Genomic DNA, 72,089 nt, shown 5'->3' with positions numbered 1-72,089 from the left:
TACACACAAAAGATTCTGCCCTACTCCAAGAAGAAAAACTCCCCAAATCAATGACCTTTCTTCAGATTACTAGTAACTATAGCCTATAATATTATTACCCTCCAGAAATACATCCAGGCCCCTCTTGAACTCTTTTAGTGAACTCACCATCACCACCTCTTCAGGCAGAGAGTTCCATAGTCTCACTGCTCTTACCGTAAAGAATCCTCTTCTATGTTTGTGTACAAACCTTCTTTCCTCCTGACGCAGAGGATGTCCCCTGTCACAGTCACAGTCCTGGGGATAAATAGATGATGGGAGAGATCTCTGTATTGACCCCTGATATATTTATACATATTAATTAGATCTCCCCTCAGTCGTCTTTTTTCTAAAGTGAATAACCCTGTATTTTGGTAATCTTTCTGGGTACTGTAGTTGCCCCATTCCAGTTATTACTTTAGTTGCCCTCCTCTGAACCCGCTGCTCTATCTATCTATCTATCTATCTATCTATCTATCTATTTATACTTATACATTCACAAACACTGTAACATACACACACATATACAGTACATACATTCATGCATATATATATATATATATATATATATATATATATATATATATATACACTGCTCAAAAAAATAAAGGGAACACAAAAATAACACATCCTAGATCTGAATTAATTAAATATTCTTCTGAAATACTTTGTTCTTTACATAGTTGAATGTGCTGACAACAAAATCACACAAAAATAAAAAAATGAAAATCAAATTTTTCAACCCATGGAGGTCTGGATTTGGAGTCACACTCAAAATTAAAGTGGAAAAACACACTACAGGCTGATCCAACTTTGATGTAATGTCCTTAAAACAAGTCAAAATGAGGCTCAGTAGTGTGTGTGGCCTCCACGTGCCTGTATGACCTCCTTACAATGCCTGTGCATGCACCTGATGAGATGGCGGACGGTCTCCTGAGGGATCTCCTCCCAGACCTGGACTAAAGCATCTGCCAACTCCTGGACAGTCTGTGGTGCAACGTGACGTTGGTGGATAGAGCGAGACATGATGTCCCAGATGTGCTCAATTGGATTCAGGTCTGGGGAACGGGCGGGCCAGTCCATAGCATCAATGCCTTCGTCTTGCAGGAACTGCTGACACACTTCAGCCACATGAGGTCTAGCATTGTTTGCATTAGGAGGAACCCAGGGCCAACCGCACCAGCATATGGTCTCACAAGAGGTCTGAGGATCTCATCTCGGTACCTAATGGCAGTCAGGCTACCTCTGGCGAGCACATGGAGGGCTGTGTGGCCCTCCATAGAAATGCCACCCCACACCATTACTGACCCAATGCCAAACCGGTCATGCTGGAGGATGTTGCAGGCAGCAGAACGTTCTCCACGGCGTCTCCAGACTCTGTCACGTCTGTCACATGTGCTCAGTGTGAACCTGCTTTCATCTGTGAAGAGCACAGGGCGCCAGTGGCGAATTTGCCAATCTTGGTGTTCTCTGGCAAATGCCAAACGTCATGCACGGTGTTGGGCTGTAAGCACAACCCCCACCTGTGGACGTCGGGCCCTCATATCACCCTCATGGAGTCTGTTTCTGACCGTTTGAGCAGACACATGCATATTGCTGGAGGTCATTTTGCAGGGCTCTGTCAGTGCTCCTCCTGTTCCTCCTTGCACAAAGGCGGAGGTAGCGGTCCTGCTGCTGGGTTGTTGCCCTCCTACAGCCTCCTCCACGTCTCCTGATGTACTGGCCTGTCTCCTGGTAGCGCCTCCATGCTCTGGACACTACGCTGACAGACACAGCAAACCTTCTTGCCACAGCTCGCATTGATGTGCCATCCTGGATAAGCTGCACTACCTGAGCCACTTGTGTGGGTTGTAGACTCCGTCTCATGCTACCACTAGAGTGAAAGCACCGCCAGCATTCAAAAGTGACCAAAACATCAGCCAGGAAGCATAGGAACTGAGAAGTGGTCTGTGGTTACCACCTGCAGAACCACTCCTTTATTGAGGGGGTCTTGCTAATTGCCTATAATTTCCACCTGTTGTCTATCCCATTTGCACAACAGCATGTGAAATTGATTGTCACAGTTTGATTTCACAGAAGTGTGATTAACTTGGAGTTGCATTGTGTTGTTTAAGTGTTCCCTTTATTTTTTTGAGCAGTGTGTGTATGTATATATATATATATATATATACACACATACTCATACACACTATAATACATACACTTAACATCTGTAGATTTGGGCACAGCAAAACATTACTGCTCCTTTCAAAATTGGTGAGCAGATGCTGGAGCTTCACTCTGACTTGACTGTGACTGTGTGATGCCGTCTACAGAGCTGCCAACACTTTTGTAGTTGGTAAATTTGAGGCATGAAAGCTATGCCCAGGCCAAACACAACAGGTAATGCCCACTTATGGTCAGCGCTTACACAAGTTCTACACATTTTCTGCCTGTGTCAACCTGAATTTGGTGAGACTGCTTCTAAAAATTAGTGTCAGTTGCTGGGAATTTAGGACTTTTCAACTATGCTGCCTATCACCTCCTGAGGAGGTGAGACACAGAGATGAGCCAGGGAAGGGGGAGGATTTAACCCTGTAATCACCCTCTTGTATATGCTTCAGGACTAGTCTTATAACAACTCTAACTGTTGTAGATGCAGACATACATAATTTATGTAGGGGCTTGGTAGGGAGCAGGTATGGAAGATGTCTTCTGGTCCTAGGTTTGAAGGATGTTTACATGATGTCAGAGATGGAATGAAGAGTAGAAAAGATGTGTATTTCATGAAGGAACTGGGTATTAATAATTGTGATTAATGTGAATTAACTAATGCTCATATCACTGGTGAACACTACCACAAACTCTATGTGCATGAAATTATATTTATGTATGTATTAACATGACTTGTGTTTCACTGTATTTCGACTGAATAAGCTGATTGTGTGGTTTTTGGCTTTATTGACTGTTATTCATTCGACTATAGGGCACCTTAAAATGTAAAAAATAGGTTTGTCCAGTTTAATAAACAAATATGAAAAAGCGAACAGATAAGGCTAGTACAATAGATGGTTCTTAAGAGCCACAAATATGTCTTACTCGACCTGACTTACTATTTATCTTTTACCTTGGAAGAAATCATTCCACCACCGTTTGCTTAGCATTTCCTAAGGTCTTATTTTATTTCCCAATTCTGGACTTTTAGAGCTCATAAAGTCTAAAGGTAGAGATATAAATCACAAAAAAATAAGATATAAACTCTTTAATACAAACTTGGAGAGCAAGATTGTTTACTAACACCCTAAAGTAATTTCAGCATTATGCCAATGAGCACTATAATAAGGTTGTAATTCAATCGCTTTCCCCGGAACCAGTTAAAATTACTGTATCCTAAACCTCCTATCTGAAGTTCAATATCTGCCAAGGATTTCAGAGCTGTGTGCCTGCTTGCCTATCTGCTTTCTCAAGTGGTTGTTTCCCTAGAGATTAAAGGGGGAAAAAAGGCTGAATGCTTTTAAGTAGGAAGCCATTTGAAAGTGCAGAAGTAGTTTAGGCTTTGCTAAAAGGTTTATGTTCTCAGAGTTTGTGATGTTAAGGATCCCATAACCAATAAAAAATCATTGCTACAAATAAATCATTCTGTAACAGCTGTCAGGTGCATAACAGCAAATGTAACTCATGCTTTTCCCAATTGCATTCCCTCCTCATTACATTTCCACCATAAGTAAGAGATGATTTATCCTTGTAATATACATAAAGGTCTTCTCTTGGAAAGTGGATGTTTTCACGGACTCAAAATTGTATTCTCAATGAACTTAGGCAGTAATTACTAGGAAGTGTTGGATTAGCACTGGAGATTCACCCACCATTATCTGGACTTCACAAATTACAACATTTGTCTTTTATGCCCTCATTTTATTGGAGCTACTATATAGGACATACAGTAGGTCAACGCTTCATATCTAGACTTAGTTTGTATTTACAGTATCCACATATCTAGCCTGATCAACTCAAATAAGGACTTACAATTCACTGAAAAAGAATGTCAAAATTATAGCATATTACTGAAAAAGGCCATATTGGTGATATGCCTGTGAAGGCGCTCATTCACCCATCATGGTATATCAGTAGTAGAAAGTCATAGCAACTGGACTGTTTGCATTTTCTCTTGAAGACATTTTGCTAGTCATCTGACTGGTATTCTCAATGATTTATAGTCCAGCGAATATGGATGAAGTATTTATACGATGGGTCAGCAGGTGAATAGTACCAAATTCCAGCTAAGAAAGTAACCCTTATACAGAAAATTATAATTTTAATAATAATTATACAAAATGACGTACAACATTAACCTATTGTTGGTAGAACCACAAGAAGGCTGGGTAAGCTAGTATTGGGTGGGGAGTCTCTCCCTACATAAACACCCTAAAGCTATACCCTCTGCCCAGGGACGGCCCCTAATGGTGGGGACTCCCTGTCCTCGAGCCTTGGCTACCAGCTCCTATTATACCCTAGATTAGTGTCCGCTGGAAGATTTAGGGCCTAGAAGTGGACTCCTACATAGACAGACAGACAAGACAAAAACAGAAGTGCCCTATGTATACAACCCTGATGATGTGTAAACAACAAGAGGTACACGGTGCACTTAACACATAACTAAAAGACACCCTATTATGATAGTATATTTGATATCACAAACAAAATTATTAAGCAAACCCCAACGCGTTTCCCCCACGGTGTGGGATCATCAGGGAGTAAATGAATCTATATATTTGAATAGATGGTAGAACAAAAACAGGGGACCCATGTTATAATGAGGCCTCCGTAAGGCAGGTGTATATCACCGTTTGGGATATAGTGGTGTCAATCCACATATAATCATTAAAATGGACCAGGTGATATTACTAAGAGGAGGAGGAGGCAAATCAAGTATCGCACCCCCAGATTGCGTAAGCAGTTGTTTCATGCGATCAAGGACTCAGGGTAGGTTTCTGTGGAAAGAAAGATATATATACATGTATTTATACAGTAACACCTGTAGTAGCTTTTCAAATAGCTAGTTCGGGTTCGCTCAACCTTAGTGATGAATTATTTTGTAATGAATCAAATTTCTTGGCTAACTTCGGCAAAGTTGCTAAATCAAATTTTTAAAAACTTTGCTCATCTCTAGTTGTCAACAAAAGGTTGTTAGCTAGCATGGTGCACTACTAAATATCCAACCCATCCTGGTTGATAAGGGATCGGCAGTGCGGCACATATGCAGTCTCTGTCATATACCATTGGGATCTGGATGCATCCTGCCGTTATTTTGCAAAAGTAGCTAAGTATGTCCTATGGTACCCTATATTTGGCTTGAAAATATAGAAAGAGAGATGTTAACAGCCTTTACCTAGATGTGAGATTGGGAGCTTCAGCCACATGATATGGTGTACTTCTCATAAACAAATACAAAGAAGTGGCACAAAGGTAGGTAAATTGGAACGACTGTATGACAGCAGTTTTTACATAAACCCTGAATGTCTAGAGAGATTTATAAATGGAATTCCTAATGCTGTCCCTTTACTTATCATCTGCACTAGCTGGTTAGTATAAGATACAGCAATTTAGCATGTAGCTAGAACTTGCCACACATGTGTACATACGTGTAGCTCTCCTGAATATGTTATGCTTATACAAGATGGAAGAAGGAAACAAGGTGCTGCTAGAAATTTCTGACAGTGTTGATATCTAACAAGCCAATCCTCACTTCCCCAACCTCTTCTGCCTGTGGACAGTCTAAACACCCAACACAGAAATGGTGTATGTGAGGCAGCTGGCAATCATCTGACTGCTTTATCTGGCAATTACAATGTCAGGTAACAGTAGTCTTTTAGAAAACCATCAGTCTATCAAGTAGCTTAATTTGGAGTTTATAGTTGGCAAAAAAGTTAGTTATGATTAGGGTTGAGCGAACCCGAACTGTAAAGTTCGGGTTCGTACCGAACTTTAGGATTTTTGGACCCCGGACCTGAACATTTCCGTAAAAGTTCGGGTTCGGTGTTCGCCGCTTTCTTGGCGCACAGCAGCCAATCAACAAGCGGTTAACTGTCTGACCTTAGAAGCCATCACACTTCTAATGGCATGGCTGTGATTGGCCAGAGCAGCATGTGACCCAGGCTCTATATAAGCTTGAGTCACGTAGCGCTGCACATCACTCTGCTGTTACTAGTGTAGGGAGAGGATGCTGCTGGACTTGAGATTTCAGGGAGAGCATAGGAGAGAATCTAACTCAGAGATCTACAGAGAAATAGTTGTGTGGGTGCAGGGCACAATCGTTTACCCTGCCCTGAGCCCATTGACCAAAATAAAAAAACGTATAATTCTGTTACTTAGGTGGGCAGAGGCGGCGGCCATTTTATGCAAGCTCAGTGCACCAGCACTGCATCTGAGCTTTTGGGACATTGCAAATCACCATTTTTTTGGGCAAACTACAACATCTTGATTAGTCAGTGTGCAATTTAAGGTAGAAATACACCCAGCATTTTCTGGGGTTTGGAAAAACACACTTTTTTTCTCTTAAAAAACTGTATTTTCCAGATCTGCAAGTGTTAAATTCAAGTTTAATATATACAGCTTGCATATTCTGTTACCAAAAAAACACTTTTTTGGCAATCTACAACATCTTGATTAGTCAGTGTGCAATTTAAGCTAGAAATACACCCATCATTTTCTGGGATTTTAAAAACACACTTTTTTGAAAAAAAACCCACTATTTTCAGGCCTTGCAGCATCAGCACGTGTGAAATTACAGGCTTTTATACTGCTGTCAAATTCAGTTGTTAAACAAACAGTCGTTTGGGCACAAAAAATTTAGTTGGCAGCCTTTGATGCAGATGTCATTGTCAGATACACCCTTAAAGCATTTGGGTTACATTCAGATATTTTAAATTCCGCCATTTGGTGCACAAATATTGAATTCAGGCCTAAACTGGTTCAGGCCGTGTGAGATACTCCATCTACATACAGGGGTTTGATGCAGGCATTTGAAATAAACCCATTTGAAATACAGCCATTTTGTGCAAAGAAATATTTAATTTAGGCCTACACTGGTTCATACCCTGTGAGATACTCCCTCTACATACAGGGGTTTGATTCAGGCATGTGAAATACTGCCATTTGGTGCAACAATATTCAATTCAGGCCTACACTGGTTCAGACCTTGTGAGATACACCCTCTACATACAGGGGTTTGATGCAGCATTTGAAATACAGCCATTTGAAATACAGCCATTTTGTGCAAAGAAATAGTTAATTTAGACCTACACTGGTTCAGGCCCTGTGAGATACTCCCTCTACATACATGGGTTTGATTCATGCATTTGAAATACAGCCATTTTGGGGAAAGAAATATTTAATTGAGGCCTAGTCTGGTTCAGGCCATGTGAGATACACCCTTTACATACTGTCGTTCTATTCTACTATTAATTAAACACCCATTTAAGGCAAGATCCTAAATTCGAAAAATATGAGTAGAGCGTCAAATAAGGGACGTGGCCCAGGTCGTGGTGCTGCTGGTTGAGCTCCTGTTGCAGGGAGAGGATGTGGTCGATCTGTGCCAGCTACAAGAACAAGTGAAACCCCTTCCTCAGGTGCGTGTAGGCGACAAAACCTGCAGCGGTATTTGGTCGGGCCTAATGCTGCTCTACGAATGGTGAGGCCTGAACAAGTACAGGCGATAGTAGATTGGGTTGCTGACAGTGGATCCAGTTCCTTCACATTGTCTCCGACCCAGTCTCCTGCTGAAAGACCACAGATGGCACCTGCAGCCGATGTCCATCAGTCTTTCACCCCACCCCCTTGCAAATCAGCCAAGCAGTCTGAGCCCCAAGTCATGCAGCAGTCTCTTCTGCTTTTTCATTACTCTGTTAGCAGGGTTTCCTAGGGCCATCCACATAGCCCTGCCCAGAAGTGGAAGAGATTGAGTGCACCGATGCCCAACCACTTATCTTTGAAGATGAGTACATGGGAGGACCATCGCAGCACGACTCGGATGATGACGAAACACAGGTGCCAACTGCTGGGGCTTTCGAAAGTGTGCAGACCGACAAGGAGGGCAGGGGTAAAGACTGGGTGTAAGATGATGTGGAGGACGATGAGGTCCTCTACCGCACATGGAATCAAAGTCATGCGAGTGACCTATGTAGTTCGGAGAAAGACGCGGTGGTAGCACAGAGTCACCTGCACAGCAGAAGAGGGAGCGGGGTGCAAAAGCGGAACGGCCATCCTCTACACAGTACGCCTCCTACTGCCCACCGCAGAAAGGAACAGAGCACACCAAAGCCAGCTCCAAGGAGTTCCCTGGCGTGGAAGTTCTTTAGACAATGTGCTGACGACAAGACACGAGTGGTTTGCACGCTGTGCAATCAGAGCCTGAAGCGAGGCATAAACGTTCTCAACCTGAGCACAACCTGCATGACCAGGCATTTAAGTGCAAAGCACAAGCTGCAGTGGAGTAGACACCTCAAAAACAAAGAAAGGTCTCTGGCTCCTCCTGCTTCCTCTTCTGTTGCAGTCGCGGCCTCTTCATCCACCTCTGGAGTGACAGTGCCACCTGCCACCCCGCAAACAGAGGATCTGCCAGCAACACCAACACCTGGGTCACCAAGCATCTCCACAATGTCCCACGGAAGCGTTCAGCTCTCCATTTCCCAAATGATGGAGAGTAAGAGGAAGTACCCCCCTACCCAACCGCGATCACTAGCCCTGAATGCCAGCATTTCTAAATTACTGGCCTTTGAAATGCTGTCATTCCGTCTGGTGGAGTTGGATAGTTTTAAAGGCCTTATGGTGGTGGCTGTCCCACAGTACGTCTTGCCCAGCCGGCACTACTTTTCAAGGCGAGCCATCCCTTCCCTGCACAACTAAGTGGGGGACAAAATCAGGTGTGCACTGCACAACGCCATCTGTGGCAAGGTGCACCTGACTACGGATACGTGGACCAGTAAGCACGGTCAGAGCCGTTATATCTCCATAACAGCACACTGGGTAAATGCAGTGGCGGCTGGGCCTGAGGCGGATAGCAGTTTGGCGCATGTCCTTCCACCAACGAGGATTGCAGGGCGCTTCAGTTTGCCTCCTGTTGCTTCCTCCTCCTACTCTGCTTCCTCATCCTCTACCAGCTCCTTATCCGGTCAGCATAACACCTTCACCACCAAATTCAGCACAGCCAGGGGTAAATGACAGCAGGCAGTTTTAAAACTTATCTGTTTGGGGGACAAACCCCACACCGCGCAGGAGCTGTGGACGGGCCTTGAACAACAGACCGATGAGTGGTTGGTGCCAGTCACCCTCAAGCCCGGCCTGGTGTGAGATAATGCGCAAAATCTCGTAGCAGCTCTGGGACTGGCCGGTTTGACGCACATCCCTTGCCTGGCGCATGTGCTGAATTTGGTGGTGCAGAGATTCTTTAAAAATTACCCCGATATGTCAGAGCTGCTGCATAAAGTGCGGGCTGTCTGTGTGCGCTTTCGGCGTTCTCACCCTGCCGCTGCTCCTCTATCAGCGATGCAACGTAACTTCGTCCTTCCCGCTAACCGCCTCATATGCGACGTGCCCACAAGGTGGAACTCCACCTTGCACATGCTGGCCAGACTGTGCGAGCAGCAGCAAGCGATGGTGGAGTTTCAGCTGCAGCACGCACGGGTGAGTCACTTGGCGGAACAGCACCACTTCACCACCAATGACTGGGCCTCCATGCGAGACCTGTGTTCCTTGTTGCGCTGTTTCGAGTACTCCACCAACATGGCCAGTGCCGATAACGCCGTTCTCAGTGTTACTATCCCACTTCTATGCCTCCTTGAAAAATTGCTCCTGATGGAAGAGGATGTGGCACAGGAGGAGGAAGAGGAAGAGGGATCATTTTGTAGGGTTTCCGGCCAGTCATTCCCAAGGTACACAATTGTCCAGCCAGGGCACAGTTCTGGAGGATGACGAGGTGGAGGATGAGGAGGATGAGATGGAGGAGGAACCATGTTCACAGCAGGGTGGCACCCAGACCAGCTCATGGCCATCACTGGTGCGTCGATGGGGGGGATACAGAGGACACAGATGATACACCTCCCACAGAGGACAGCTTTTTGTTGCCTCTGGGCAGCCTGGCACACATGAGCGATTACATGCTGCAGTGTCTCCGCAACGACTGCCAAGTTGCCCACATACTAACTTGTGCTGATTACTGGGTGGCCACGCTGCTGGATCCCCGTTACAAGGACAACGTATAGTCCTTAATTCCGTCACTGGAGCGTGCTCGTAAAATGGGCGAGTACAAGCGCACGCTGGTAGACGCGCTGCTGGTGGCATTCCCATCTGACAGCGGGGGCACAGTGGAAGCACAAGGCGAAGGCAGAGGAAGAGGTCGCCAACGCAGCTGGGGCACCACCAGCATCTCAGAAGGCAGGGTTAGCATGGTCGAAATGTGGAAAAGCTTTGTCAGCACGCCACAACAACCAGTACCACCAGCTGATATGGAACGTCTTAGCAGGAGGCAGCATTTCACCAACATGGTGGAGCAGTATGTGTGCACACGCTTACACTTACTGAATGACGGGTCTGCCCCCTTCAACTTCTGGGTCTCCAAATTGGGCAAATGGCCTGAGCTTGCCCTTTACGCCTTGGAGGTGTCATCACAGACAAGCGTGTCCACAGCCAATGTGGACAAGCTCACGTTCATTAAAATGAACCAGGCATGGATCCCTCAGGACTTGTCCGTGCCTTGTGCAGAATAGACATTTATACCGGCACTAAGCAGCCATTGTTATACTGCAGCGCAATTGCTCATGTTTGTATTTTGGATATTTCACACTCTTTTGGAGTGTACCTTAATTAAAATAAAAAAAATTAATCTCGTCCTCCTCCATCGCCGCTTCCACCTACATCGCTAGGTCCACCGCCTCCTCAAACTCCTACTCCATATGGAACTCCACCTCATAAATCAAATAATTTTTTTTGTACGTATTTTATATCATTTGACTACTTTGTCATTTACATTTTCGGGTGAAATTCACCAATTTTTGGGTGTATAGTACTACTGCTATACCTAGTAGGCTGGTTAAAAAAACAATAAAAAATTGTCATTAACATTTTCTGGTGAAATTAACCAATTTTTGGGTGTATAGTACCCCTGCTATACCTAGTAGGCCGTTTAAAAAATATATATATATTGTCATTAACATTTTCGGGTGTAATTCCCCAATTTTTGGGCTTATAGTACCACTGCTATACCTAGTAGGCCGTTTAAAAAAAATAATTATCATTAACATTTTTGGGTGAAATTCACAAATATTTGGGTTTATAGTACCACTGCTATACCTAGTAGGACGGTTAACAAAAAAAATATAATTGTCAGTTACATTTTCAGTTAAAATTCAACAATTTTTGGGTGTGAAGTACCACTGCTATACCTAGTAGACAGGTTAAACAATAAAACAATTTGTTACATTTTATGGTGAATATCACCAATTTTTGGGTGTGATGTGCCACTGCTATACCTAGTAGGCCGTTTAAAACAAAAAAATTGTCATACATTTTCGGGTGAAATTAACCAATTTTTGGGTGTATGTACTATACACCCAAAAATTGGTTAATTTCACCCGAAAATGTAACTGACAATTTTTTCTTTTAAACGGCCTATTAGGTATATCTGCTATACCTAGTAGGCCGGTTAACAAAAAAAATAAAAAAAATTGTCAGTTTGTCAGTTACATTTTCTGCTGAAATTCAGCAATTTTTGGGTGTGATGTACCACTGCTATACCTATTAGACCGGTAAAAAAAAAAAATTGGCAGTTACATTTTCTGCTGAAATTCAGCAATTTTTTGGTGTGATATACCACTACTATACCTATTAGACCGGTAAAATAAAATAAAGATTGGCAGTTACATTTTATGGTTAAATTCACCAATTTTTGGGTGTAATATACCCCTCCTCTACCTAGTTGACAGCTTAATAAATTTCAATAATTTTTATTTTACATTTTCGTGTGACAATAAACAATTGTTTTCTGTCATAGACCCCTGCTCTACCAAGTAGACAGTTTAATAAATTTCTGAAAATTCTTGGGTTGACATTATACAATTTTAGACGTGAATAAACCCCTGCTCTGCATGGGTGACAGGGAATAACATTTCTGAAATGCTTCTTTAATTGATGCGCGCCACCTCCTTAGATTCAATGCTTAAACTTAAACAAGTTGTACCACATTTAAGCTTCAATACTTTGTCCCACATTTCCGCTATACTCTTTTGGCCAACATTTGCACCTCAATAGCTTTTCCCACATTTCTTCTCGATCCCTATTTCTTTTGATAAATTTATCTCCCTTAAATTTGGTCTCTTTCTCACGCTCCCTCTCCAGCCTGGAACCCTGATTCCCCGCCACCCGTAATCACCATGGTAGGCGCATAAAAGAACATTGAAAGTTGATAGAGCAGATATCAAATTGGATCGTGAATATCACGGGGACGTACGACATGGTGGGGCAGTAAGTATGCACACGCCTACACAAACTAACTGACAGGGGTCAGCCCCTGCAACTTCTGGGTCTCCAAATTGGGCACATGGACTGAGCTTGCCCTTTACTCCTTGGAGGTGCTGGCCTACCCTGCAGCCAGTGTATTGTCTGAACGTGTATTTAGCATGACTGGAGGGTTATATTTCCCAATGTTTTGGGGTGTACCCTAATTTAAAAAAATAATAATACATTTTAAAACAAAAAGCAGTGTAGGCTACCTCCTCCTCCTCCACCGCCACTTCCACCTACACCGCCACATCCACCACCTCCTAAACCTCCTACTCCATATGGACCTGGTCCTCCTAGATCAAGATTATTATTTTTTATTTTTACGTATTTTGTTATTTTAAGTCATTTCCCTATCCACATTTGTTTGCAGAGCACTTGCCATGCTCTTAACCCTATTTTGACGACATTTGCAGCCCTCTAGCCCTTTCTATGACATTTTTACAGCCATTTTAGTGCTCAAAAGTTCGGGTCCCCATTGACTTCAATGGGGTTCGGGTTCAGGGTCAAGTTCGGGTCCCGAACTCGAACTTTTTTTCCGAAGTTCGGCCGAACCCGTCGAACCCGAACATCCAGGTGTCCGCTCAACTCGAGTTATGATACATTTTAACAGTATATGGAATATATTACATAAAATTGTGAGTTCACAATAACTGGTGATAAAGTCAAGGATATGGCTATGCTGGCCTGGGTACAGCAATGAGAATGCTGAACTGCCAACAATAGATAGACTGTGCAAGTATATTATAGCAACTGTGCTCATTGATAAATATAAATGTCTCCCTCTGCTGTGTTTTATTGTGCCCTTACCTCCATCCTATAGCTAATTTTTCCCTTTTGCCTACACTTTTAATACACAAAATAAATAGAGCACATAAAAGCTGGAGAAGCCTACAAGGCAGTAATGCGCTGTGAGGAAGCATCCAATTGATTATGTATTGTCCTAGTGAAATAGGAATATACTGTGAAAATGTTCTACTGTTGATTACCTTCTGTGGCCGTATGCTATGGTGGGGTCATCAGTGATTTACTTTTTGTGATAAAAAGAGCACTGAGATGCCATACAGTTACATCTATGTGTGCACTGATGCAGAAGTCAATATAAATCTCAGTCAATATAAAGTGTGCTGATCCATGTGCACTTTTCCACAACATAACTAATTCTTCATGGCAAGGTGTCTATCTGCCAGCACAGTGTAAAATAATTGCAAAATAGGCTTTGTGAAATGTATAAAATACTGGCCAACAAAGTGTTATTTACATTCAAGCAAACATCACCTCTACTGACATGTCTGTTTTAGTAACTACTTGCATTCCTCATGTAATAACAATTCTGAATGATCTGTTCTTATGGCTCTATGTTTTACCACTTGTTTAATATACCATACTAGAAGTTTATGAATGAATTGCCAGCAGTCTGAAATAAAGGTCCAGATGGGTGTTACCAGTTGTAGGTGTTTCCCTTGTCAGGTCTGCAGTTCATGCCCGCCACCCTCCTGCTGTCACTTGTGGTTGCAGACACTACGCTAACTCACCATGCCATCAGGCACCCTGGTTGTCGGCGTCCTCTCTATATTGCAGCTGCTATCATCTTGCCCAGTGTGCCCTTAGTTGTACGCACTCTCCTGTCCAGCATTTTAAAGGCGTGCTTACTAAACCTTTCACATTCAATGGCTGGGTGTCCCTGGATATTTTAAGGCACCGTCTCCAGGCAGAGGGTGCCTGAACTTTAAAGGTCCCGGTGACCAGTAAAGGACGTAGTGCTTCAAATTTTCTCTTGCAACTTACCTGCGTTATTCAGCCTGTATTCCTGCCGTGCACTCATCCTGCTTGTATACTCCTGACCTGCATCCTTCAGTTCCAGTATTAGAGACTGTTCTGACTGCCTCTACAATTGTAGTGCGGTTTCCCTACATCTCAGCCAAGCTTTTGGTGTGAAGTTCTGCCAAAAACCACATAATCTGTATAAGTGACTGTTCAGACTGTACCTGTAGTTTTGGTGCGCTTTCTGTGCCTAGAGCTTGGTGCTTTCTCCAGAGTCCCTGACCCCAGTTGGTCAGCTGCCAACTATACTGAGACTAACCCAGGAGCCAGCGGTTTAGTTGTTCCCCTGCTGCGAAGTTCAGATCCCTGTACAGGGATTAAAGGGTGAATACCAGGGGAATGCTAGAATACTTCCCTTAGGGTTTATCCCAAAGCCAAACTAGTTATTTGGCCCAGTAGGTCCACAATCACCGATCCCTGACATCCCTGCACAGTCTGAGAATATCCAATCAGTGCTGGCAGCATTAGGGATACAACTCCAACTGGTAACAATACTAGCAACTGCTAGAAGGATTAATAAATGAGTGGTACAACATAGAGTAGAGTAATAAATACAGATTATCCAGAATTGTTATTACAAGGGAAATATAAGTATAAGCAGGATATTGCTGCATTTGTGGGAGGGAAGGCTGATTACAAGGCTATTCATACGTACCTGTGGGCCCAGGCTGGCTGATTACTAGGCTATTTATAGGCACCTGTGGGTCCAGGCTGACGACAATTCAGCTGATTTCACTACCTCTGAGTCAGCTCTAGGATACAGCAGCATGGTGTGGAGGCTCCTTACGGCTGGGCGACGGCAGAATGTCTCAGGAGGGCGCTAGTATTCATGGTAGGATCTGAGTTGTTTGCACGGGACCCACGCTGCGGTCCGCGACATGTAGCGCTCTGGGATGAAGCAGAGTTTGGGCGCTAATGGTCAAACGATGGTTGTTAGTATTGTTTTGTCTGGCTATTCAGAGGCCTGGGGGGGCCATTGCATACAGTTTATTGGGGTAGCATGTGCTTAGAGTAGGCATGGTTGTATGTTTTCCGATACCTAGTTTACATGCAGGGCGCGTGTCTGCAGTGGGCTCTAGCTATGCACACTGTGTTAAGTAATGGTAAATATGGATCAATGGTCGATAAATGCCCTGCAGCATTGTATGGAAGCTCGTTCACATCTGGGTAAACAGCAAAAGGTGCCATGTGAATGCTGGCGCTCACGGTAGCATCGACCTTGCTGCACAGGACTCGCACTGCGGTCCGCGATTTGCAATGTTCTGGGACGAAGGGGGTTTTGAGCTAATGGTCGAATGATTGTGGTTAGGGTTGGTACCTTCAAAACTACGTCTGTGTGTCTGCATTTACATTTTGTCCTATACACCATTCACTACTAGAGCTGCGTTCATACGTCCGCTGTTGCGTTACGTTAATACTCTGCTCACTTCAGATTGCTTTCATACGGCTGCTTTATACCATGCTCTTCATGCTCGTACTCAGAGCTGTGCCCATACCATGTTTTAGACACCACTCACATCCAGAGCTGCATTCACCCACTTGTTCTTACATTACGTGTTCTACTCTGCTTCCACTTGAAGCTGCATTTCTTTTCATTTCTACATCATGGTTACTTACTATTCTTACTAGGGCAAACAGCACACCGCTCTGATACTACTCTTCCGATAAACATAGCTGCTTTCTTTTCAGGCTTACGTTTCTTTCCTTGGTGGTTTGTTACATTCCATAGGTCTACTTTTTCTGTTCACTTAAAAAAAAAAAATCAAAAAAATTTGTGGTGTTCTGTAGTCCTGGTTTTGCATTCACTAAGACTGGTCTCCTTGACTTCTGGTTTGTATTCACTCAGATTGGTATCCTGCCCCAGTTAACCAAATGGCTCCCCAGCGGTCAGTGGGCCAATAGGAGTAAGGCCCTACTATATTTTCACAGTAGTTCATTCATTTTGTCACGATAAGGGTCTTCTCTTAGCGAACTGCAATGCCTCTGGCTCTTGTTTTTCTCCCATCTGTTTCAGTATTGCGGTTGGTTTAATGTTTCGTTTATACGCATGGTTCGGATCAGTAATGTCTATGCATTTTTCTTTAGGTCTGGGTCACGTTTTAATTACTTGTCACTGTAAGGTCATTCAGTTCAGTCTCTTAGCTTCGGGGGGCTTCATGGCCTCGGGGGCCCGATGACCGTTCTTCATGTTCGTTAGGTGTACAATATGGTTGTAGGCTGGTTAGCGTCCTAGGTTTATTATCGGAGAGGGTCATTGGTTATGTGAGTCCACAAGTCATACTGGTGCTGCATAAGTGGTTTATATTTTATAAAAAAAAAAAAAAAAAAAAAAGGGAATCCGCCATTAGAGTCTCTCGCGCATGGCTCCGCCATTAGAGTCTCTCGCGCATGGCTCCGCCATTAGAGTCTCTCGCGCATGGCTCCGCCATTAGAGTCTCTCGCGCATGGCTCCGCCATTAGAGTCTCTCGCGCATGGCTCCGCCATTAGAGTCTCTCGCGCATGGCTCCGCCATTAGAGTCTCTCGCGCATGGCTCCGCCATTAGAGTCTCTCGCGCATGGCTCCGCCATTAGAGTCTCTCGCGCATGGCTCCGCCATTAGAGTCTCTCGCGCATGGCTCCGCCATTAGAGTCTCTCGCGCATGGCTCCGCCATTAGAGTCTCTCGCGCATGGCTCCGCCATTAGAGTCTCTCGCGCATGGCTCCGCCATTAGAGTCTCTCGCGCATGGCTCCGCCATTAGAGTCTCTCGCGCATGGCTCCGCCATTAGAGTCTCTCGCGCATGGCTCCGCCATTAGAGTCTCTCGCGCATGGCTCCGCCATTAGAGTCTCTCGCGCATGGCTCCGCCATTAGAGTCTCTCGCGCATGGCTCCGCCATTAGAGTCTCTCGCGCATGGCTCCGCCATTAGAGTCTCTCGCGCATGGCTCCGCCATTAGAGTCTCTCGCGCATGGCTCCGCCATTAGAGTCTCTCGCGCATGGCTCCGCCATTAGAGTCTCTCGCGCATGGCTCCGCCATTAGAGTCTCTCGCGCATGGCTCCGCCATTAGAGTCTCTCGCGCATGGCTCCGCCATTAGAGTCTCTCGCGCATGGCTCCGCCATTAGAGTCTCTCGCGCATGGCTCCGCCATTAGAGTCTCTCGCGCATGGCTCCGCCATTAGAGTCTCTCGCGCATGGCTCCGCCATTAGAGTCTCTCGCGCATGGCTCCGCCATTAGAGTCTTGTGGCGAAACCGACCTCGCCACTGGGTTTTGGAGAGGACTGGCTGCTGGCCTCTTGCCCCAGGATTATGGGCCATATACTAACTTTTAAACCCCTGAACCGATTCAAGTGAATTTTGGATAGGTTTGTCCCCAAGTTATACGGTTTAAATTAATGTAAGTTATATGTATGGCCAATGTAAACTCACAAAGTTGTAACAATTTATAATAAGTGTAACTTGTCAGCTTGGGAGGAATATGCGGGTGTGTTTCTATTGTGCCATTGTCCCATTGTGTGCTTAAAATGGTGATGTCTGTTCTGTTGTCCTCACATGTGTATTGGCGATCTCCCTTTGTCCTCAGAGATAATTGGATTGCTCTTCAGGTTGTCTGGACAGAGAGGAGGAAACCATGATGCATTGTGGGGATATGTTGTCCTATGTCAGTCTTCATTCTGGTCCTCTGGGGGCGTGAACGATTGGTTGCTGTAGTTACATTGTATGTGTTGTTAATTACTGATTGGTTGTATTTCAAACCCCTGTGGGCAGTACTATGTTTGTGGTTTATGAATAAAAGAGGCTGTACGTGAAGTACAGTCAGACCACTGTTTGACCCTCAACACGGAGCCTTGTCTCGTTATTGGGGGGATTCACTGTATGCTGTTAGAGGACCGATTGCCAGAATTGTATGCTTTTCCTGTTCGTCTGCTAGCAGCTATTCGTGAGGTTCCAGTTCGGAGTGCTATTTTGTATCCAGTTCGGGAGTTGGGTGTTCTGCAAGTAGCTGTGCCTGTCTCTCCGAAAAGGGGCTCATCGCCTGAACGGATTTTAACCCCTTGTCTGCTGAAACGGTCCGTTACATTGGTGGCAAGCAGCGGGATCGTTCCTACAGCCAGAAGGACAGCTACAGGAGACACCATTTTTGTGGATTCTACAATTTAAGGACAACGCATGTCCCAGTACAGCGTCCCTGACAGCAGCAGGATGGAACCAGCAGTGTTATACGAGGAGGAGGACCTGGATGGCCGGGATGCATTAAGGAAAGGCATCTGGTACCAGGCCCTGGATAATCTACAATACCAGCGGGGTGAGAGTCTCCCCAGTGAAGAGCAGCGGTTGCAGAAGCAAGTGGCCCTGCGGATGCCCTTCCTGGGAGAGCAGCCCCTGGAGGAATGGGTGAAGGAACTAGAGCACGGGGTATGGCAGGAGCTATGGCTGGAGGATGCCTACCAGGCGCTCTGGTGGTATATGGCACAGTATATACCCTGGACAGCCGAACATGACAAGCCAGAGGGAGAGGAGTTTTATGGTCCTGGCTTGTTATGGGAGTCCTTTGCAGAGCCTGACTTCGGGAGCCCTGTACAGTCCAGACTTCAGGACATTTTCTATGAGAGGGAGGCTAGGCATGAGTGGGATGACCCCCATGAGGTAGAGCAAGACCTGGCTCACCTAGCAACCCTGGAGTGGGAACTGGAGCAGGACTACCGAGATCTCTTCCACTCCATTGAGAAGGCTCAGCAGGACGGTAAGGTGACAGACCCAGATCCAGACCCATTCAGCTGGGTAGATATTGTAGAGTGTTACTGGGAAGGACCCCAGGTGGCCGGTAGAGATGGGACCGAGGTCTCTCCACCGGTCCTGCAGGGAATTGGGAGCCCAGTCTCCATTCCCCAGCAGCAGTGTGAAGTGCAGGGAGAGGAGAGCAGCGCCCTCCCTCCCCAGCGGCAGGCTGAGTTACAGGGGGCAGAGGTAGTTGTTCCTGCCCCACAGCAGCAGAGTGATATGCCGGGAAGGCAGTGTGAAGTGCAGGGAGAGGAGAGCAGCGTCCTCCCTCCCCAGCGGCAGGCGGAGTTACAGGGGGCAGAGACAGTCGGTCCTGTCCCCCAGCGGCAGAGTGTCCAGCAGGGAATAGAGAGCCCAGTCTCCTTTCCCCAGCAACAGGACACTGTATTGGGAGCGGAGACGGTCGGTCGCCCTCCCCAGCAGCCGGAAGTATGTATGGGAGAGGAGCTTGTTACCCCCTCTCCCCAGCGGCAGCTTAACGCACCAGGGGGAGACAGTAAGCCCCACAACAGTGCAGATGGGACCGTGGTCTCTGCACTTACTGCACAGGGGGTAGAGACAGTCGGTCTCCCCCTCCAACAACCAGGCTCCAACCAGGCTTCTTCCGTGGTAACGCTGGCACCAGGGCAGAGTACCGCTGATACCTGCCCACAAAGCAACCTCCACTCCAAGCCAGGGAGCAACACAGAGACCGAGAGTACCAGCTTCCAACACAACCTTGGTGGACTCACTGGACAGAGACAGGCTACTAAAGTCAACAGGTCCAGTATTTGGTTGTGGGTGGGCTGCCAGACTAACTCAGGTACCGACCGGCGTAAGGTCAGGTATCTGGTTAGTCTTCCCTGGGGGGGGGGAGATGTGTGGCGAAACCGACCTCGCCACTGGGTTTTGGAGAGGACTGGCTGCTGGCCTCTTGCCCCAGGATTATGGGCCATATACTAACTTTTAAACCCCTGAACCGATTCAAGTGAATTTTGGATAAGCTTGTCCCCAAGTTATACGGTTTAAATTAATGTAAGTTATATGTATGGCCAATGTAAACTCACAAAGTTGTAACAATTTATAATAAGTGTAACTTGTCAGCTTGGGAGGAATATGCGGGTGTGTTTCTATTGTGCCATTGTCCCATTGTGTGCTTAAAATGGTGATGTCTGTTCTGTTGTCCTCACATGTGTATTGGCGATCTCCCTTTGTCCTCAGAGATAATTGGATTGCTCTTCAGGTTGTCTGGACAGAGAGGAGGAAACCATGATGCATTGTGGGGATATGTTGTCCTATGTCAGTCTTCATTCTGGTCCTCTGGGGGCGTGAACGATTGGTTGCTGTAGTTACATTGTATGTGTTGTTAATTACTGATTGGTTGTATTTCAAACCCCTGTGGGCAGTACTATGTTTGTGGTTTATGAATAAAAGAGGCTGTACGTGAAGTACAGTCAGACCACTGTTTGACCCTCAACACGGAGCCTTGTCTCGTTATTGGGGGGATTCACTGTATGCTGTTAGAGGACCGATTGCCAGAATTGTATGCTTTTCCTGTTCGTCTGCTAGCAGCTATTCGTGAGGTTCCAGTTCGGAGTGCTATTTTGTATCCAGTTCGGGAGTTTGGTGTATCCTGCAGTAGCTGTGCCTGTCTCTCCGAAAAGGGGCTTATCGCCTAAACGGATTTTAACCCCTTGTCTGCGGAAACATGCCATTACAAGTCTCTCACGCATGGCTCCGCCATTAGAGTCTCTCACGCATGGCTCCGCCATTAGAGTCTCTCACGCATGGCTCCACCATTAGAGTCTCTCACGCATGGCTCCGCCATTAGAGTCTCTCACGCATGGCTCCGCCATTAGAGTCTCTCACGCATGGCTCCGCCATTAGAGTCTCTCACGCATGGCTCCGCCATTAGAGTCTCTCACGCATGGCTCCTCCGTCTAGGTTTACGCATACGACTCCGCCATTAGAGTCTCTCGCGCTTGGCTCCGCCATTAGAGTCTCTCGCGCATGGTTTCTCAGTTTTAGGTAACACTTATGTCTCAGCCATTAGAGTCCCTCGCGCATGGCTCAGCCATTAGAGTCCCTCGCGCATGGCTCAGCCATTAGAGTCCGCCGCCCATGGCTCAGCCATTAGAGTCCGCCGCCCATGGCTCAGCCATTAGAGTCCGCCGCCCATGGCTCAGCCATTAGAGTCCGCCGCCCATGGCTCAGCCATTAGAGTCCGCCGCCCATGGCTCAGCCATTAGAGTCCGCCGCCCATGGCTCAGCCATTAGAGTCCGCCGCCCATGGCTCAGCCATTAGAGTCCGCCGCCCATGGCTCAGCCATTAGAGTCCGCCGCCCATGGCTCAGCCATTAGAGTCCGCCGCCCATGGCTCAGCCATTAGAGTCCGCCGCCCATGGCTCAGCCATTAGAGTCCGCCGCCCATGGCTCAGCCATTAGAGTCCGCCGCCCATGGCTCAGCCATTAGAGTCCGCCGCCCATGGCTCAGCCATTAGAGTCCGCCGCCCATGGCTCAGCCATTAGAGTCCGCCGCCCATGGCTTCTCCTTTTAGATTTTACACACATAAACTCCTCCATTCGAGGCCGGCTGCGTGGTCCCACCACAAGTAGGTTCCATGTCTTTTCTGCCTTCAGACCCGCTCGCATGGCTCTGTCATCTGTGGCTCGCAATACAATTTCTTGTGGTGGCTCGTGTCATTAGAGCCTCACTCACATTGTTTTCTCTAACTTTTAATTTCTAGGTTGTTGGGTATAAAAGGAAATCGTTGTTTTCTTTATAAGCCGTCATCCCGAGCCTGCCTTTGCGGACATCACCTTCTCCCAGGCAGACTTACTTCATCTACAAACTCGGGCTGAGGGTGTTGGTGTCCGGCCTAAGTCCTGGGTATCGGTCTGTGTTCCAGTAGGAGGTACAGTTATAAGGCGCAAATTACGAAGTCTACCACGTCTACAGACACGACAAAGCATATCACGACTACAGGCACAGTATACATAGTTTATCACGACCTTAAGCTTATTTTCTGTTACAACCGCAGGTATGGTGTACGTCTGTCCTTATTACAGGCAACATTAGCTCGTTAATCGAAATAGGCATGTATTCCTGTTTGTGGTTCCCCAGGCCTGGTGAGTTTACACATTTCAATTAATCTACTACTAGAGTAAGACGGCGTACGCCATGTTCTAATTTTTGGCTCCTTTATAAAAAATAAGAATAAAAGTGTGGCCTGGGGAATAAGTAGCGGTGAAGTATTTTGCCACCAGGAACAGTTGGTGTCCTATCAGGGCCCTTGGCGAATGTTGGAGTTAATTTAGGCCCTGCCAACAGATTCACCATTGTTTGTTTCAGTCTGCAGCTCTCAGGATTCAGTTCTTCTCGTTGTATGGTCACGTGTTAGTGTACATAGGAGTAAATCATTTCTGGTTACCGGCCACTCGTTCAATCACATCAGCATTAACCATCTCCATGAACGATGTGCCGATGCACAAGACAAAGAGGTAAGGTAGATGGTAGTCACTGTGTTATAAATACGGTCTATTCCGCACCTTCATCGTGAAAGGTCTTTTCGTTCAAAGTGGGTGTCTTAACGGTATGTATATATTTACTCTAAACTAAGGTCTGCTCTTTTTGGCCACTTTAGGCTGCCCTTCCACAGCAGTTATGGCATAATTCTACTGCTCGTTGTATATAGGGTTAGATAGGTTAGGTTCACCTTTCTGATAGCCGATCCGACCACAAGTAGTTAGTAAAACAGACATGTCAGGAAAGGTGACAGGTTCTCTTTAACCTGTTGCCAGACATTTACCCTGAAGCGTATACATAGTAAAATAGTAACATAGTATATAAGGCCGAAAAAAGACATTTGTCCATCCAGTTCGGCCTGTTATCCTGTAAGTTGATCCAGAGGAAGGCAAAAAAAAACTGAGGCAAAAGCCAATTTTCCCCACTTAAGGGGGAAAAATTCCTTCCCGACTCCAATCAGGCAATCAGAATAACTCCCTGGATCAACGACCCATCTCTAGTAGCTATAGCATTATTACACTCCAGAAATGCAGAAATACATCCAGGCCCCTCTTGAATTCTTTTATTGTACTCACCATCACCACCTCCTCAGGCAGAGAGTTCCATAGTCTCACTGCTTCTACCGTAAAGAATCCTCTTCTATGTTTGTGTACAAACCTTCTTTCCTCCAGACACAGAGGATGTCCCCTCGTCACAGTCACAGTCCTGGGGATAAATAGATGATGGGAGAGATCTCTGTACTGTCCCCTGATATATTTATACATAGCAATTAGATCTCCCCTCAGTCGTCTTTTTTCTAAAGTGAATAACCCTTTCTCCATTCCAGTTATTATTTTAGTTGCCCTCCTCTAAACCCTCTCCAGCTCTGCTATGTCTGCCTTGTTCACAGAAGCCCAGAACTGTACACAGTACTCCATGTGTGGTCTGACTAGTGATTTGTAAAGTGGTAGGACTATGTTCTCATCACGGGCATCTATGCCCTTTTTGATGCAACCCATTATCTTATTGGCATTGGCAGCAGCTGCCTGACACTCTTTTTTACTGCTTAGTTTGCTGTTTATTAAAATTCCTAGGTCCTTTTCCATGTCAGTGTTACCGAGTGTTTTACCATTTAGTATGTACGGATGATTTGCATTATTCCTTCCCATTGAGCATAACCTTACATTTGTCAGTGATAAACCGCGTCTGCCACTTCTCTGCCCAAATCTCTAATCTATCCAGATCCCTCTGTAGTAGTATACTGTCCTCTTCAGTGTTAATTATTTTACACAGTTTAGTGTCATCTGCAAAAAATGATATTTTACTGTGCAAACCTTCTACAAGATAAATATTAATTAATAAATATATTGAAGAGAATAGGGCCCAATACTGACCCCTGAGGTACTCCGTTAGTGACAGTGACCCAATCTGAGTGAGTACCATTAATAACCACCCTCTGTTTTCTATCATTGAGCCAGTAACTTACCCACATACAGATGTTTTCTCCCAATCCGAGCATTCTCATTTTATATACTAACCTTTTATGTGGTACAGTGTCAAATGCTTTGGAGAAGTCCAGATACAGTCCTGATCAAAAGTTTAAGACCACTTGAAAAATGGCAAAAAATCATATTTAGCAGGGCTGGATCTTAACAAGGTTCCAAGTAGAGCTTCAACATGCAACAGAAATACAACTTCCAAACATGAACTCAGTAATGAGTAGCTCCGCTGTTATTGTTTATCACTTCAAAAATTTGTTTCTGCATGCTTGATGCAAGCGTTTCCATGAGGTGAGTGGGAACATTTCTCCAAGTGGTGAAGACGGCCGCACGAAGGCCATCTACTGTCTGGAACTGTTGTCCATTTTTGTAAACTTCCCTTGCCATCCATCCCCAAAGGTTCTCAATTGGATTTAGATCAGGGGAACACGCAGGATGGGCCAAAAGAGTGATGTTATTCTCCTGGAAGAAGTCCCTTGTCCTGCAGGCATTGTGTACTGTAGCGTTGTCCTGTTGAAAAACCCAGTCGTTACCACACAGACAAGTGCCCTCAGTCATGACGAATGCTCTCTGCAACATCTGGACATAGACAGCGGCCGTTTGACGCCCCTGCACTTCCTGAAGCTCCATTGTTCCACTGAAGGAAAAAGCACCCCAGACCATTATGGCTCCCCCTCCACTGTATCGCGTAGAAAACATCTCAGGTGGGATCTGCTTGTCATGCCAGTAACGTTGGAAACCATCAGGACCATCAAGGTTAAATTTTTTCTCATCAGAGAATAAAACTTTCTTCCACCTTTTGAATGTCCCATGTTTGGTGCTCTCTTGCAAAGTCCAAACGAGCAGTTCTGTGGCGTTCAAGGAGACGAGGTCTTTGAAGACGTTTTTTTTGTTTTTGAAGCCCTTCAGTCTCTGATGCCATCTGATGGTTATGGGGCTGTAGTCAGCACCAGTAAGGGCCTTAATTTGGGTCGAGGATCGTCCAGTGTCTTGACGGACAGCCAATTGGATCCTCCGGCTCAGTGCTGATGACATTATTTTTGGTCTTCCACTTGACTTTTTTGTTCCATAACCCTCAGGATTAGAGTTGAGCGAACACCTGGATGTTCGGGTTCGAGAAGTTCGGCCGAACTTCCCGGAAATGTTCGGGTTCGGGATCCGAACCAGACCCGAACTTCGTCCCGAACCCCATAGAAGTCAATGGGGACCCAAACTTTTTGGCACTAAAAAGGCTGTAAAACAGCCCAGGAAAGGGCTAGAGGGCTGCAAAAGGCAGCAAAATGTAGTTAAATCCCCTGCAAACAAATGTGGATAGGGAAATGAATTAAAATAAAAATAAAATAAATAAAAATTAACCAATATCAATTGGAGAGAAGTCCCATAGCAGAGAATCAGGCTTCATGTCAGCAGAGAATCAGTCTTCATGTCATAGCAGAGAATCAGGCTTCATGTCACCCACCACTGGAACAGGCCACTGTCAGATATTTTTAGGCCCCGGCACCCAGACAGAGGAGAGAGGTCCCATAACAGAGAATCAGGCTTCATGTCATAGCAGAGAATCAGGCTTCATGTCACCCACCACTGGAACAGGCCACTGTCAGATATTTTTAGGCCCCGGCACCCAAACAGAGGAGAGGTTCATTCAACTTAATGTCTAATCTGCACAAGGGATGGACAGGTCCTGTGGGATCCATGCCTGGTTCATTTTTATGAACGTCAGCTTGTCCACATTGGCTGTAGACAGGCGGCTGCGTTTGTCTGTAATGACGCCCCCTGCCGTGCTGAATACACGTTCAGACAAAACGCTGGCCGCCGGGCAGGCCAGCACCTCCAAGGCCTAAAAGGCTAGCTCTGGCCACGTGGACAATTTGGAGACCCAGAAGTTGAATGGGGCCGAACCATCAGTCAGTACGTGGAGGGGTACTGTTCCACACAAGTACAAGTACTGTTCCACCATGTTATTGAAATGTTGCCTCCTGCTAACACGTTCCGTATCAGGTGGTGGTGCAGTTAGCTGTGGTGTGGTGACAAAACTTTTCCACATCTCTGCCATGCTAACCCTGCCCTCAGAGGAGCTGGCCGTGACACAGCTGCGTTGGCGACCTCTTGCTCCTCCTCTGCCTTCGCCTTGGGCTTCCACTTGTTCCCCTGTGACATTTGGGAATACTCTCAGTAGCGCGTCTACCAACGTGCGCTTGTACTCGCGCATCTCCCTATCACGCTCCAGTTCAGGAAGTAAGGTGGGCAAATTGTCTTTGTACCGTGGATCCAGCAGGGTGGCAACCCAGTAGTCCGCACACGTTAAAATGTGGGCAACTCTGCTGTCGTTGCGCAGGCACTGCAGCATGTAGTCGCTCATGTGTGCCAGGCTGCCCAGAGGTAAGGACAAGCTGTCCTTTGTGGGAGGCGTATCGTCATCGTCCTGCGTTTCCCCCCCAGCCACGCACCAGTGATGGGCCCGAGCTGCGTTGGGTGCCACCCCGCTGTGAACATGCTTCATCCTCCTCCTCCTCGTCCTCCAGTAGTGGGCCATGTCTTGGCCACATTTGTACCTGGCCTCTGCTGTTGCAAAAAACCTCCCTCTGAGTCACTTCGAAGAGACTGGCCTGAAAGTGCTAAAAATGACCCTTCTTCCTCCTCCTCATCCTGGGCCACCTCCTCTTCCATCATCGCCCTAAGTGTTTTCTCAAGGAGACATAGAAGTGGTATTGTAACGCTGATAACGGCGTCATCGCCACTGGCCATGTTGGTGGAGTACTCGAAACAGCGCAACAGGGCACACAGGTCTCGCATGGAGGCCCAGTCATTGGTGGTGAAGTGGTGCTGTTCCGCAGTGCGACTGACCTGTGCGTGCTGCAGCTGAAACTCCACTATGGCCTGCTGCTGCTCGCACAGTCTTTCCAGCATGTGCAAGGTGGAGTTCCACCTGGTGGGCACATCACATATGAGGCGGTGAGCGGGAAGGCCGAAGTTACGCTGTAGCGCAGACAGGCGAACAGCGGCAGGATGTGAACGCCGGAAGCGCGAAAAGACGGCCCGCACTTTATGCAGCAGCTCTTACATGTCGGGGTAGTTGCGAATGAACTTCTGCACCACCAAATTCAGCACATGCGCCAGGCAAGGGATGTGCGTCAAATCGGCTAGTCCCAGAGCTGCAACGAGATTTCGCCCATTATCGCACACCACCAGGCCGGGCTTGAGGCTCACCGGCAGCAACCACTCGTCGGTCTGTTGTTCTATACCCCGCCACAACTCCTGTGCGGTGTGGGGCGTGTCCCCCAAACATATGAGTTTCAGAATGGCCTGCTGACGTTTATCCCGGGCTGTGCTGAAGTTGGTGGTGAAGGTGTGTGGCTGACTGGATGAGCAGGTGGAAGAAGAGGAGGAGGAAGCTGAGTAGGAGGAGGAGACAGGAGGCAAAGAATGTTGCCATGCGATCCTTGGCGGCGGAAGGACGTGCGCCAAACAGCTCTCCGCCTGGGGCCCAGCCGCCACTACATTTACCCAGTGTGCAGTTAGGGAGATATAGCGTCCCTGGCCGTGCTTACTGGTCCACGTATCTGTGGTTAGGTGGACCTTGCCACAGATGGCGTTGCGCAGTGCACACTTGATTTTATCGGATACTTGGTTGTTCAGGGAAGGCACGGCTCTCTTGGAGAAGTAGTGCCGGTTGGGAACAACCTACTGTGGGACAGCAAGCGACATGAGCTGTTTGAAGCTGTCCGTGTCCACCAGCCTAAATGACAGCATTTCATAGGCCAGTAGTTTAGAAATGCTGGCATTCAGGGCCAGGGATCGAGGGTGGCTAGGTGGGAATTTACGCTTTCTCTCGAATGTTTGTGAGATGGAGAGCTGAGCCCTGCCGTGGGACATGGTTGAGATGCTTGGTGACGCAGGTGGTGGTGTTGGTGGTACATCACATGTTTGCTGGGCGGCAGGTGCCAACATTCCTCCAGAGGTGGAGGAAGAGGCCGAGGCGGCGGCAGCAGCAGAAGAGGTCGAGGCGGCAGCAGCAGAAGAAGCAGGGGGAGCCTGAGTGACTTCCTTGTTTTTACAGTGTTTACTCCACTGCAGTTCATGCTTTGCATGCAGGTGCCTGGTCATGCAGGTTGTGCTAAGGTTCAGAACGTTAATGCCTCGCTTCAGGCTCTGATGGCACAGCGTGCAAACCACTCGGGTCTTGTCGTCAGCACATTGTTTAAAGAAGTGCCATGCCAGGGTACTCCTTGAAGCTGCCTTTGGGGTGCTCGGTCCCAGATGGCGGCGGTCAGTAGCAGGTGGAGTCTCTTGGCGGCGGGTGTTCTGATTTTGCCCACTGCTCCCTCTTTTGCTACGCTGTTGGCTCGGTCTCACCACTGCCTCTTCCTCCGAACTGTGAAAGTCAGTGGCACGACCTTCATTCCATGTGGGGTCTAGGACCTCATCGTCCCCTGCATCGTCTTCATCCCTGACCTCCTGTTCAGTCTGCACACTGCAGAAAGACGCAGCAGTTGGAACCTGTGTTTCGTCATCATCAGAGACGTGCTGAGGTGGTATTCCCATGTCCTCATCATCAGGAAACATAAGTGGTTGTGCGTTAGTGCATTCTATGTCTTCCACCGCTGGGGAAGGTCTACGTGGATGCCCTTGGGAAACCCTGCCAGCAGAGTCTTCAAACAGCATAAGAGACTGCTGCATAACTTGAGGCTCAGACAGTTTCCCTGATATGCATGGGGGTGATGTGACTCTGTGCGCTTTCTGCAGAAGACTGGGTGGGAGATAATGTGAACGTGCTGGATCCACTGTCGGCCACCGAATTGACTAATGCCTGTACCTGCTCAGGCCTTACCATCCTTAGAACGGCATTGGGCCCCACCAAATATGGCTGTAAATTCTGGCGGCTACTGGGACCTGAGGTAGTTGGTACACTAGGACGTGTGGCTGTGGCAGAACGGCCACGTCCTCTCCCAGCACCAGAGTGTCACGGCTGAGTATGGGGGAAATCCTCAGCCGTGTGCTGCCATGTGCTGTAGGCCTACTCGGCCAGGAGAACAGGATAGGGAGCAGGTCACCTCCTACAGCGTCCCTACCCTGACCCTAATTCCTAACTGCATGGGCCGACCTTAAAGGTAGGAGGACCCATGCGCAGGAACCTCGGATCCCTAACTCGCCCTCCGTCCGGTCCCTGCGCTAGTAGTCAGGGTAAGACGACCTACTCCTCCTAGGCACGGAGGAGCAGGAGTCTCAAAGGCCAAGCTGTTTGGAAAAGGGGAACTCATACAGCCTTACGGGAATGACAGGCGAACTATTAGTTCCACCAACCTGTCACAGCCTTGCTGACTGGATCCCTGCACAAACAGTAATCCAGAACCGTAAGCTGCACCAAACACATAGAAAGGTCCCAGCAGAACATAAAATACAACATCAACACACAGCAGACATAAACATAAGGACAATATCTTTATGACCACAGGGGTGGCTCTCACTGGCAGATAGTAACACAGGAGGCTGCTCCAGCAAGCATGGCTGAAACAACCCACAGAGCCATGCTAACAGTGAGGCTATATAGGCCAGGAAGCCACACCCCACAGTCGGACACACCCAGTGACACACACACACACACTGGGAAGGAAGTTAACCCTTCCAACACCCGGGAAGGGAAAACACAAGATTAAAGGGAAAGTGTCCAAGAGTAGCAACCCACTGTGGTTGTTGCCGCTGGCAACGACATGGGTGGCAACAGTGTCCAGGGGAATAGCCCAGAGACCGGGACACTGCCACCACATGTACAGACAGCCAAACGTTGCCACGGGCAACCACAGTGCAGGAAAAGTGTCAGTTCACACAACACACTACACAGAGTGCACACAGACAAACACAGTGAACACAAAACACACACACCTAACATAGGGGTTGCTAGGTGCAACCGCATGCACAGCAGGAAAGCTGCCACAAGCAAGCGTTGTCAGCGGCAACCACAGGTGAGGCAAATACCACTGCCCTCACCTGTGATTGACAACAAAACCAAACCGCTGACAATCGCATGCGGTTGAAGAGTCACGGTCATAGCCATGGCCGGGACACAGAGGGTCCACTAACACCACCACGACCATGTCCGCGTCCCTTACTAGATGTTTTCCTCATTGTTACCGTTCACCACAATAAGAAAAATATTATTCGGCCAATGTATTGAATTCAAATTCAGGCCTTTTTTTACAGACACCTAACACTATCTGGCTATCTATTTAGGTACGTATTACACTAATACAGGCACACTAGTAATGACAGATTTAGCTGAATATAAATTTGAGGCCTATTATTTAGGCGCTGGGTGACAGGTATACGTTTACGGACAGAATTCGACTTGGATCTGCACAGTAGCGTGTGTGTGAAGTTATTGAGAATTACCCTATCAGCACCTTGAATCTAATATACCCTTTTAGGGATAGATTTAAAGTAGGCCTGATACAGCAGAAACCACTAATTTAGAGAATTGCAAAATTGGGAATTGTATTTCAACCCAGAACAAAAACTGTGCTTTGACGGACACTAAATAACTTGACCAGCTAAAGCAATAATTACAGATTTGGATGAATATAAATTTGAGGCCTATTTTTTAGGAGCTGGGTGACAGGTATACGTTTACACACAGAATTAGACTTGGAATTGCACTGTAGCGTGTGTGAAGTTATTGAGAATAACTTGTGACAGGCTCAGCTTGACCCTGATGTAGGATATAGCCAAAAAATAACCACACTATTGATGGTTAAATGTACTTTGGTGACAGGCTCAGCTTGCCCCTGATGTAGTATATGGCCAAAAAATAACCACACTATTGATGGTTAAATGCACTTTGTGACAGGCTCAGCTTGCCCCTGATGTAGTATATGGCCAAAAAATAACCACACTATTGATGGTTAAATGCACTTGATGACAGCTTGACCCTGATGTAGGATATAGCAAAAAATAACCACACTATGGATGGTTAAATGTACTTGGTGGCAGCTTGTGCTGGCGCACCACAAGACACAATGGCCGCCGATCAACCCAGAAAAAAGTGAATGAAAAACGCTCTGGGCAGCCTAAAAACAGTGAGCAATTGAATAGCAGCAGTTCAATGATCCACAGCTGTAGATCGATCACTGAATGAAGTCTTTTGGAGGAGTTAATCACTGCCTAATCTCGCCCTAACGTCGCAGCTGCAACCTCTCCCTACACTTGTATCAGCAGAGTGACGTGCAGCGCTACGTCACCCAAGCTTATATAGAGGCTGGGTCACATGCTGCACTGGCCAATCACAGCCTTGCCAATAGTAGGCATGGCTGTGACGGCCTCTTGGGGCAAGTAGTATGACGCTTGTTGATTGGCTGCTTTGCAGCCTTTCAAAAAGCGCCAAGAAAGCACCGAACCCGAACTTTTACGAAAATGTTCATGTCACGGACACCCCAAAATTCGGTACGAACCCGAACTATACAGTTCGGGTTCGCTCATCCCTACTCAGGATCATTTAAGAAATTCCAAATGACTGTCTTACTGCATCCCACCTCAGCAGCGATGGCGCGCTGTGAGAGATCCTGCTTATGCAGTTCAACAACCCGCCCACGTTCAAAAAGGGAGAGTTTTCTTTGCCTTTGCCATCACAACGTGTGACTACCTGACAGAAAATGACAATGAATCCACATCTTTGCACAGATTTGGCCTTTTAAAGGCATGTGGTCCTAAAATTTGGATCAGCTGAAAAACAGCCTCTTTCAGTTTAATCGTTATTTTCAATTCATTGAATGCTCAAAAAATGTTTTGTCTCACTCTCATTTCTTCTTGTTGCATGTTGAAGCTCTACTTGGAACCTTGTTAAGATCCAACAATGTAAAATATGATTTTGCCATTTTTCAAGTGGTCTTAAACTTTTGATCAGGACTGTATTTGACATCCTTTGATTCACCACTGTCAATTCTAGAACTTACCTCCTCATAGAAACTGATTACATTTGTTTGACATGACTGATCCCTCATGAGGCCATGCTGATATGATGTTATTTGCTTGTTTTCATTGAGATCCTCCAAGATAGCATCTCTTAGAAAACCTTCAAACAGTTTACCCACAACAGATGTTGAACTTACCAGCCTATAGTTTCCGGGGTCTGTTTTTGCACCCTTTTTAAATATTGGCACCACATTTGTTTTGCGCCAATCCTGTGGAACACTCCCTGTCAGTAAAGAGTCTGTAAATATCAGAAATATGGGTCTGGCTATGACATTACTTAATTCTCTTAGGATACGTATGCCATTTTTATCTTTTTAAGTCACTGTTGTACTTCTTCCTGGGTCAGACAAGGCACTTTTAATGGGGAATTTACTTTTACATTCTGCATTTCATTTGACAGTTTATTTTCCTCAGTGAATACAGTGGAGAAAAAAATATTTAATAGCTTTGCTTTTTCCTCGTCGCTCTTTGCAGCTTCCCCCTCATTGCTCTGTAGAGGGCCGACACCTTCAGATTTATACTTTTTACCATTTATATAATTGAAGAACATTTTAGGGTTAGTTTTGCTCTCTTTGGCAATTAATCTCTCGGTCTCTAGTTTGGCGTCTTTTATTTGTTTTTTACATATTCTATTTTTTTCCTTATAGTTTTTCAGTGCTTTCTTGCTACCCTCATTTTTTTTTGTGATTTAAATGCTTTCTTTTTGCAATTTATTGCTTTATTTACAGTTCTATTTATCCACATTGGTTTCTTCTTGTTTCTTAACCCTTTATATCCTATTCATTCTCTCCTCCGGACCTTAAACCTTCCAATGAACGAGGTATTGAAAGGAACCCTGAAGGACACGAGAGTCAACAACTCTGGAAATTTGAAATTCCATATTTCCGTCAACCAAGAGAGGTGGAGGTGGCAAGGAAGATGGTACAGCAGGTTCCACATAACTCTTTAACAAAGATTTATGGAAGACATTATGGATCTTCCAAGCTTGCGGAAGCTCAAGGCAAAAAGAAACCGGATTAATAATGGCAGAGATCTTGTATGAACCAATAAATCTTGGACTTAACTTTCAGGATGGCACCTTCAACTTAATGTTCTTAGTGGACAACCACACCAAATCACCCACATTTAGGTCTGGACCAGACACACGTTTCTTGTCAGCCATACGTTTATACCTATCGAGCATTTTTTTTAAATTGATTTGAATTTTCCACCAGATAGATGATAAGGAAGAAGCAAAAATCTCCTCATCAGGTATACCAGAGGAACTATTCCCAGAAAACGTACCAAGCTGAGGGTGAAATCGATATGCACCAAAAAATTGTGACTTATCAGTGGACTCCTATTCAAAGCAAATTCAGCCAAAGACAAAAATGAGGACCAATCCTCCTGATTCTCAGCAACAAAACACCTCAAATACAGTCAGGTCCATAAATATTGGGACATCAACACATTTCAAACATGTTTGGCTCTCTACACCACCACAATGGATTTGAAATTAAACAAACAAGATGTGCTTTAACTGCAGACTGTCAGCTTTAATGTGAGGGTATTTACATCCAAATCAAGTGAACGGTGTAGGAATTACAACAGTTTGCATATGTGCCTCCCACTTGTTAAGGGACCAAAAGTAATGGGACAGAATAATAATCATAAATCAAACTTTCACTTTTTAATACTTGGTTGCAAATCCTTTGCAGTCAATTACAGCCTAAAGTCTGGAACGCATAGACATCACCAGACGATGGGTTTCATCCCTGGTGATGCTCTGCCAAGCCTCTACTGCAACTGTCTTCAGTTCCTGCTTGTTCTTGGGGCATTTTCCCTTCAGTTTTGTCTTCAGCAAGTGAAATGCATGCTCAATCGGATTCAGGTCAGTTGATTGACTTGGCCATTGCATAACATTCCACTTCTTTCCCTTAAACTCTTTGGTTGCTTTTGCAGTATGCTTTGGGTCATTGACCATCTGCACTGTGAAGCGCCGTCCAATGAGTTCTGAAGCATTTGGCTGAAATGAGCAGATAATATTGCCCGAAACACTTCAGAATTCATCCTGCTGCTTTTGTCAGCAGTCACATCATCAATAAATACAAGAGAACCCGTTCCATTGGCAGCCATACATGCCCACGCCATTACACTACCACCACCATGCTTCACTGATGAGGTGGTATGCTTAGGATCATGAGCAGTTCCTTTCCTTCTCCATACTCTTCTCTTCCCATCACTCTGGTACAAGTTGATCTTGGTCTCATCTGTCAATAGGATGTTGTTCCAGAACTGTGAAGGCTTTTTTAGAAGGCATTCCTGTTTTTGAGGCTCACCAATGGTTTACATCTTGTGGTGAACCCTCTGTATTCACTCTGGTGAAGTCTTCTCTTGATTGTTGACTTTGAGACACATACACCTATCTCCTGGAGAGTGTTCTTCATCTTGCTAACTGTTGTGAAGGGTGTTATCTTCACCAGGGAAATAATTCTTCAGTCATCCACCACAGTTGTTTTCCGTGTTCTTCCAGGTCTTTTGGTGTTGCTGAGCTCACCGATGCATTCCTTCTTTTTATGAATGTTCCAAACAGTTGTTTTGGCCATGCCTAATGTTTTTGCTATCTATCTGATTAATTTATTTGTTTTTTCAGCCTAATGATGGCTTGCTTCACTGATAGTGACAGCTCTTTGGATCTCATCTTGAGAGTTGACAGCAACAGATTCCAAATGCAAATAGCACACTTAAAATGAACTCTGGACCTTTTTATCTGCTCATTGTAATTGGGATAATGAGGGAATAACACACACCTGGCCATGGAACAGCTGAGAAGCCAATTGTCCCATTACTTTTGGTCCCTTAACAAGTGGGAGGCACATATGCAAACTGTTGTAATTCCTACACCGTTCACCTGATTTGGATGTAAATACCCTCAAATTAAAGCTGACAGTCTGCAGTTAAAGTTTTGTTTAATTTCAAATTCATTGTGGTGGTGTATAGAGCCAAAAATGTTAGAATTGTGTTGATGTCCCAATATTTATGGACCTGACTGTATGTATCCAGATTATGGTTAGTGCGTTCAGTTTGTCTGTTCCAATGAAAGTGAAAAGCCGAAGAGAACGACAAATGAATCCCTAGGTGAGTACAGAAAGCCTTCCAGAATCTGGACACAAATTGAGTCCCTCTATCAGACACCACATCAGAGGGAATGCCGTGTAATTTCACAATGTTATCACCAAATGTCCGAGCCAGAGTTTTGGCATTGGGTAAACCAGAAAATTGAATGAAGTGTGCCATCTTACTGATGCAGTCGGCCACCACCAAAATCACCGTAATCCACGAAGAACTGAGCAAATCGGTGATAAAGTCCATAAACAAGTGCGTCCAGGGTCGCGATGGGATGAACAAAGGAAGAAAAAATCCTGACGGCCGACTGAGTCACCTTGGCACGTGCACAGGTCTCACAAGCTGCCACATAGCCCTCAACACTCTTACGTAAACCCAGCTACCAGAATCTCAGAGAAATAAGATCAACAGCGGATCTGCTCCCAGGGTGTCCAGCAAGGACAGTATCATGATGTTCCTTAAACACCTTGTGACGAAGCTCAGAAGGAACAAACAACCTCGCTGGGGGACAGGAATTAGGTGCCTCTCCGTGAACTTCCAACACCTCCTCCTCCAGTTCAGGATAGAGGGCAAATACAAGCACCCCATCAGCCAAAATAGGACCAGGATCCTCAGTATCACCCCCCCCCCTTCCCACCCCCAGGGAAGCTACGCGACAAGGCATCCGCCTTGACATTCAATGAAATTAAATCTGGTAAAAAACAAAGAACATCTGGCCTGCCTTGGGTTCAAACCTTTATCCGACTCCAGGTAGGCCAGATTTTTATGATCGGTAAATACAATAATGGGATAAATTGCTCCTTCTAACCAATGACGCCATTCCTCAAAGGCCAACTTAATGGCCAGCAACTCTCTATTGCCAACATCATAATTTCTCTCGGCAGAAGAAAGTTTTCTCGAAAAAAAAAAGCACAAGGGCGCCATTTGACAGGAGAAGGACCCTGCGACATAACTGCGCCAACTCCCACTTCTGATGCGTCTACCTCAACAATAAATGGCTGAGACACATCAGGCTGCACCAAAATGGGAGCAGAAGAAAAACATTTCTTTATAGTGGAAAAAGCATGTAACGCCTCTTCCTGCCAGACATTTTCTGTAGTAATTGGTAAACCCCAAAAACCTCATAAGCGTTTTCTGATTCTCGGGCAGATCCCATTCCAAGACCGCACTGACTTTTTCGGGATCCATGCAAAAGCCCGAAGCGGAAAGCAGGTAACCCAGAAAAGGAATCTCTTGAACAGCAAACACACATATTTCTAACTTGGCATATAACTTATTCTCCAGGAGGATCAGCAAGACTTGTCTCAAATGATCCTGATGACTCTCCATGTCGGGCGAGTAAATCAATATGTCATCCAGGTATACGACAACAAACCTTCCCACCAAATGATGAAAAATGTCATTGATGAAATGTTGAAATACTGCCGGGGCATTGGTCAAACCAAAAGGCATGACCAAGTTCTCAAAATGACCCAAAGGAGTATTAAAAGCTGTCTTCCATTCATCCCCTTCTCTGATTCTTACCAGATTATATGCCCCTCTTAGGTCTAATTTAGAAAACACCTTAGCTCCAACAATCTGGTTGAACAAATCTAGGATCAGGGGAAGGGGATAAGGATCACGGATAGTGATGCGATTCAACTCTCGGAAATCTAGAGAGGTCTCAATGTCCTATCTTTTTTATTTACAAAAGAGAACCTCACCTCCATAGGTGACTTCGGTGGTCTGATGTGTCCCTTTGCCAAACTCTCAGTAATATACTTTCGCATAGCAACTCTTTCGGGTTCAGAAAGGTTATACAACCGAGACTTTGGCAACTTGGCTACGGTAATCAGATTGATCGTTCAATCATATTCTCTATGAGGGGGCAACTCCTTATCAACACTCTCAGTGAACACATCAGAAAAATCTGAGAGAAACGGGGGTAACATCTTAGTGGATATCCCAGCAAGAGATGTGGCGAGACAGTTGTCCATACAGTAATCACTCCTGCCCTTGACCTGTCTCGCTTGCCAATCAATGAAAGGGTTATGTTTGGTCAACCATGGCAACCCTAGCACCATAGGAGCCAGCAGACCCTTCATTTTAAAACAAGAAATACCCTTAACATGAGAATCCCCCACCCTTAAATGGATATCCTGCACCATGTGAGTCAAAGTTTTTTGAGAAAGGGGGGCAGAATCAATAGCGAACACTGAGATCTTTGTCCAGTTCATTAGATTTAAAACCAGGCATCAGGACAAACTGGTAACCCACAAGGTTAACCCCTTCCCCGCTGTCCAAAAATACCTACACATCAATATTTTTGGAATCTAGCGCCACCCTGGCAGGCAGGAGAAAATGGGTACTACCAGTAAAAGACAAGAGCATGTTGTTAGATTCCCCAAATACTCTGCCAAGAGTTAGAGAACAAAACTTATTGGTAACTCCTTCTTTTTTTTTTTTTTATTCTCGCCTTGATATTTTACATAGGGACAAACATTAACAAAATGACCCTCTTTACCACAAAAAAAAAAAAGTCTCTTTTTAGCCCTGAAGTTCTTATCACCAGGGTCTGGAGAGACCCATCCCAATTGCATAGGTTCATCTCCAAACATGGGCTCAGGTGTCTCAGTACCCTGAGTGTCAGAGGGGACCGACCTCCCTTCAGGTAATACATCCAGAGAGAACGGAGTCTTGCACCTTTCCCTCAGATGTCTATCAATTTGTACCGCAAAATACAGGGCAGCTTCTAATGAAACAGGATTTTCATGGAGTGGTAGGGCATATTTTAGCCTCTCAGATAGCCCCTGACAGAACTGACTCCGGAGAGCAGGGTTATTCCACTCAATCAGTTGCCCACCTCCGGAATTCAGAGCAATAGGACTCAGCAGACCGATTTCCCTGTTGCAAGCCGCACAACATAGATTCAGCCAGAGAAACTTGGTCTGGGTCATCATAAATAAGTCCCAAGGCTCTGAAAAAAATTATCCACCAGCCGGAGGGATTGGGATCCGGTCGGCAAAAAAAGGCCCAATATTGAGCGTCACCTTTCAATAAAGAAATAACTATCTCCACTTTTGACTCTCGTCACCAGAGGAGGGAGGGAGTAAGCGAAAATAAAGTTTGCAAGACTCCCTGAACCGAACAAAGTTGTCACTTCCTCCGGCAAATCGGTCCGGAAGGGCGATCTTAGGTTCAGGGCAGGTCTGGACCCCACTGGCGGAGACAGACACCTGACACCTTGCAACAGATTCACTGAGGTCTGCTACCTCCAGCAACAACCCCTGCATGCGATCCACCAGTGCAGAGACAGGATCCATGACAACACAGAGCAGGGGAAACAGTAATGGTATTCGGCAGCTGATAATGTCAATGGAAGTACGGGAAAGGCAAGGCAACCAAAGGAAAACACAACTAAACAACAACAGACTAGGCCCCAAACCTAGGGAATAAAGAGGTCACCTCCTAGCATTCCCTGATACTCTCCCTAAGCTGCTAACAACATGTGCAAATCTCAATGGTAGAAATGAGCATGCACAGGAACTTGAGACTGCTGAAACACTGAACCAAACCCTCAGCCTAGGGAACAGGGAAAGAGGCAACCGGCTCCTTCCAAACTGAAGGAGCTAGTGTCTCCCTTAGGCCTAGTCAGGAAAGACACACCAAGAAAAGGGAAAGGACTTAGCTTGAGATGTAACTGGAACATGTGAACCACCACACAAGCAGAGCACTCCACAGAAGAGCTATCAGCGAAACATATAAAGAGCCACCTGACTGATAATGAGCAGCATCTGCGAAGGAGTGGAAACCTGTCAGGAACAATGAAAACAAGAGAGATCTGTCAGATAGACTCCTGAGTCTTCAATCTATTTGAACTTCTAAGATCTCTCCCAGGGCCGGCAGTGACACAGAGTGGCACATTGACAGAGTCTGGAGGTGGCGGCAGCATGAGGAGACCACAGAGTGGCACAATGACGAGAGATTGTGGAGGTGGCAGCAGCATGAGGAGGCCACTTTGGCTCTGCACGATTTAATAATACATGTTCTCCGGCACAAAAGGCTTGGCAAATTGATTGTTTGGGAATTTCCATAGAAGATTGGGATAATATATTGGTGAATTGAATATTAATTTATCATTTTAATAAGGTTTTGGTTCCATTTAATATGACATTTTTAATACATTTTATTTTAAAAAATTAAGTGTTCTCTAAGACAGGAGAGAATTGTACAGTTTTCTGGTTATTAGTGTTGAGTGTGAATATTCTATTCGCGAATATCGCGACTTTGAGATTTCACTAATATTTAGAATATATATTTGTATTCGCGAATAGTATTGAATATTCTAATCGCGAATTTATCGCGAATATATTACATTGCCGATTTTCGCAATCAAGTAAACAATGACTGGAGATCACGAATTCTCGAATTTGCAAATATATGGTGAATATTCGGCCACAAATTTGTGAAATATCGCGAATTCGAATATTGCCTATGCTGCTCATCACTACTGGTTATTCGGCGACGTGGTTGCGATGGAGAAAGCATTACAAAAAATAATATCTCTCCACCTGGAGACGAATCCTGTCAAGATTGATGCAAGTGCGGTATCGGCTTCTCATCGAGCCTGGCATGAACAGGCCTCTAGTATCTGAAGACAATGAGAAGACAAAGCTTCCAGATTGCTTGGAGCCCGGAAGAGTCACGAAGTTTATCAAGATTCAAACCATAACTACTTTTCTTTAGGGAAAACATCACGAGTTTCCAGTCATCAAGGAAAAAGCTTAGAATCAACATTGAAAAATATATGGCATCAGAGGTGTATGAGGACACCATCACGATAGGACGGGTACGCCATCCAGGGCAGATTGTATATGTGGGCGACATACAGAATATAATCAGGAAACAGATTGAAGAATGGGGACAATTCGATCTGATAATTGGCGGCAGTCCTTGTAGTGAATTATCTGTGGTTAACCCGCACCGGAAAGGCCTTTATGGGGGAAATGGAAAACTGTTTTTTGACTTTCCACGATTACTCAATAAAGTGTTGCCTAAGACAGGAGAGAATTGTCAGTCTTCTGATTATTCTAGAACGTGGTTGTGATGGAGAAAGCATTCCAAAAAACAATTTCTCTCCACCTGGAGTCGAATCCTGTCAAGATTGATGCAAGGGCGGTATCGGATGCTCATCGAGCCAGATACTTCTGAGGGAACCTGCCTGGCATGAACAGGCCTCTAGTAGCTACAGACAATGAAAAGACAAAGCTTCAAGATTGCTTGGAGCCCGGAAGAGTAGAGAAGTTCATCAAGATTCAAACCATAACTACCAGCTCCTGGTCTCTTCGTCAGGAAAAACATCACGAGTTCCCAGTCATCATGGATGGGAAGATGGACATCCTGTGGTGCACAGAGATGGAGAGGGTCTTTGGATTCCCCCCACACTATATGAATGTCTCAGAAAAAAACTGCTGCTCCCGCCAGAAGCTCCTGGGAAGGTCATGGAGCGTCCCGATCATCCGGCATTTATTCGCCCCGCTGAAGGATTATTTTAAAAGTGTGTAGAAGCCACACGGGGCCCACACGCTACAGATTTATCATGGAGACACCGAATTTTATAATATTATATTATTATATAAAGAAATATTTAAATAAACTGAAGCCCCTTCGTCACCCGGCTACCAAGTGTGATCAGCTACATCATTATCATCGAGTACTGTCTTCACGTCACTGATGTCCTCCTCAACCGTCTCTGGGGCAGGAGCCTAACTGCTCGCAACACCAGCTACCATGCCACTCTCCTCATCACTACTTGCCCGCCTAGTGGAGGAAAGGACAGAGGCAGGTTAAGGACAGGTGAGGGCACAGGGCCTGCTCCCGGGCCGTGCCAACTAAGGGTTGTGTCTGACGAACCCACCGACTGTTGGCTGGGGGTATCTGATTTCACTTGGGATGAAGTGGATGACTGAGTTAACCAATCAAGAACCGTTGGGTTGGTGGTCAAGACAGGACCGCTAGATGACACCGAGAGTTCAGGCCTCTCGCTGCGACTCCTGCTGCCACGCCCCCTTACTCTGCTGCGACCTCTGCCTGAGTCAGAAACATTTAGGCCTCTTTCACTCCTCTTTGCATGGCCTGGCACTTCTCTGTCTGACATACTTTTAGCTGAACTAAATAAATTAAAAGCAAATTAAAACACCCCTAAAAGCAATGAATATATTTTTCTTGCTAAACTGAAATAGGCCACTAAACGCTTTCACCACAAATAACTGCAACAGTGAAGTGCATATATATTTTTCTTTCTGTACTGAAATAGGCCACTAAACTCTTTCAACACATATAACAGCAGAAGTGAACTGAGAATATATTTATATTTTTGTACTGAAATAGGCCACTAAACGCATTCACCACAAATAACAGCAACAGTGAAGTGCGTATATAATTTTTCTTTTTGTACTGAAATAGGCCACTAAACGCTTTCACCCCAAATAACTGCAACAGTGAAATGCGTAGCTGACACCTCAGTCGTGCACTCCTGACCAGCTCGTCTGCCCCATATGCTGATTTTAATTAGTGTGAGTATATAGCTTGGCCTGCTCTCCCTCATTCACTGGAAGCCATTTGGCACCAGGAGAGACATAGTTGTGGACTCTCATTGCATTCTTTGGTGGCCATTTGGCACCAGGCGTGGTGTGGAGTGGGCCCGGCATGCATGTTGGTACCTGCATTCCTTGGATATAATGGAGGCCATTTTGGCACTAAAAATGACAGAAATTAAAGCAGGCCCAGCATGCATGTGGAACCTACACTCCCTGAATTGTATGGTAGCCGTCATGGCACATAACAGGTAGAATTTAGTGTTAGGAACCCGTCGGCAGACAGGCTCAAATAATTTTGTACAAAGTATATGTGTGTGTGTGTGTGTGTGTGTGTGTGTATATATGTGTGTGTGTGTGTGTGTGTGTGTATATATATATATATATATATATATATATATATATATATATATATATACATAGCTCAAAAAAATAAAGGGAACACAAAAATAACACATCCTAGATCTGAATTAACTAAATATTCTTCTGAAATACTTTGTTCTTTACATAGTTGAATGTGCTGACAACAAAATCACACAAAAATAAAAAAATGGAAATCAAATTTTTTAACCTATGGAGGTCTGGATTTGGAGTCACACTCAAAATTAAAGTGGAAAAACACACTACAGGCTGATCCAACTTTGATGTAATGTCCTTAAAACAAGTCAAAATGAGGCTCAGTAGTGTGTGTGGCCTCCACGTCCCTGTATGACCTCCCTACAACGCCTGTGCATGCTCCTGATGAGGTGGCGGACGGTCTCCTGAGGGATCTCCTCCCAGACCTGGACTAAAGCATCTGCCAACTCCTGGACAGTCTGTGGTGCAACGTGACGTTGGTGGATAGAGCGAGACATGATGTCCCAGATGTGCTCAATTGGATTCAGGTCTGGGAAACGGGCGGGCCAGTCCATAGCATCAATGCCTTCGTCTTGCAGGAACTGCTGACACACTCCAGCCACATGAGGTCTAGCCTTGTCTTGCATTAGGAGGAACCCAGGGCCAACCGCACCAGCATATGGTCTCACAAGGGGCCTGAGGATCTCATCTCGGTACCTAATGGCAGTCAGGCTACCTCTGGCGAGCACATGGAGGGCTGTGCGGCCCTCCAAAGAAATGCCACCCCACACCATTACTGACCCAATGCCAAACTGGTCATGCTGGAGGATGTTGCAGGCAGCAGAACGTTCTTCACGGCGTCTCCAGACTTTGTCACGTCTGTCACATGTGCTCAGTGTGAACCTGCTTTCATCTGTGAAGAGCACAGGGCGCCAGTGGCGAATTTGGCAATCTTGGTGTTCTCTGGCAAATGCCAAACGTCCTGCACGGTGTTGGGCTGTAAGCACAACCCCCACCTGTGGACATCGGGCCCTCATATCACCCTCATGGAGTCTGTTTCTGACAGTTTAAGCAGACACATGCACATTTGTGGCCTGCTGGAGGTCATTTTGCAGGGCTCTGGCAGTGCTCCTCCTGTTCCTCCTTGCACAAAGGCGGAGGTAGCGGTCCTGCTGCTGGGTTGTTGCCCTCCTACGGCCTCCTCCACGTCTCCTGATGTACTGGCCTGTCTCCTGGTAGCGCCTCCATGCTCTGGACACTACGCTGACAGACACAGCAAACCTTCTTGCCACAGCTCGCATTGATATATAAGCTGCACTACCTGAGCCACTTGTGTGGGTTGTAGACTCCGTCTCATGCTACCACTAGAGTGAAAGCACCGCCAGCATTCAAAAGTGACCAAAACATCAGCCAGGAAGCATAGGAACTGAGAAGTGGTCTGTGGTTACCACCTGCAGAACCACTCCTTTATTGGGGGTATCTTGCTAATTGCCTATAATTTCCACCTGTTGTCTATCCCATTTGCACAACAGCATGTGAAATTGATTGTCACTCAGTGTTGCTTCCTAAGTGGACAGTTTGATTTCACAGAAGTGTGATTGACTTGGAGTTACATTGTGTTGTTTAAGTGTTCCCTTTATTTTTTTGAGCAGTGTATATATGTATAGCACTAGCCAGGGCTTTTTTTCTGGCGGAACGCACTGGAACAGCGTTCCGCCACCTTTTGACATCGCAGCCTGCCATGCTCCAGCATGGCAGGCTGCGATGTATCAGCAGGGAGGGACTGGGAGGAGGAGCTGGGGGCCAGTGCGTTCACTGTGCTCCGGCCCCGCCGCTCCACGTGACGTCAGTCAGTCACTCTGCCGCTCGTCTGCCCGAACGGCCTGCATTACGATATAACAGTAGCCCTGTGAGTAGGATATATTGAATGTTATACTACAGAGGGGGCAGCATGAATCATTATTAATTGAATTACACATTTTATAACTGTACTGGAGCGGCAATGGGGGGTCTGTGGATGGCACTGTTATGGGGTGGGGGGGATCTGTGGATGGCACTGTTATGGGGTGGGGGGGGTCTGTGGATGGCACTGTTATGGGGTGGGGGGGGGTCTGTGGATGGCACTGTTATGGGGTGGGGGGGTCTGTGGATGGCACTGTTATAGGATGGGGGGGTCTGTGGATGGCACTGTTATAGGATAGGGGATCTGTGGATGCCATCCACAGATCCCCCATAACAGTGCCATCCACAGATCCTCCACCCCATAACAGTGCCATCCCCAGATCCCCCATTAACAGTGCCATCCCCATCTGGGGGGTTTCTTTGCTGGGCTGGACTTTTCTAGCCCCCCCCAAATTTTACTTGCATCCCTGTTCTCTAAAGAGGCGGTTTTAGGGGGCGGTCCTAGGGGTGGGTAGGGGCGTGGCCAGGGGAGGGGGGGTGAGTTCCACCACCTTTTCTCTGAGAAAAAAAGCCCTGGCACTAGCAATTATTATGCATTTTTGTACTTTATTTGGTTTGCAGAGAGCTGTTGCATTGCATGTTTTGTTTTACAGTGAAATGCATATATATTTTTCTTTTTGCACTGAAATAGGCCACTAAACGTTTACAACATATATAACTGCAGAAGTGAACTAAGAATATATTAAAATTTTTGTACTGAAATAGGCCACTAAACGCTTTTGCCACAAATAACTGCAACAGTGAAGTGCATATATTTTTTTCTTTTTGTACTAAAATAGGCCACTAAATGCTTTTGCCACAAATAACTGCAACAGTGAAGTGCGTATATATTTTTCTTTCTGTACTGAAATAGGCCACTAAACTCTTTCAACACATATAACAGCAGAAGTGAACTGAGAATATATTTATATTTTTGTACTGAAATAGGCCACTAAACGCATTCACGACAAATAACAGCAACAGTGAAGTGCGTATATATTTTTCTTTTTGTACAGAAATAGGCCACTAAAGCCTTTTCAACATAGCACTTGCACCCAAATAACAAGAACAAATTGCTGGAATGACAGAGCTGTATAATGGCATTTGGATCCCCAAATAACCTTTTACTGCACTCAGGGGCGTAACTAGAAGTGACTGGGCCCCACAAAAAATATTTGTAAGGGCCCCCCCAGCGCACTTCGCACATCCCTCCTCCTGTGCAAACCCCACTCCTTTGGCACAGTGTAGCGGTATACTGTATATTGTGGGGCACAGTGTAGGCTATATGTGTATAACATAAACATATTTCATATGAAAACTTAGTTACTTGGCTTGGCCCTTGGATCTCGGACACCACTTCAACACTTTGGCCAGGGGGCTCGGCGGAGCTGATGTTGTGCTTTATCCTAATGAGAGAGATTTCATAATAAGGATTTGGAGAAAGGGCAGAGGGACAGCAGAGCAGGGAGAGGCTGGTTCTGCTACTAGGGGGTCATACCATGGGGGAGTAAAAAAGCCCACCATAATGCCCCCCCCAGTAGAAATAATTCTCCTTATAATGTGACAATGCAAAAAATACTCCCTTGTAATGCCTCCAGTTGAGCTAATGTTCCCATAATGTGCCAGTATAAAATACCCCTATATAGTGCCGCCAGTAAATTCCCCCATAGTGCTCCTCTCCCCCCTTCCTGCTAGTGCCCCCCCATAATGTACCAGTATAAAATGCCCCATATATAGTGCCCCAGTAGATGCCCCTCAGTGTCCGGCCTCTGATAGGCTGCCGGCCTAGTGTCCCCCATAATGCCCCCCAATAATGTGCCAGTAAGTGTCCCCATAGATGCCCCCCATCATGTGCCAGTATCAAGTGCCTCTCTCCCCCCCCACATGTCCCAGTATCATAGTGCCATCTCCCCCCCCAATGTGCCTCTCTCCTTCCCACCCCCCATGTGCCAGTATCATAGTGCCAAACCCCCCCATGTGCCAGTATCAAGTGCCTCTCTCTCCCCCCTATGTCCCAGTATCATAGTGCCATCTCCCCCCCAAAAAAAGTGGCAGTATCAAGTGCCTCTCCAACCCCATGGGCCAGTATCATAGTGCCAAACCCACCCATGTGCCAGTATCAAGTGCCTCTCTCCCCCATGTGCCAGTATCAGGTGCCAACCCCCCTCCCCCCCATGTGCCAGTATCAGGTGCCAACCCCCCTCCCCCCATGTGCCAGTATCAAGTGCCTCCCGCTCCCCCATGGCAGTAACAGTCTGGTATTAAAAAAAATATATAAACACTTCTACTTACCTCCATGTCAGCGATGCGATGCAGCCTCTTCCTGTGTCCCGCCCTGTATGTCCATATATGGAGTCAGTGCTTGTATTTCAGAAAAGTTTCTGCTGGGATTCAAACCCACGACCTTCTGTATCAGAGGCAAAGCACTTAACCACACAACCATAAGAGCAGCCTTGCCAATGACTGAAAAAATATGAGACTTCTACTGTTAGCTGGCTAAGTGTACATCTATACACATGACATCTGCCCCAACACACCCAGCACTGCTATATCTCTATATGACAGCTGTCCCAGCACACTCAGCTCTGCTATATATCTATATATGATAGCTGCCCCAGCACACCCAGCTCTGCTACATCTAATACACATGACAGCTGCACCAGCACACTCAGCTCTACTATATCTCTATATATGATAGCTGCCGCAGCACACCCAGCTCTGCTACATCTATATATCTCTAAGTATTGCTATACAGTAGATAGATATATAGAGATATAGCAAAGCTGAGTGTGCTGGGGCAGCTGTCATGTGTATAGATGTAGCAGAGCTGGGTGTGTTTGGGCAGCTGTCATGTGTATAGATGTAAGCAGAGCTGGGTTTGCTGGGGCAGCTGTCATATATAGAGATATAGTAGAGCTGAGTGTGCTGGTTGTCATGTGTATTAGATGTAGCAGAGCTGGGTGTGCTTGGACAGCTATCATATATAGAGATATAGCAGTGCTGGGTGTGTTGGGGCAGCTGTCATGTGTATAGATGTACACTTAGCCAGCTACAACAGTAGAAGTCTCATATTTTTTCACTCAGTTTCAATGCAGCCTTTATGGCTGTGTGGGTAAATGCTTTGCCTCTGATACATGAAGGTTGTGGGTTCGAATCCCAGACACATCAGGAGACCGTAAGATTAAGATCACATTAGCGAGGGGGACCTGGTCCGCCGCCGCTGCTGCTGTGAAGGGGCCCTGAACAACAAGAATCGATCATATTTAACTAACTTGAAAATAAACTGTCATACACCCTTCTGACGTCTCTCCCTGTACTAAGATGTTGTGAAATATTTCCTCCCTATCCTTTCCCTGCACTTGTAAATTGCTTTTCTAGCACTGTCCCTAGCGCCTTCTGACATATCTCCCTGCACTAAGATGCTGTGAAATGATTCCTCCCTATCCTTTCCCTGCACTTATAAATCGTTTTTTCAGGGTTTTTTTCACAATGAGGTTTTTCTAAATGTGGTCCCTAGCGCCTTCTCACGACTGTCCCTGCACTCAGAACGTTGGAAAATGTCTAACTTTAATACAGCTGCTGTATTGATAGTGCTGTGACATCACAGGGCTGGCTGGCTGCATCATGCTTGTCAGTCTGGGTGATCCCGCCTTCCCATACTTCCATTCTCCATGTCCTCACATGTGCAGCAGCCTGTCACAGCCAGACAGCTGAGAAGCGCTCACAGGAGCTTCTCAGATCCTCCTCCTTGAATTTCTTTGTTTTTTGGTTTAGTTTCTCATCTCGTTAGTCTATCTCAGCTGTCATGCAGTCAGACTGATCGCTACCCTTTAAGTTCCTTCCCATAATGCAGTAGTGTGCGGCTGATACAACTTCCTGGAGTGTGTGTGCATGCTGTTCCCAGTCGTCAGTCATCATTCGTCTGCAAGATAAGTGCTGTTTATGTATTTATGATTTTGTCTTTTCTGGATCCAGGTGACCCTGACTCCCTCCGTGTCAGTGTAGGGAGCCGGTGGTCGTGTCCCTTCACTATTGTAGGGTCTTCAGGTAATAGATAGCCGAGGAACGTGGATATGCGGACATCCACCTTTGGGGTGTTCGCATAGGCTGAGCAGTGAGGGAGAGCGGCAGGTCTATTGCAGGGGTCTCCCTTTGTTCCTTAGTTGTGGATCCAGAGAGACATTGTTTATATGGTATTGTCTTGTTTCCTGTACACCATCCATGACATTATCAGTCTCCAAAACCGTCTCAAGCATGGATCCGGTTTCACTTTTGGCTGAACGCTTTCAGGGTCTTTCTTTGGAGGTAGCTGATCTCCGTAAGACTTTTTCTCAGTTTCAAGTGACCGGTTCAGCTTGCGTTCATGGAGTTTGTGCTGAGCCTAAGATCTCGCTCCCGGATACGTTCTCCGGGGGTAGTGAGAATTTTGTGTGTTTTAGAGAGGCTTGCAAACTCCATTTTCGCATTCTTCACCATTCTTCTGGTGATGAAGAACGGAGGGTGGGGATCATTATATCGCTGCTCAGGGGTAACGCTCAGTCCTGGGCCTTTTCGCTGCCGGAGGGGGCACGGCCCCTTCGTTCAGTGGATGAATTCTTTTTAGCCCTGGGTCAGATATATGATGATCCGGATCGTATTGTTCTGGCTGAGTCTAGACTACGTCTGTTATGCCAGGGTAAACAATCCGCAGAGATATACTGTTCAGAATTTCGGAGATGGGCAGCAGATACGGGTTGGAATGATGCTGCACTCCGAAGTCAATTTTGCTATAGTCTTTCAGAGGGATTTAAAGATGCATTTGCCTTTCATGAAAGACCTACCTCCTTGGATTCTGCTATGTCTCAGGCTGTTCGTATTGACAGGCGTCTTAGAGAGAGAGGAGAGATCTCTCCTTCCTGTCATACTCCGTCCCGGGACAGTGCAGCGGTCTCATTCTGTGCACAGGGGTCTGTCGCTGTCAGCCCCTTCTGAGCAGGAGTCCATGCAGCTGGGGTTGATTGCCTCTGACAATAGAAGATTCAGCCCGCAGGGGAGGGTTTGTTTTTGTTGTGGAGGTATAAATCATCTGGCAAATGTTTGTCCCTCTAAGAGATTCAGGCAGTTTTCTGGGAGTAATAGAGACAAAAAGGAAAAAATCTTTTAAAAATGTTCCGTCTGTTACTATTGGCAGGGTTGAGGCGGAAATTGAAGGTTTTCCGTTTGCTTGTAGTTCCCGTTTTGTCCTGCCTGCTAGGGTGGCGCTAGAGAGCAAGAGCATTTTTTGTGAGATTTTTGTGGATAGTGGAGCAGCTGTCAACCTCATTGATAATCAATTTGCAATAACTCATGGTTTCCAGGTATGCACTTTGGGAAAGGATATTCCTGTTTTTACTATTGATTCAGCTCCACTTTCTCAGAAATCATTAAAGGGCATAGTTCACAATATCCGTTTAATTGTGAGTGATGCTCATGTTGAGGATGTCATGTTTCGTCCTTAGCGGTTTGCCTACTCCTCTAGTGTTGGGGCTACCCTGGCTCACTAAACATAACCCCACCATTGATTGGCAAGCGAGGCAAATAAATGGTTGGAGTAACTTTTGCAGAGAGAATTGCCTCATAACATCTGTTTCTGAGGTTTCTACTAAGACTGTACCACCTTTCCTCTCTGAATTTTTGGATGTCTTCTCTGAGAGTGGAGTTCAGGGTTTGCCTCCGCACAGGGAGTATGATTGCCCTATTAATCTCATCCCAGGCGCCAAGCTGCCTAAATCTCGTTTATACAATCTCTCCCAACCTGAGAGGGTCGCTATGCGGGCTTATATCTCTGAGAGTCTGAGAAAAGGACACATACGACCCTCGAAGTCACCTGTTGCCGCTGGTTTTTTCTTTGTTAAGAAAAAAGATGGTTCTTTAAGACCTTGTCTGGATTTCAGGGAGCTGAACAGTATCACTATTCGTGATCCTTATCCGCTTCCTCTGATCCCGGACCTGTTTAACCAGGTTGTTGGGGCTAAAGTCTTTTCCAAATTAGACCTAAGAGGGGCATACAACCTGGTTAGGGTCAGAGGAGGAGATGAATGGAAGACGGCTTTCAATACCCCTGAGGGCCATTTTGAGAATTTGGTTATGCCTTTTGGTTTGATGAATGCCCCAGCCGTTTTTCAGCATTTCGTCAACAGCATTTTTTATCATTTAATGGGAAAATTTGTATTAGTGTATTTGGATGACATTTAGATTTTTTCTCCTGATTTCAAGACTCATAAGGAACACTTACGTCAGGTCTTGCTCATCCTGCGGGAGAATAAATTATACGCGAAACTGGAAAAATGTGTGTTTGCGGTTCCAGAAATCCAATTTCTGGGGTTTCTTGTCTCCGCTTCTGGTTTTCGCATGGACCCCGAGAAGGTCCGCGCTGTGCTTGAGTGGGAGCTTCCTGAGAATCAGAAGGCGCTGATGCGGTTTTTGGGCTTTGCCAATTATTACAGGAAATTTATTTTGAATTATTCCTCTGTTGTTAAACCACTCACTGATATGACCAGAAAGGGGGTAGATTTTTCTTCCTGGTCGGTAGAGGCGCGTAAGGCCTTTTCTAATATCAAGGAGAGTTTTGCTTCCGCTCCCATCCTAGTACAACCTGATATTTCGTTACCCTTCATAGTTGAGGTTGATACTTCTGAGGTAGGGGTGGGTGCGGTCTTGTCTCAGGGTTCCTCTCCTGCCAAATGGCAACCGTGTGCCTTTTTCTCAAAGAAACTCTCCTCCGCAGAGAGAAATTATGATGTGGGAGATAGGGAATTGTTGGCCATCAAGTTGGCTTTTGAGGAATGGCGCCATTGGCTAGAGGGAGCCAGACACCCTATTACCGTGTTTACTGACCATAAAAATCTGGCCTACTTGGAGTCAGCCAAGCGTCTGAACCCGAGACAGGCCAGATGGTCTTTGTTCTTTTCAAGGTTTAATTTTGTTGTTACGTTCCGCCCTGGGGTTAAGAATGTGAAGGCAGATGCCCTGTCACGTTGTTTTCCGGGAGTTGGGAATTTTGAAGACCCGGGTCCCATTTTGGCTGAAGGTGTGGTGGTCTCTGCTCTTTTTCCTGAATTGGAGGCAGAGGTGCAGGCAGCCCTGTCAGAAGCTCCTGATCTTTGTCCTCCTGGGAGGTTGTTTGTGCCTCTCGCTTTGAGACACAAGATTTTTAAAGAACAACACGACACGGTCCTTGCTGGGCACCCGGGGGCAAAAGCCACACTGGATCTCATCGCTCGGAGATTCTGGTGGCCTGCGCTTCTTAAGTCGATTGAGTGTTTTGTGGCAGCTTGCGAGACTTGCGCTCGTGCCAAGGTCCCTCATTCACGGCCATCAGGTCCTCTCCTTCCTTTGCCCATTCCTTTCCGTCCTTGGACACATCTGTCCATGGACTTCATAACGGACTTGCCTCGTTCCTCGGGGAAGTCTGTGATTCTGGTGGTGGTGGACCGTTTTAGCAAAATGGTGCATTTTATCCCTTTTCCTGGTTTGCCCAATGCTAAGACGCTGGCGCAGGCATTTATTGACCACATTGTCAAATTGCATGGGATTCCTTCAGACATAGTCTCTGATAGGGGCACGCAGTTTGTTTCCAGATTCTGGAAGGCTTTCTGTTCTCGCTTGGGGGTTTGGTTGTCATTCTCTTCTGCTTTCCATCCGCAGTCGAATGGCCAGACAGAGCGCGTCAATCAGAATCTGGAGACATATCTGCGCTGTTTTGTGGCGGAGAATCAGGAGGATTGGTGTTCTTTTTTGTCCCTTGCTGAGTTTGCTTTAAATAACCGTCGTCAGGAGTCCTCTGATAAGTCACCATTTTTTGGTGCATATGGGTTCCATCCGCAGTTTGGGACTTTCTCGGGAGAGGGCTCTTCTGGTTTGCCTGATGAGGACAGATTCTCCTCGTCTGTCATCTATTTGGCAAAAGATTCAGGATAATCTAAAGAGCATGAGTGAGAGATATAAGCGTGTGGCGGATAAGAGACGTGTGCCTGGTCCGGACCTGAATGTTGGTGATCTGGTGTGGTTGTCTACCAAGAATATCAAATTGAAGGTTCCCTCCTGGAAGTTGGGTCCTAGGTTTATTGGGCCTTACAAGATCCTGTCTGTCATCAATCCTGTTGCCTACCATCTTGATCTTCCTCAGACTTGGAAGATCCATAATGTTTTTCATAAGTCCTTATTTAAACCTTATGTTCAACCTATTGTACCCTCGCCTTTGCCTCCTCCTCCGATTATGGTTGATGGAAATCTTGAATTTCAGGTCTCTAGGATTGTGGATTCTCGTCTTGTCCGCGGTTCCCTCCAGTACCTCGTTCATTGGGAGGGTTATGGTCCTGAGGAGAGGATGTGGGTCCCAGTGACGGACATTAAAGCCTCTTGTCTCATCAGGGCTTTCCATAGGTCCCATCCTGAGAAGGTGGGCTCTGAGTGTCCGGAGTCCACTCCTAGAGGGAGGGGTACTGTCACAGCCAGACAGCTGAGAAGCGCTCACAGGAGCTTCTCAGATCCTCCTCCTTGAATTTCTTTGTTTTGGTTTAATTTCTCATCTCGTTAGTCTATCTCAGCTGTCATGCAGTTGGACTGATTGCTACCCTTTAAGTTCCTCCCCATAATGCAGTAGTGTGCGGCTGATACAACTTCCTGGAGTGAGTGTGTGTGCATGCAGTTCCCAGCTCCCAGTTCCCAGTCGTCAGTCGTCTGCAAGATAAGTGCTGTTTATGTATTTATGATTTTGTCTTTTCTGGATCCAGGTGACCCTGACTCCCTCCGTGTCAGTGTAGGGAGCCGGTGGTCGTGTCCCTTCACTATTGTAGGGTCTTCAGGTAATAGATAGCCGAGGAACGTGGATATGCGGACATCCACCTTTGGGGTGTTCGCATAGGCTGAGCAGTGAGGGAGAGCGGCAGGTCTATTGCAGGGGTCTCCCTTTGTTCCTTAGTTGTGGATCCAGAGAGACATTGTTTATATGGTATTGTCTTGTTTCCTGTACACCATCCGTGACACAGCCATTTTCGTAAAATTGCGATTCGTTACCACGAAGTGCGAGGAAATTCGCATAGGTTGCGAATCAAATTTTTCCTGAAAATCGGATTGAATTCCACTTCGTCAGCTTCGATTCGCTCATCTCTAGTGTGTACCAACAATGGATGGTGTTGTTAAAGAGGTACACCAGCTCAGGTAGCAAAGTCAGGCAATCAGTTCTTTGGTTAGATGGTACAGCTCTTAGCATCTCAATGAGATTTGATTTATCTTTTCAAACAGTCCATTACGTTGAGAATGGTAACCTTTTGTTCTGAGCTTTTCACATTTGTAGAGCAAGCATTGTTCTTGGAAGAGTTAAGACTCAAAGGCAGATCCCTGGTCTGTTAGGGCATCCATAAGATAACAATATAGATAATATTCGTAAAATACACATAGCCTAGCCATAGGAAAGTTGCCTTATACAGTTAAAATAAAATTTGCAATACGCGAATAATTAAATCACATATTTGCGATAAATAAAATCATGCTGAATATTTGATTTCGACGAATATAAGACGAATATTTAATCGAATATTCGCGAAATATCGCAAAATCGAATATGGCACCTCCCGCTCATCACTACTCGGTACCCGGAGGCAGTGCCACTGCGACATACATCGGCGAAGCTTATAGCTAAGGAGCTAATGGAGATGTTCTCCCGAGTGGGGCTACCTAAAGAGGTTCTGACTGACCAGGGGACCCCTTTTATGTCCAAGGTCATGAGGTAACTCTGTAAGTTGCTGCATATCAGACAGTTACGGACGTCCGTGTACCATCCGCAAACGGACGGTCTGGTTGAAAGGTTTAACAAAACTCTAAAAACTATGTTAAAAAGGGTGGTGTCTAAAGATGGGAAGGATTGTGACCTTCGTCTGCCCTATCTCATGTTTGCTGTGCGAGAGGTACCCCAGGCTTCTACTGGGTTCTCGCCCTTCGAATTGCTTGATGGCAGACATCATCGTGGTCTGTTGGACGTGGCCAAAGAGGCGTGGGAACAGCAACCCACTCCGCATAAAAGTGTCCTGGAGTATGTTATCAAGATGCAACAGTGGATAGAGACCGTTTTGCCTCTTGTCAGGGAGCATATGGAGGCCGCTCAGCGGGCCAGAGTCGGATCTATAATCGGCAGGCTCAGGTCCAGATCTTTAACCCTGGTGATCGGGTTTTGGTTCTGGTACCGACTGTTGACAGTAAGTTCCTGGCTAGATGGCAGGGGCCTTAAGAGGTACTCGAGAAAGTTGGAGAGGTAAATTACAAGGTACACCAGCCAGGGCGGTGGAAGCCGGAGCAGGTTTACCATGCTAATTTACTTAAACCTTGGAAAGATAGGGAGACCTGTACTGTAGACAGCCCGCGGCCGGGTTTTTTAGGGGAAGAGGTTCCAGCTCCTATGTCTGATGCAAGGGAAGCGGTTGCCACAGTAAAAATTGCAGACAGCCTCTCCTCTAAACAGGCTCAGGAGACCAGGGAGTTCGTTAGTCGGAACACGGATGTGTTCTCGGACCTCCCTGGATGCACTTCCGCAATCCAGCATGACATTGTCACTGAGCCTCAGGCAAAAGTCCGGTTAAAGCCATACCGGGTACCCGAGGCTCGGCAACAAGCCATCTCGGAGGAAGTACAGCTCATGCTGTGGCTAGACATCATCAAGGAGTCTAAAAGTGAGTGGGGCAGTCCTTTAGTCTTAATACCCAAGCCGGACTGGATGTTACGGTTTTGTAACGATTTTCGTAAGCTGAACGAAATATCTAAATTCAATGCATATCCTATGCCTTCGGGTGGATGAGCTTTATTGAAAGGTTAGGCCAAGCCCGGTATTTTTCTGTTTTGGACCTCACCAAAGGGTACTGACAGGTACCCTTGACGGAGTCTGCCAAAGAGAAAACTGCCTTCATTACATCAGAGGAGCTGTACCACTTTTCAACGTCTTCAGTCTTCATGGCGCCCCTGCCACTTTTCAACGTCTAATGGACATTGTGCTTCGTCCACATCGGCGGTATGCCTCGGCTTACCTGGATGATATTGTCTTTCACAGTACCGACTGGGAAAGTCACCTGCCCAAAGTACAGGCCATAGTGGACTCCCTTCGAAAGGCTGGTCTAACAGCTAACCCAAAAAAATGTGCAATAGGGTTAGAGGAGACCAAATACCTAGGGTATGTCATTGGGCGCGGAGTCATCAAACCCCAAGTAAACAAAATAGAGGCAATAAGGAATTGGCCCCTACCAGTCACCTCTAGGCTAGTAAAGTCATTCCTGGGAATGGTAGGCTATTATATGAGGTTCGTTCCCCATTTTGCCACTTTGGCAGCTCCATTTACAGGGTTCTTGAAGGGACGGAAGTCCGTGATGGTCCGCTGGAATGACCTTGTGGAAGAGGCTTTCTCCGCTTTGAAGTCGGCCCTGTGTGGGTCCCCGGTTTTGGTGATGCCCGACTTCAAAAGGGAATTTATAGTACAGACCGATGCCTCCAAAGTAGGCCTTGGTGCTGTACTGTCTCAGGAGGTCAACGGAGAGGGGCATCTCATTGTCTTCCTCAGCCGTAAGCTCACTCCAGCCGAGACCCGGTACAGTATAGTGGAGAGAGTGCCTGGCCATCAAGTGGGCACTTGAGTCTCTCCGCTATTATCTGTTGGGGAGAAAATACTGTCTGGTGACCGACCACTCCCCTTTCAAGTGGATGATCTAGGCCAAAGAGAGGAATGCTCGGGTCACCAGATGGTTCTTGTCCTTGCAAAACTTTTAAGTTTACAGTAGAACACAGGGCAGGCCGGTTAAAGGTAAATGCGGATGCCCTGTCCCGGGTAAACCGTATGGCGTGTATTCACCCCCTCAGGGTTGAACAAAGGGGGGGGTATGTGACATAGCAAAGGGTTTTGTTTGGGAAGGCAGGTATTTTCCTCCCAACATGGGCGGCTGGGCTGATATCCAGCCAGGTGAGATCAAATACTGGACTGGAGTTTAAGTGTCAGTACGGGTTTGGGTAGCACCTGGCTGTCCTTTAAATAGGCAGCTGGGCTCAGAATCTGAGTCTCTGTCTTGGGATCTGAAACATGGTGCTGTGCTGGAAGGTTCAGAGCCACATGAGGGCTACACACTGAGAAACAGGCCCCCTAAAGCCTACTGTGGACTGCCGTGGATAAAACGGCTAGCAAGGTGATGTCTTTGTTGTATAGACTTTTCATTGTGTGAATTAACACCAAGACTGTTACGAGTTGTTTTTATTTTGCCTTTTGTCTGAATAAACACTGACATTTTGATTTATAAACTTGTTTGGCCTCTGTACTGCGTCTGCTAACCCTGCCTACCAGAGCAAATCCTCACACTACTGATTGAGGGGTGCTATTGCTATATACCTTCTTCCACCTAATACTGATTGAGGGGTGCAATACATCATTTCCCATCAAATACTGACTGAGGGGTGTCAGATACCTTCTTCCACTAAATATTGATTGAGGGGTGCTATTGCTATATACATTCTTCCACCAGATACTGATTGAGGGGTGCAATACACCTACTTCCACAAAATACTGATTGAGGGGCACCATATACCTGCTTCCACCAAATACTGATTGAGGGGTGCTATATACTTGTTTCCGTCAAATAATGATTGAGGGGTGCCATATACCTTCTTCCACCAAATACTGATTGAGGGCTGTGATACTCCTGCTTCCACAAAATACTGATTGAGGGGTGCTATATACCTGTTTCTGCCAAATACTGATTGAGGGGTGCCATACACCTGTTTCCGCCAAATACTTATTGAGGGGTGCCATATACTTGTTTCCGCCAAATACTGATTGAGGGGTGCCATATTCCTCCTTCCAATAAAAACTAATTGAGGGGTGCTATTGCTATATACCTTCTTCCGCCAAATACTGATTGAGGGGTGCAATACACCTTTTTCTGCTAAATACTGATTTAGGGGTGCCATATACCTTCTTCCTCTAAATACTGATTGTGGGGTGCTATTGCTATATAACTTCTTCCACCAAATACTGATTGAGGGCTGCGATACACCTGCTTCCAGAAAATACTGATTGAGGGGTGCCATATACCTGTTCAGCCAAATACTGAGTGAGGGGTGCTATATACCTGTTTCCGCCAAATACTGATCGAGGGGTGCCATACACCTGTTTCCGCCAAATACTGATTGAGGGGTGCAATACAACTTTTTCTGCCAAATACTGATTGAGGGGTGCCATATATCTTCTTCCTCTAAATACTGATTGAGGGGTGCTATTGCTATATACCTTCTTCCACCAAATACTGATTAAGGGGTGCAATACACCTACTTCCACAAAATACTGATTGAGGGGTGCCATATACTTGTTTCCACCAAATACTGATTGAGGGGTGCTATATATCTGTTTACATCAAATACTGATTGAAGGGTGCCATATACCTTCTTCCACTAAATACTGATTGAGGGTGCTATTGCTATATACCTTCTTCCACCAAATACTGATTCAGGTGTTCAATACACCTACTTCCACAAAATACTGATTGAGGGGTGCCATATACCTGTTTCCGCCAAATACTGATTGAGGGGTGCAATACGCTTTTTTCCACCAAATACTGATTGAGGGGTGCCATATACCTTCTTCCACTAAATACTGATTGAGGGGTGCAATTGCTATATGCCTTCTTCCACCAAATACTGATTTAGGGGTGCAATGCACCTGCTTCCACAAAATACTGATTGAGGGGTGCCATATACTTGTTTCCACCAAATATTGATTGAGGGGTGCTATATACCTGTTTCCGCCAAATACTGATTGAGGGGTGACATATACCTGTTTCCGCCAAATACTAATTAAGGGCTGCAATATACCTTCTTCCACAAACACTGCTCTTCTCTACGGATTTAGGCAGAGGGTAATTTACAGATGTGCAGCCATTCTTGGCATCGGATGAGGAAGAGGAGATGGCAACGGCCGCCACCCAGCGGTCTGATGACAGTACCCAGATCGGCCCAAGGAGGGTGGTCCCCACTATTGCTGCCTACTCCGAGAGCTCTAATGTCAGTGGTGCTGAAGGTGACAATGATGACGTGTCTATTGACGTCACGTGGGTGCCCACAAGAGACAAAAGTGGAGAGGAGTTCAGAGGGAGAGACGGAGTAGCAGATAGGGAGGAGAAGGAGTAGAAGCAGGCAGAACTCGCAGTGCACAGGAGGCAAAAAGCAGACTGCAAATGTATCTGTATTGAGCCATCCACCATGCTCGGTCACATCTGGCGCTCCCAGGACGCCAGCACATGGCTCCGCAGTGTGGGCTTTTTTTAACGTGTCCGCTGCTGACAATAGTGTTGCCATCTGCAGCCTGTGCTGTTAACGCATAATTTGCGGTAAGCCCAACACTCACCTAGGGACGACGCGTTAAGAAGGCACTTGGCCTCCCATCACTGAGCCCAGTGGGAGCAACGCCGTCAGAACCCACCAAGCCACACTCCCGGCGCTCCACGTCCTGTCTCTTCTCTTTATCTTCTCTCCTCCCATTTTTCCGCCACTCCACCTTCCACTGTGCCATCGTCACGTTCATCTGGCACAAGGCAAGCTTCCGTGGCCCAAATGTTTGAGCGTAAAAAAACTTATGACGCCGGATAATCCTCTTGCCGAACGGCTGACCGCTGCCTTGTTGGAACTGCTAGCCTGCCAACTACTGCCATATAAATTGGTGGACTCGGAGGCCTTTCGAAAAATTTGTGGCCATTGGCACACCGCAATGGAAGGTCCCCAGAAGGAAATATTTCTCCAAGAAGGGCATCCCTAAACTACAGTCAGATCCATAAATATTGGGACACGGACACAATTCTAACATTTTTGGCTCTATACACCACCACAATGGATTCGAAATGAATCGAACAAGATGTGCTTTAACTGTAGACTGTCAGCTTTAATTTGAGGGTATTTACATCCAAATCAGGTAAACGGTGTAGGAATTACAACAGTTTGCATATGTGCCTCCCACTTGTTAAGGAACCAAAAGTAATGGGACAGAATAATAATCATAAATCAAACTTTCACTTTTTAATACTTGGTTGCAAATCCTTTTCAGTCATTTACAGCCTGAAGTCTGGAACGCATAGACATCACCAGACGATGGGTTTCATCCCTGGTGATGCTCTGCCAAGCCTCTACTGCAACTGTCTTCAGTTCGTGCTTGCTCTTGGGGCATTTTCCCTTCAGTTTTGTCTTCAGCAAGTGAAATGCATGCTCAATCGGATTCAGGTCAGGTGATTGACTTGGCCATTGCATAACATTCCACTCCTTTCCCTTAAACTCTTTGGTTGCTTTTGCAGTATGCTTTGGGTCATTGACCATCTGCACTGTGAAGCGCCGTCCAATGAGTTCTGAAGCATTTGGCTGAAATGAGCAGATAATATTGCCCGAAACACTTCAGAATTCATCCTGCTGCTTTTGTCAGCAGTCACATCATCAATAAATACAAGAGAACCCGTTCCATTGGCAGCCGTACATGCCCACGCCATGACACTACTACCACCATGCTTCACTGATGAGGTGGTATGCTTAGGATCATGAGCAGTTCCTTTCCTTCTCCATACTCTTCTCTTCCCATCACTCTGGTACAAGTTGATCTTGGTCTCATCTGTCCATAGGATGTTCCAGAACTGTGAAGGCTTTTTTAGATGTCGTTTGGCAAACTCTAATCTGGCCTTCCTGTTTTTGAGGCTCACCAATGGTTTACATCTTGTGTTCAACCCTCTGTAGTCACTCTGGTGAAGTCTTCTCTTGATCGTTGACTTTGACACACATACACCTACCTCCTGGAGAGTGTTCTTGATCTGGCCAACTGTTGTGAAGGGTGTTTTCTTCACCAGGGAAAGAATTCTTTGGTCATCCACCACAGTTGTTTTCAGTGTTCTTCCGGGTCTTTTGGTGTTGCTGAGCTCACCGGTGAGTTCCTTCTTTTTATGAATGTTCCAAACAGTTGTTTTGGCCACGCCTAATGTTTATGCTATCTCTCTGATGGGTTTGTTTTATTTTTTCAGCCTAATGATGGCTTGCTTCACTGGTAGTGACAGCTCTTTGGATCTCATCTTGAGAGTTGACAGCAACAGATTCCAAATGCAAATAGCACACTTGAAATGAACTCTGGAACTTTTATCTGCTTATTGTAATTTAAATAATGAGGGACTAACACACATCTGGCCATGGAACAGCTGAGAAGCCAATTGTCCCATTACTTTTGGTTATTTAACAAGTGGGAGGCACAAATGCAAACTGTTGTAATTCCTACACCGTTCACCTGATTTGGATGTAAATACCCTCAAATTAAAATAAAACAGAAGGTACGGGAACCGCGCTCTAAATCAACAATTTATGTCAGTTATTTGAGTTGAATCCTATAAAGACGGGAAACTGAAATCTTATCCAGCTATCAGAGGCAATAATCGCAAATACGTATTGTTCATACAGAAAGAATGCAATCCACCTCCTGCTGGTCCGCAGATCTCGTCATGAGTCACCAACCACTGATTCCAAACACAGGATCCGAATACCTTCAAGAAGGAACAGAAAAGATGGTGCAATACCCTCGATATCCTTAAGGTAAGGGGTTTATTATACTCACAATTATAAAGTTGTAAATATGCACATAGAATTGCACGACCCGGGTTTTGCTATTAGCTTCTTCGGGGGCTGCGGTACAAATGCTGCTGCAAACCACGAGTAAAAGATAACTTCTACCCCGGAACTGAAACGGAACTTCCGTTGTCAAATATCAGGTCAATCAAACACTGTCGGATAACAGACATATGCATAGTGTGCAACATATACAATCACATAAAATCACATAAAAAAACATAGACGATGTAGTAAAACAATGTCGTATAAAAACAATGATAAACATATATAATGTATATAAATATAAAAATATATAGGAAATAGTAGTATCAGATGAGTCAAACCATATAGACTGCTTTTATGTCCCATTCAATATTTAGTCCTTGCGGCTGTAAAGTGTCCATTTCAAATATCCATTGCGCTTCTTTCTTGTTAATTTGTGTGGCGGGGTTGCCTCCACGCCAATGCTGTTTAACTAATTCTATGCCGCAAAATTTCAAGCCAATGGGATCCTTTTGATGGAATCTCTTAAAGTGGGCTGAGACACTATGCGTCTCCAGCCCCTTCTTAATATTCCTAATATGCTCCGCCACCCGGACTTTCAACTTCCTTAAAGTTCTACCTATATACTGGAGCCCACAAGGGAACTCCAACATATAGATGACTCCCATAGATTCACATGAGATGTTACCTTTTATCTTTAATATAGATGTTTTGGAGGTAGACACAATCTCCTCTATTCTGGATTTTTTCTTATCTTTTCTGGAGCGATTTTTGCAACAAGGGCAAAAACCGCACCAGGTGAAAACACTACAATGTTTGGGTGTGGTGAGGTCGTCTTTCACATAGCTATGTACAATACGGTTCCTAACAGTGGGGGCTCTTTTAAAAATAAACTTTTTTTTTTTTTTGGGATGAGATCTCCAATGATTCGGTCATTTTTCAGGACATTCCAGTTTTGATGAATAATCTTCTTAATTTGAGGGCAGATAGTGGAATAAGAGGTGGAGAAAGCGAATTGGTATTTATCCCTAATCTGTTTTGTATGTTCGCTAGGGTCCTTATTAACTTCTTCCCTCTGGTTATACAATGTTTCCCTTTCGTATCCTTTTTCAATGAACCGGTCTATAATAATGTTAACATTATTATAGACCGGTTCATTGAAAAAGGATACGAAAGGGAAACATTGTATAACCAGAGGGAAGAAGTTAAGCGAGATAATCACAATACTAAAAATAAAAATAAGGACCCTAGCGAAAAAAATAACGGAACCATTCATTTCAATGGTTCCGCAAAAAAAATTGAATGTATTCCGTTTCCGTATTTCCGTTTTTCCGTTCCGTTGAAAGATAGAACATGTCCTATATTTGGCCGCAAATCACGTTCCGTGGCTCCATTAAAGTCAAAGGGTCCGCAAAAAAAAGGAACACATACGAAAATGCATCTGTATGTCTTCCGTATCTGTTCCGTTTTTGCTGAACCATCTATTGAAAATGTTATGCCCAGCCCAATTTTTGCTATGTAATTACTGTATATGCCATACGGAAAAAATGGAACGGAAAAACAGACCATAAACGCAAACACAACGGAACTCAAAAACGGAACAACAGATCCGTGAAAAACGGACCGCAAAAAACTATAAAAGCCATACGTTCGTGTGAACTAGGCCTTAGATTGATTTCAAACTGGCAGCTCACCTTTATGCTGCAGCTGCTAACAGAAGTTACAGCTGGTAGCAGTTGAAGATTTAAACTGAGCATGTGCAACCACCTTAGGGTCCATTCACACATCCGTTGTTTCTTTCCTGATCTGTTGCGTTTTTTGCGGAACAGATCTGGACCAGATCTGGACCCATTCATTTTCAATACGGACAGCTCAATGTCAGATTTTTTTTTTCAGGACCCATTGAAAATGAATGAGTCCATATCTGTTCCGCAAAAAACGGAACAGATCAGGAAAGAAACAACGGACACGTGAATGGACCCTTAGTGAGGTGGAAAAGAAATTAGGAAATGTACAAACAGCAGGTGGTGCTATCCATATATATTTTATTAAATTTTAACCCTTTTACTACCTGAGGTTTTTTCCTTTTTGCATTTTCATTTTTCTTCCCTATCTTCCTTGAGCCATAACTTTTTATATTCCCATTTACATAGATTTATTAGGGTTTATTTTTTGCGGGCCAAGTTGGACTTTCTAATGCCACCATTAATTATGACATAAAATGTAGTGGGAAGCGGTAAAAAAATTCCAAATGGGGTTGAATTGGAAAAAAAATGCAATTCCTCCACCGTTTTGCAGGTTTTGTTCGCACAGCGTTTCGATTTCAGCAAAATGGACCCATGCACTTCATTCTATGGGTCAGTACAATTAAAACAGTACCCCATATGTATAGTTTTTTTATGTCTAAGTAGTGTAAAAAAAAAAGATTTTTCTTTGAAATAAATGTTTTTTACACCACCATATTCTGACCCCCAATAACTTTTTTATACTATAGGGGCTTATTTTTTGCGGGACAATCTGTAATTTTTATTGATAAAATTTTTGAGCGTGTGTGACTTTTTGATCACATTTTATGAAATTTTTTTGGTTAAGAAAAGCAATGAAAAAATGTCAAATCCGCCATTTTTACCCTTTTTTCCCATTACGCCATTAACCGTATTGAAAGTTTTTAAAAATATTTTAATAGTACGGGCGTTTTCGGTTGCGGTGATACCCATGATGTATATATTTATTGTTATTTAGGTATTTATTTTTTTATTATACGAAAAGGAGGTGATTTTAAATGTTTATGCTTTTTTTATTTTTTTGGGAAGATTTTAAAGCTCGTATATGAGCCTATTAATTCTTTTTTTTTTTTTTTTTCATTTTGTGCTATCAGGGATTTTTAAAATGAGTTTTGGACTGCAGATAGTTCATTTCTTATTCTGGCCTGCCATCTGGTGGCCAAAATAAGAATTGAAAGGATTAATTACAAAAGTATTCAGATCCAGATGCTGGTTTGAAAATTTTTTACATTTTTTTCATGGCAAAACCAGTTTAAAGCCTCACCAACCCCTGCTCCTGAGAGTTGACCTACGGTCCATGCATTTGCACAAACTACAGAATAAAATACTACCAGACACGCACTAGGATGCTGGGCACATTCAGAAGCAGAGCCTTTGTATTGTCTCACTGTTAGGCCTCTTTTACACGGGCGTTGCGGGAAAAGGTGCGGGTGCGTTGCGGGAACATGTGCGAGTGCAAAACATTGTAATGCGTTTTGCACTTGCGTGAGAAAAATCGCGAATGTTTTGTACCCAAACCCGAAAGTTCGGGCTTGGGATCGGTGTTCTGTAGATTGTATTATTTTCCCTTATAACATGGTTATAAGGGATAATAATAGCATTCTGAATACAGAATGCATAGTAAAATAGCGCTCGAGGGGTTAAAAAAAAAAGAGAAAATAATTAAACTAACCTTAGTCCACTTGATCGCGCAGCCGGCATCTCTTCTGTCTCCTTCTTTGCTGATTGCAGGAAAAGGACCTGTGGTGACGTCACTCCGGTCATCACATGGTCCATCACATGATCCATCACCATGGTAAAAGATCATGTGATGGATCATGTGATGACCGGAGTGACGTCACCACAGGTCCTTTTCCTGCAATCAGCAAAGAAGGAGACAGAAGAGAAGCCGGGTTGCGCGATCAAGTGGAGTAAGGTGAGTTTAATTATTATTATTATTTTTTTTAACCCCTCCAGCCCTATTTTAATATGCATTCTGTATTCAGAATGCTATTATTTTCCCTTATAACCATGTTATAAGGGAAAATAATAATGATCGGGTCTCCATCCCGATTGTCTCCTAGCAACCGCGCGTGAACATCACACCGCATCTGCACTTGCTTGCGGATGCTTGCGATTTTCACGCAACCCCATTCATTTCTATGGGGCCGGCATTACGCGAAAAATGCACAAAGAGGAGCATGCTGCGATTTTCACGCAACGCACAAGTGATGCGTGAAAATCACTGCTCGTGTGCACAGCCCCATAGAAATGAATGGGTCATGATTCAGTGCGGGTGCAATGCGTTCAACTCACGCATCGCATCCGCGCGGAATACTCGCCCGTGTGAAAGGGGCCTTAGTGACCGGCATCATGCTTAGTTGATGCAAGGTGTGACTTTTTGTAAGGTTCCATTTGCAGAGAGATATATATATATTTTGCTTTCAATCACAGTAACTGCATTTCCATTTTGTCTACGCCTCATCAGTAAACCATTAACCCAGATCTGAAAGATCAGCATAACATGCCTGTTAATGTTGGTCTCTAAATTACCTAATCAAAACTTGATTCGATGTGAAACAACAAGTAAGCATAATTACTGAACCTATGAGGGAATCTGTGCCCCTTCATTCGGAGATGTATCAATACCATCCGAGCAAATGACACTGTCACTGGCAAATGTATTTGTACCAAGACGCTATTATACCCATAACTAATTTTTCTATAAGCAGCAAATTGTAACGGTAGATTTTGCAGATCATTTGAAGTCACCATTCTCAGCTATTCCCCATCAACTTCTTAATGTTTTTGTAATTAAACTTACCTTGGTGTGAAATTCTCTTGAGCGTTTGCCTCGGTGTTTAGTCTTCTCTGTCCTGTGACTTTGAGAATTTAAAGGGCTCTGAATACTTGAATTTGTATAATATGCCAAAGGACTGTCAATGAAAATGACGCTATGAAAATAAACTTGTGGGGAAGAATACTTTTACATTTAAGGCTTACCCTATATTTTTAAGCATTTTATAAATAAGGAATAAAAAAATCACCTGCCTGGTTGGACAGAGATAAGGGAATGAAGGATCAGTGCATCACTGGACAAGTTTATCATCCAGGAGGCCAGAAAATATGGCCACCATATTGTTTTTCAACCAGTGAGTGTAAAAAATAGAATAACTGTTAAGAACTTAACAAAAATGGCAGATTAGGGATTTAATAGCAGATATAATGTTTTTTTTTTTATGAAATATGATTAACCCTTAAAGAGTCACCACTCTTTCACACAATTTCATTTCATTTAATAGAGCATGGGGTAACTGGCATATTTCTAAATCACTTTATTTAAATATTATGCCTGCATCCACCTGAAAAAAATCTGGAAAGTCATGGCCACTGGCTTCCATAGCGGACCGTCCCCTTAACTGTGACCTCCACAGTTCCCTGTCCCCTTAACAGACACCTCGACAGCGCCCATCCCTTTACCAGTGACCTTCACAGCATCCCGCCCCCTTATCAGTGACCTCCACTGCAGCCCGTCCCTTTAACAGTGACCTGGACAGCATCCCACCCCCTTAACAGTGAACTCCACAGCAGCCTGCTTCTTTAACAGTGACCTCCACAGTGGCCGCCACTTTATTAGTGACCTCCACAGTACCCACCACCTTAACAGTGATTTCCACAACACCCCGTCCCCTTAACAGTGACCTCTACAGCAATCTGCTCTTTAACACTGACCTCCATAGTGGACCATCCCCTTAACTGTGACCTCGACAGCAGCCTAGGGTGGCCAGAGGTCCGTTTTTAGGCCGGACAGTCCGGCTTTCAGACTCCCTGTCCTCCATCCGGCGCAGGGCCTGGATGGACACAGGGATGTCCTTTTGAACAGCTCACTCTCAGACAGCAGCACTGTGCTGTCTGAGCGTGAGCTTCAGGGAGAAAGTCACCCTCCCTCCCACCCCTGCAGCTGACAGAAATTGATTTTTGCATTAATTTTTTCAATCCCCGTCGGCTGTGGAGTGGGAGGGAGCATGGCTTAGCAGGACCTGAAGGCGGGGTTTTAAGTCTGTCTTTTGAGGCCGGCCTGCCCATTTAAAGATTACCTACAGCAGAGAAGAAAAATGAATGGGTTGTTATGGAAAACTGGTGTAAAACTGTGTATGTGGAGACAAGGAATTTGCAAGCTTCTATTGGCTGATAAGGACATGTGAGCGTGAATATTGCAGTTTTTGATATGAATTTGGGATATAAAGAGAAAGACCTGCAGGATCGATAGGTGTGATACACAGAGGTGCAATATACTTATAATATACTTTTATAATGAGTCAAAAACACATAGATCTATATAGTGATCACCTGGAAGTCAGGGGCCTAGGGGCTAGGGGCTTACAAGGGCCATTTTTATATAGGGTAAGGTTCCGGATGTGGTCGCTCTTATCAGGGCGGGTGGTCTGTGGTTAGGCTATCAGGGCCAGATTAGCACCCCCCTGTAAGGCAATATCAGGGACAGTTCTTTGCCCACCCTGTCCTTCAATACCACATCATCATCTAGCCCAGAGATGGATGTTTTTTTGCTTTCCCTCCGGGATTCATGGATGTGCACTGGAACCCCCCGGATTGTGGTAGGTCATATGGTTTCTGATTTGGTGCCGCCGAGCACTTGTTATTGCCTACCACATCTATGCTTTTTGGTTAACTTTAATAATTTCATTTATTTTCATTTTGAGGGATATCTTTTCTATTCACATGTCCGCAAAATGGGTCAGCATCCGTTCCGTAATTTTGCGGAACGGGTGCAGACCCATTCACTTTCAATGGGGCCGGAATGTGCTGTCCGCATTTGCGGATCCACATCCGCATTTGGAGATCCACATCCGCATTTTCGGATCCGCACTTCCGCATCTGTGCTTCCGTTTCCGCAAAAAAAAATAGAACATGTCCTATTCTTGTCCGCAATTGCAGACAAGATTAGGCATTTTCTATTATAGTGCCGGCTATGTGTGGTCCACAAATTGCGGAATGCATATTGCCGGTGTCCGTGTTTTGCGGATCCGCAAAACACTTACTGACTTGTGAATGGACCCTCATAGTAAAATTATTAAAGGTTACGTTTTATCTTTATGTATATTCTAATGCAGGCATGCTCAACCTGCGGCCCTCCAGCTGTTGCAAAACTACAACTCCCAGCATGCCCGAACAGCCTGCATGCATCAGCCTACAGCAGGGCATTGTGGGAGTTGTAGTTTTACAACAGCTGGAGGGCCGCAGGTTGAGCATGCCTGTCTAATGGATTGCCTTCCTTGTACAATGTTATAATATACTTTCTATGTTAGAAAGTATATTATAGTGCATTTGTATTGTGCGGCAGTTGTCTGCGGTTCTGCTGCGATACTGCAGGTATATAGAGGGACAAGCGTTATTGGAACAAACAATTTCTACTGGTGTGATATACCAGTCGCCCCCAAAGAAACTGATTGAAGCGGGGTGTTATATACCAATATACTTTTTTTATAGTGCATTTGGGTACTGTATAGTCCATTTGCGAATGCGCGTACGTGAAAAATATATTGCCAATATTTCGCATTGAAAAAAATTATAAATGGAGATCGCAAATTTGAATAATACATCTGGTATGTCACTGTTCATGTTGTGGGACTATTTGTGCACTTCTAGTAATTATTTCTTGGCTGCAAATATGAGCTGAAGGTTTTTCAGGTTCGCCTGCCATTAAAATGAATGGGACCCGCCGCGAACTTGCGGTTCGCGAACATTTGATTTCGTTTGCGCGATCGCGTTCGTGAACCGTGCCAGCAGATGTTCATTCATCACTAATTACTACTGTGAGGGGGCACATAATCTGGCATTACTACTATGAGGGGACACATAATCTGGCATTACTACTGTGAGGGGACACATAATCTGGCATATCTACTTTGAGGGGACACATATCTGGGCATATCTACTTTGAGGGGGCACATAACTGGGCATTACCACTGTGAGGGGCACATAATCTGGCATTACTACTGTGAGGGGCACATAATCTGTCATTACTACTGTGAGGGCACACATAATCTGGGCATTACTACTGTGAGGGGGCACACATAACTGGGCATTACTACTGTGAGGGGACACATAATCTGGCATCACTACTCTGAGGGAGGCACATATTTGGCATAACTACTGTGAGGGGGCACATATCTGGGCATAACTACTGTGACAGGAACAAAGCTGGGCATAACTACTGTGAGGGGCCACAAGGTGGGAATTAGTACTGTGTGGTTGCACTTAGAGGAAATGTCCTAGATTACCCTGCTATACATTGGCATGGCTCAGTTTTGTAGGCCTGCACAGTGCCCCTGCTAGTGATTTAACAGGGGCAGTCACCATCACTTCCTTATGTGATTATTCTTTTTTTCTCACAACAGGGACCACGCCGAAGCCAGTGACACCCTGGATCAGGTAGGACCAGATTTTATTAGGACTGGGTGAGTGTAGCCATGCATTGGGCTTAGGGCTCTTTAACACGAGCGGTTCCCGTGCGGGAAATCCGCTGCGTGAAAGAGAGCCAAGCCCCATTCCGGACAGCAGAGACACGGAGCATTAACATGATTAGCAATGCTCTGTGCCTCTCTGTGATCTTTACTACAAAATCACAGTGAGATAAAGTTGTCACCGTGATTTTGTAGTAAAAAGATCACAGTTAATCATGTTACTGCTCCGTGTCTCTGCTGTCCAGAATGGGGCTTGGCACTCATTCACTCAGCGGATTAGCCGCACGGAAAGAGCCTTTAGTAAGGAAATCTGCCACTTCTTTGTAAAAATGGGGGGGCCCAATCCAAAGTTTGCACTGTGGCCCATAACACTATAGTTACACCACTGGTAGGGGAGGTAGTGGGGAAGAGGTGGAGGCAGGTTGGGGGGGGCGATGGCGAGGGGGCCCCATGGATCAGTTTCGCACCGGGGCCCCATGGATTGTGTGTACGTTACTGCCCTTAACAGTGACCTCCACAGCGGTGCCCCCTTAACAGTAACATCCACAGTGAATGCCTCTTTAACAGTGACCTCCACAGCACCCTGCCCCTTTAATGCTAGGGCTACACGACGACATGTGTCACGTGACATTTTGTCTCAACAATTTTTGAGCATGTGGCATACTGCGACATGACAGTTACTAAAAATCCATCCAAGATGGATTTTTTTGCGACTGTTGCGCAGCAGTCGCAGTATGTCACTTGTCGCAGTGCAGCACCATAGACTATCATTATAAAAATTGTTGCGTGACATTGGTGCGACATCAATGTCGCGTGACACATATAGCAGTGTAGTTGTGCCCTATGTGTCGTGCGACTTATTGTCAAGCAACACATGTCTTCGTGTAGCCCTAGCCTAAAGCTGACCTACAGCAGTGAATAAAAATGGCTGGGTTGTGATGGAAACCTGGAGTAAAACTGTGTGTATGTGGAGACTAAAGGCCTGCAAGCTTCTATTTGCTGATAAGGGACATGTGACCGAGTGTATGGAAGTTGGAATATGAAGAGAAAGACTTGCAGGCTTGTATTGGCTAATGCAGGTCAATTTTTTGTGAATATCTCAGGAACGGTACGTCCTAGAGCGCTGTGACCCCCACAAGATTTCTTTCGGGGTAGCAAGGGATGCGTATGTCAAGTTTCGTTAAAATCGATGATTGCATTTTTTAATGATTGCGGAAAATACATACATACGTCCTTCTTTATATATGTAGACTAGCTGATGACCCTGCGTTGGTCGGGTATTTAGTTATTGCAATTTTATATTAAATAACAGTGACTTTCACAATGGCCGCCCCTTTAACGGTGACCGCCCCTTTAACAGTGACGTTCACAGTGGCTGCCTATTGAACGGTGACCGTCCCTTTAATAGTGACTTTTACAGTGGCCGCCCCTTTAACGGTGACCGCCCATTTAACCACCTCAGCCCCCCTACCTTAAACACCCTTAATGACCAGGCCACTTTTTACACTTCTGCACTACACTACTTTCACCGTTTATTGCTCAGTCATGCAACTTACCACCCAAATGAATTTTACCTCCTTTTCTTCTCACTAATAGAGCTTTCATTTGGTGGTATTTTATTGCTGCTGACATTTTTACTTTTTTGTTATTAATCGAAATTTAACAAGATTTTTGCAAAAAAATGACACTTTTCACTTTCATTTGTAAAATTTAAAAAAAAAAAACGACATCCATATATAAATTATTCTCTAAATTTTTTGTTCTACATGTCTTTGATAAAAAAAAAAATGTTTGGGTAAAAAAAAAAAATGGTTTGGGTAAAAGTTATAGCGTTTACAAACTATGGTACAAATATGTGAATTTCCGCTTTTTGAAGAGGCTCTGACTTTCTGAGCACCTGTCATGTTTCCTGAGGTTCTACAATGCCCAGATAGTAGAAAAACCCCACAAATGACCCCATTTCGGAAAGTAGACACCCTAAGGTATTCGCTGATGGGCATAGTGAGTTCATAGAACTTTTTATTTTTTGTCACAAGTTAGCGGAAAATGATGATTTTATTTTATTTATTTTTTTTCTTACAAAGTTTCATATTCCACTAACTTGTGACAAAAAATAAAAACTTCCATGAACTCACTATGCCCATCACGAAATACCTGGGGGTGTCTTCTTTCCAAAATGGGGTCACTTGTGGGGTATACTGCCCTGGCATTTTAGGGGCCCCAATGCATGAGAAGTAATTTGAAATCAAAATGTGTAAAAAATGCCCTGTGAAATCCGAAAGGTGCTCTTTGGAATGTGGGCCCCTTTGCCCACCTGCAAAAAAGTGTCACACATGTGGTATTGCCGTACTCAGGAGAAATTGGGCAATGTGTTTTGGGGTGTCATTTTACATATACCCATGCTGGGTGAGAGAAATATCTCGGTCAAATGGCAACTTTGTATAAAAAAATGGGAAAAGTTGTCTTTTGCCGAGATATTTCTCTCACCCAGCATGGGTATATGTAAAAAGACACATTGCCCCAAAACACATTGCCCTACTTCTTCTGAGTACTAGTGATGAGCGGCAGTGGTCATATTCGAATTCGCGATATTTCGCGAATATTTCGTAGAATATTCGTTGAATATTCGCAAATTCAAATATTCGTTATATTCTACGATTTTTTTTACTCAAAAAATCGGCAAGGTATTGATCGTGTAATATGCAAATTTTCGTATTCAAATTTTTGAATTTTCGAATTTTTATTGTGAATTTTTCAACTTTTAGACAAAGAATATTATAGCACTATATTAGCTAAATTGCTCTATATTCGTATTTTTTTCAAATATTTGCTATATTGCTATAACTTCTTCACCAATAATATTCGTAATATTCTAAAACAAGAATATATCGCAATATAGCGAATATTCGAAAAAAACAAATATAGAGCAATTTAGCTAATATAGTGCTATATTCTTCTTTGTCTAATAGTTGTAATTTTTTTCTCATCTGAAGTCCAGATTGGAAAAAAATTACAACTATTAAAAAAAAGATTATAGCTAAATTGCTCTATATTTGTTTTTTTTTTCGAATATTCGCTATATTGCTATAACTTCGTTTTTTCGAATAGTCGTAATATTCTAAAACATGAATATATAGCAATATAGCGAATATAAAAAAAAAACGAATATAGAGCAATTTAGCTCTTTCACA

The sequence above is a fragment of the Bufo bufo genome, chromosome 2, assembly GCF_905171765.1.
Source record: "Bufo bufo chromosome 2, aBufBuf1.1, whole genome shotgun sequence".
Lineage (NCBI taxonomy): Eukaryota > Metazoa > Chordata > Amphibia > Anura > Bufonidae > Bufo > Bufo bufo.
Note: the sequence above shows the minus strand (reverse complement) of the source record.